The 62,868-nt window shown below is 50.4% G+C and overlaps 1 protein-coding gene across 7 annotated transcripts; it reads left to right on the forward strand.

The window, feature by feature from the left end:
* Nucleotides 1-9,107: 9,107 nt before the first annotated feature.
* Crhr2 (corticotropin releasing hormone receptor 2) lies at nucleotides 9,108-52,020 on the forward strand. Of its 7 annotated transcripts, none has more exons than XM_051152317.1 (13): nucleotides 9,108-9,188; nucleotides 19,112-19,202; nucleotides 25,317-25,442; nucleotides 38,606-38,691; nucleotides 40,245-40,354; nucleotides 40,646-40,763; nucleotides 42,750-42,903; nucleotides 43,376-43,436; nucleotides 44,432-44,504; nucleotides 49,822-49,907; nucleotides 50,099-50,234; nucleotides 50,663-50,704; nucleotides 51,697-52,019. In XM_051152317.1, the coding sequence occupies exons 1-13, from the start codon at nucleotides 9,117-9,119 to the stop codon at nucleotides 51,835-51,837; spliced, it is 1,296 nt and encodes a 431-aa protein (XP_051008274.1). In that variant the 5' UTR covers nucleotides 9,108-9,116; the 3' UTR covers nucleotides 51,838-52,019. The 7 variants fall into 7 exon arrangements, with proteins under 7 accessions (XP_051008274.1, XP_051008275.1, XP_051008271.1 ...); XM_051152318.1 differs by having other exon boundaries at nucleotides 40,248-40,354; XM_051152314.1 differs by lacking the exons at nucleotides 9,108-9,188; nucleotides 19,112-19,202 and adding an exon at nucleotides 24,861-25,181 and having other exon boundaries at nucleotides 40,248-40,354.
* The last annotated feature ends 10,848 nt before the right edge of the window (nucleotides 52,021-62,868 follow it).

Below are 62,868 nucleotides of genomic sequence, written 5' to 3' on the forward strand. Positions count from 1 at the left end.
AATAGCATAAATTAATCATTTGAAACATCTATGTATTCATCTATCTTCCCACCTAACTACATACCTACATATCTCTGTCTATCTATCTGTCTGTCCATTAATCTGTCTATCATCCTCTATCTATCTATATATCTATCATCTATCTACTACCTACATACCCACCTATCTATCTCTATCAGCTATCTACCATCTATCTGTCTGTCTATTTATCTGTCTACCATTATCTATCCATCTGTCCTCTATCTTACTGGTTCTATTTCTCTAGACAACTCTAAATCTGTGAAAAACAAAAATGTCAAGGCTGCTCCAAAATCCTTTGAGGAATTTACAGCAGGATGGGGGGGGGGGGGAGAAAGAAGGAATGGCAGCATTCCCACAGTGTCCCAGCGGCTCCAATCATTTTGGGATACCCTTTGGTATGGCAATAGCTGTCTCACCAAACATGCCTTGGAGCATTCCACTATAAGGGGAACAGATTGCAGAGCCCTCTGTGGCCCACACAGTGGACCATGTTCGGGCCCCAGATAGTCTTGTACCCTGAGCCAAAGCAAGTGAACCCTGTGCCTGGCAGAGGCAAGGTCATGGACAGAGAGCCAGGAACAGCCTGTGAGGAGAAATGAGGCATTGGGCCAACAGGAAGAAGACAGTCTTGTGGCTAAGTTTTCTCATAGAAGATGTGGCTGCAGCCTATTTGCAGCCGAGGACTTGTGGGGGTTCCATGTGTAGGCTTATGTAAGACACGGAGAAGAGGTACACGTGGGATTGAAAAGCTGGAACTCTGCAGCAGTGACTTCCTGGAATATGTGATGGCCCGAGCCTCCCCTGGGAAGCAGGAAACCATATTCGCAGCAACTTGAGTTAAACCCCAAAGGACAGCTGCCATCACGCTCTAAGAGATACAAATGGAAGAAGCTACGAGAAAGAAATTTCACATAGCAAGAACACAAGAATCCCATTGCATGAGTCACACCATGGATGGCTGGATGTAGCAGGCAGAGTGTTCTTTCGGCTCAAGCCTTTCTTTGAGCTAGCCTTTAGTATTGTTGATGCCTTTGCCTTCCTTGGGAAGGTAGGCAAAGTGAGTCAAGATGTAGTAGTTCCGGCCCCTCACAACCTCCCTGGCCCCTAAATGAACTTTTTAGGACTTTGTCTTATTTCAGGAATTCTAAGGGAGTAGGGGAAGTGGGGAGCAGAGTGCAGGGAAGGGCATTCCACCAGCAGGTGGCTCTGGTCAAGAGAATGAGGGACAGTTTGCTCCTCCAGTGGATCATGGGGATGATGCTCCACGTATCTAAGAGGCCACCAGCCCTAGCCAAAGCATGGCCAAGTGGAGACCAGGGGGACACTGGGAAGGGAAACCAGAGCCTTGAGAAACCCAAATTCTTCAGCCGTTTCCAGGACCCAGGGTACCCCAAGGCAGGCATTGGACAAATGAGAAATGTGAGGCCCTGAGAGTGGAGCCACATGCCAAATGCTCCCAGGGAAAAAACTGAAAGACTGGCCTCCTCCACTCCTGTCCATGCTCTAGGCTGTAGGCTTAGATTTTTTTTTTTAAACAAACCTACTTTATTTAAGGTTCTTAAATACCTTTACCTCTCTCCCAACTACCCAACCTTTGGTTGGAGATAAATAAGGTTAGAAGGAGGAAAACAGGGGACTTAGACCTCATCTTCCGGCTAGATAGGGTCATTGGGTTCTTTTTGGGGTAAAGCAAATTTCAGCTGTCAACAGCAAACACGGAAGGAGGTCCTCCATCAGTCTCCTCCAAACCCCATACTCTCCATTTAGGTTTTCTTTTTTATATCCTTTAGTGTCCTCCAAATTCAACTAACTCCAGTTGGCAAAGACCACGCCCCACATGAGACAATTATCAACTGTGGACAAACTAAAGCCCAAACTAAAATCCCACACTGGGGATTAAAACAAAAGCATATTGGACTGGAGAGATGGCTCAGAGGTTAAAAGCACTGACTGCTCCTCCAGAGGTCCTGAGTTCAAATCCCAGCAACCACATGGTAGCTCACAACCATCTATAATGAGATCTAGTGCCTCTTCTGGTGTGCAGGTGTACATGCAGGCACAGCATTATATACATAATAATAAATAAATAAATATTTTTTTAAAAACCCAAAAGCATATTTACATAACTGAGTTTACAAAGAACCCAAAGCTTCCATTACACTAAGCCAAGTAAAATAGGCAAGGGACAAACCTCCCAAGCTGCTGGCCTTGTGCCCTCATCCTTTCCTTACTCGTGATGTGGTGTGCTAGCTTGTGTTATCTCAACACCAGACTGGGAAATGTGTGATGATCACAGACATTTTGTGGCTCTGATAACTAGAAAGTCCAAGGTTGAGGAACTTTCTCCTGTCTTCATATGCAGAGAGCATTACATGGAAAAAAGCGAGGGAACTTGTAAGCTAAGATCCCTTTTCTTCTCATAAAGCCTCCAGACCTAACACAGAGTTCCATCCTGATGATGTTGTGACCTCCCAAAGGCCACCCTACAAATACCATCAACACATAAATTTGGGTACTGTCTTAGCTAAGATTTCTATTGCTGTGATAGAACACTGTGACCAAAAACACACCAGGGACGAAAGGATTTATTTCATCATACAGCTGGTAAGACCATCTTCCAGAGAAGTCAAGGCAGAAACCTGGAGGCAGAAACTGATCCAGAGACCTTGAAGAATCTTCCTCATGGTTTCCTCAGTCTGCTTTTATATAGCACCCAGCCCCACCTGCCAAGGGGTGGTACCACCCTCAGTAAGCTGAGCCTTCACCCGTCAATCACCAAGAAAATTCCCTACAGACTTGCCTGCAGGCCAATCCTATGAAGGCATTTTCCTCAATTATGATTCCTAATTCCCAGATGAGCCTAGCTTATCTCAAACTGACATGAAAACAAGCCAGCATAATTTCCAATTCATGAGCTTTGGAGACACAGTCAAACCACAGCATGGTGCTTGGCTTGGTTTCCTCTGACTCTCTCCTTTGCCTTCCTATAGTCCAAGGAGAGTGCAGCCTTCTAAACACAGACAACTCCACTAGGAAAGACAGGCCCCTGCCTTGCCAGACTGTTCCCACCTGTCTATAGTCTTTTAGAAGTGCCCCCAAGCTAGTGGGCCTTGTATTTGCCCAATGAAGACCAAACTGAAGCCCTGCAGGCCACAGTACTACTGACTTGATGTCTCAGGTTCCTGCCCTGTGGGGGGACCCCAAGTCCAAGGCCCAGTAAATTACCATACAGCAAAGACAACCTGGCTACCAAATTATAGGAGCCTATGCCTGGGTTCCTATCACTGCAGGTGAGTAGACTTCAGGGCTGGGGAGGCCCCTTCCAGCTCATGTCCTCTGGAGAATTGCATCTGGATAGGGATGCAGGGTACCAGCCATAGTAATTTACAAGGTTCATAGGAGTCTCCTTGCCTCTGGCTGGTCCTAGCCTGGACACACTCTTTCCAAAGCCAAGACCTTAGCAACTTCCTGGTACACCTACATGCCCCATGGACTTGGCTCTGCAGCTACTGCCCACTTCACCCATATTTTGGATTGATTGTGCCCCACCCCCAGTCTACATGTAGAAGTCCTGACTGCCAGTGCAATGGAGTCGGAAGTGGATTCTGTAGAAGGTGAGGATACCACTTGAGATGTCATCCTCACAAGAGGTTTAGTGCCTCTAGTGTGTCCCTTTTAGCTTGTCTACACGTGAGGACACAAGAGAAACAGTCTACAAACTAGGATGTAAGTCCAGACCCAGGGCCTGCTGGAACCTTCATCTTGCCCTTCTCAGCTCTAATAATGAGAGCTAAATGTCTGTGGTTTCAACTTGGTAGCATTTTGATTTGGTGGACCAAACTGACAAAGCCAGGTGCACCCACCCATCTAGGAGAGATCCCTCTCAGGCAAACCAATGATATGTCTTGGTCTGACCTCTTGGCCCCGGTTTACCCATTCTTCCATCACAACATTCCCACCAACTGCCCTCCCTTACCTCTGAGGAGACAGGCCCCACGCAGCCTCTTCCCCACCCTCCTGATTCAGTGTTTGGTGATCACTCTCACTCCATCTTCTGGTCTCGATCTGGTAACATGGTCTTCCCACCAAGCTGCAGCAACAGTTCCATGTCTTCTTGCCCTCCCTGCACCCTGTACATAAGAGTTACTCAATAAATAAACTAGTAGTGCATCCCAATGGCGGCTGTCTTCCCCTGCCCAAGTTCCTGCAAGAGTTCAGAAAAGGTGAGAGCAGAGGCCTATTATGTGATGGGCTCCTGAAGTCTCTCTGTCCTTCACTGTCCTATGTCTCTTGCCTTGAGACCCTCATACAGTTGGTGCTCAGCAAACACTAGGGATGTGCTCTGTTCTAGGCGCCCATGCCCACACTTTATACAAGGGCATGAACCTAGTTGTCTCTAGCATTTATTGGTTGTGGAAAGAAGACTACGGCAGCCCAGCAACACATATTGATGCTCCAGTCAAGAAGGGGCCACATCCCATTGTACCCTTTGGCGGCATTGTAGCCAACTAATTCTTTGTGGGGTTTGCACAACAATAGAGTCACCTTGTCACACATTTCTGAGTATGCTCCCACCGTGAAGTAATGTGTGGCCAAAAATAGCTATACGCCCTCACGTTGCTTAGCAGAAGTATTCTTACAGGTTCTGTCTTGCTCCTCCCAGTATCCTCTATGAGGTATACTCCTTTCTCACTCTATGGGTGAAGGGATTAAGGTGGAAAAGGAGGAAGGGGCAAGTTGTGTATCACCGGGCGACAGCAATCAGTGGAGTAGGGTCAGCGGCTCTCCCCATAGAAATTATCCTGAAGATCCTGAACAGGCCACCTCCTCCTAGGGGCCAGCAGTAACCCGTCCTGTATTGCCCTTGGAATCCTTTCTACAAGCTTCTGCCAAGCCCTGCCTTTGGGCTTTGCTCCTGGGAGGAGCCTACACATGAGACAAGGGAACAACTGTGAAACCACAAACATGACAACTGGGTTCGGCTTGAGTGCCACTCCAGGACCAGAGTGCAAACCAGTCCAGAAAACACAAGCCCTGCAGCTGCTCTCAGGCATGAAGTCTTCTTTATGAGCTGGTGAAACCTCTGCCGAGGCTAACTCCATTGCTGTTAATGAAAGATGGTGATTGTTTTATCTTAAAGACAGATGTCGGCAGAATTGCCCCGTAACACATGTTTAGATCCAGTGTTCCTGAACCAGAGTCTAGGAAAAGGGATAGAAATATTCCATTGAAACTCTTAAGAATGAGCAAAATCAGTACCTATTCTCTCATCAATGGTATAGAATCATGTCTAAAATTTCACAGCAAAACACCTGCATCTGAGGTTAAACTTGTGTGACTCTAAATAGCATAAGCACTTCACACAACTGTGTATGCCACCTGGCAGCAGGCAGGGGCAAGGTGCGGGGGACTATCTAAAGGTGACTAGGGTTCCTCCCTTGCTGTGATGCCTGGTCCTAGAGAAGACGTAGGCTAGCGTGGTGGTATTTTAAGGGCAGTCGGGTTTATCATGGGCCCTGCCTTTTATGACACTCATCATTGAATGGAGAGAACCATCTGATATCTTGCCTGAGCTGCCATCCAGCCCCCACTGCCTCTTTCATTTCAGCCTCTACTTCCAACCCAAGGCCACCCTGCACCTGAAGCAGGTGTCCTGAACACTGACCCTTCTGCTCAAAGTCATGTGCAACCCAAAGTACCAAAGAGCCCTGTTTTCAAAACCATCTTTTCATTTCATAGCCATATTCAATGACCCAGCCACGTCCCTGCCCTCTTAACAGAAATCCTACACTGTCCTGAAAGTGCTGGTTTCAAGGCTTGGGAACTGTGTGATTTAACATCTTCTCCAAGCATTTCTCTGCATCGCTCAGAATTTCCTGGGGTGGGCGGGGCAGGGGGGGGTGGGAGATGAGCAACCCTAGAGACAGGAAAAACTTGTTGGAAAGCTCCCTCAATGAAGGCGAAGCAGGGCTGACTTCTGGTCTAACTGAAACCAGAGGCTCGAAAGCCACATGTCCCCCCCCCACTATCTTCTCTACTCCCCTATGTTTGGAGACTCACACTTAGCAACACAGCCACTAATTCTATGTGTGTGGGGATGGGAATGGATCTCTCTTTGGAGTCCCAAGGCAGGGCCTCATCAGGCAATTTCAGATCAGCAGTCCATTCCCCTACTAACCAATTGTGGACGGTAGTAGTAGATAGAGTAAGGCTATCTCATTGGTCCCAGCCAGTCAGTGCACTGAGAGGACCCCTGCAAGCCCTCTGCCAGTCAGATAACATGGCTGGAGAAGACTATGCATTCCCAAGGAGAAGCATGGGTTTTTTGAAGGTGGGACACCTTTAGAATTTATGATGGCCATGGCTCTCCAAAAACCAACAGCATATCAGACACATGGTGTGTCTGTGGCGTTAAAATATCACAGGGGAAAATTAAGAATCAAGTATCTAAACTGGGCATAATGGCAAACCATACAGCATTTGGGAGGCTTAGATAGGACTGCAATACTGAGGCCAGCCTGGGTTATATACATAGAAAGGTTCAGTCTCAAGTAGAAGGAAGAGGAGGAGGAGGAGGAGGAAGATGATGAAAATAAAAAGAAAATGTCCCTGTCTTGGTCCACTCTCTATGGCTGTAGCAGAAAACCTGAGTCTAGGTAATTGAACAAGGATAGAAGTTTGTTTTACTAAGAGCTCTACAGTCTGGAAGGCCCTGGAGCCTGGCAGTGGCATCTGGTGAGGCCTTCCTGTTGTCCCATTGCATGACAAAGGGCACCACATGGTGAGCTACAGCAGGAGGGTCAGACAGCTCACTGTAACACAAAGTCTTCCTGACCAGGAGACCCATGCCAGGAATCCACACATGGGTTAGCCCATGGTGTTCTAACCCAGTCACCTCCCACTCACCCCTGATGCTACTCCCTTCAGTACCAAGCTCCACACATGAAGCTGGCATCGGGTACGGTTGAACCACAACAGGCTCTTTATAAGAAGAATCATGAAGCCAGGCACATGGTGCATGCCTGTAATCCCAGCACTCTGGGAGGCAGAGGTAAGCGGATCTCTGTGAATTCGAAGCCAGCCTGGTCTACAAAGTGAGTCAAAGATAGCCAAGGCTACACACAGAAACCATGTCTGGAATAAAAAAAAAAAAAACAACAAAACAAAACAAAAACCAACCAACCAGCCAAACAACAACAACAACAAAAACCAAGAATAATCATGAGAAAAAAACTTCCAAACAGCTCCTACACCACCTAAGGCTCAGGGAACATTGTGGGCTAGGGAGCTGAAAGATTGTAAGAGCCAGATCAGGGAGTTTGCTGTAAGACTGTGTCTCCTATTAATGTCAAAAGCTACACTCATAAAGTCTCACCAACATGACTGCTTAATCATGAACTGAACGGGGTCAACAGCAGCAGACATAGTAAAGTGGATTAGGGAGAGACCAGGAGGCTCTAACACTGCACAGAGAACACTAGGTAACTCAGGAATACTGAGAGTAGGAGAAATTGTCTTCCCCACCAGGAAAGAGAAAACCAACTGCTTATCCAATACCAAATGGTCAGCCCTGAAACATACACAAAAATAACATACAGATTGTGCTTATGTTTTTAAGATATATATATTGTTTTAAAGACACATATTGTTACACATATATGCAACAATAATTAATAAAAAAGAGGTCATGATTTTGAAAGAGACCAAGATGAGGTATGTGCTGGGGTTTGAAGGAAGGTACGGGAAAGGGAAATGATGTAATTGTATTATAGACTCAAAGAATAAAAGAAGCAATAAAAAAAGAGAAGGGATGAAGTAAGGCAACTAACAGAAAGATAGCCCCAGCCTGGTCCCTGGGGGAGCTCTCCTGAGCCAATGATACCTCCAGGCAAAGGGCCCTTGTCAATGATTCCAGGGCTGCCATGGAGGTTGGAAGGAGACAAACTGCTGGATACTTGAGAATTCTAACTGGCAAAAAAATAAAATAAAATCTACTTTTCGGAAGGCAGTTCTTCCAGCAGGGCTTCAGGCTGGGTGTAGATGGGGGTTTGGAAATGCAAGAAATCTAAGACAGTGACAGTGCTAAGGCCAGAATGTGTATGTCCTTCCCCCACATTCATGGATTGGCCCTACACCAAAAGTCTTTGAAGTGGGGCCTTTGAGAGGGAGATGGAGCAGAGCATCCCCCACACACAACACCCCAAAAGATAGATGCATTGTTCTGGGCAGAAAGACAAAGGAAATATGAAGCTTTTGCATATCTTCAACTTGGGCTCAGTTCTCCACAGCCTCTACTGGAAGGCTGCACCTCCAGCAAAAGCCTGTACCTCTTAATCACATTCCTAGAATGCTTTCCCTCAAAACCAGGGGACACGCACTGCTTAAGCTTTTAACCCCTGCACAAAAGGCCCACTTGTCAGGAGCATTGCCTGTGCTCCCACGATCTGCACCTGTCACCACTGAGAGCAGTGGGATGCTCAGCCCCACCCCCACGCGCTCTCACTGTTTAGGTTGTCTCTGTTTTGATATAATTTCCAATGTACAGAAAAGTTGGGCTCTGATCGAATCACACCCACATGCCCTTTGCCCAGACCTTTCCCATGTGTACTAAGCCAACATGCAGATCTTCGCTCTCCTCTAGGCTCGTGGGCCAGTTTGAGGCTCCCTGGGTAACTGGGACCTGTCAAACAAGTGAAGAGTGCTGGTCCAAGTAGTCTCAGGCAGCCCCCATGAATCCTCAGGTCCACTGGTCTCTCTATTCTTAGCTCCTGGCTCTGAGGAGCTACAGCCTACCACTGCTGGCGGGAAGGCCAGGCACATTAAGCCCTGCTCTGGGAACTGGAGTATGTCCCCAAGCCGCCTGCACAAGTTGCTGCCCAGAGCCAGCTATAAATAACCTGAAAGCCACTGGCTGTGTGGTGGTGTCACTGCTACCCTGGGGGAGGCGGGTGAAGAATGCCCTGGGCACCAGGGCTTTACCTTGGCCCGTAGGTCGTGCAGGGCAGGACAGGCCTGGGGGAGAGGCCTGGACAAACCTTCTTCTGAAGCAGCAGCTTCTGGCCCCCATCCCCTAGGGGCAGAGTAACTAGTGTCCCATGGGGACCTCAGGCTCTCTTCCCAGGACATGGCTCCTTCTCTGCCTGTTCTGCCTGCTTCCACTGCTCCAGGTAAGTGGTTGAGTGGGTGTGCTGGGGGGCATCAGAATGGAAGCTCCCAGCTCTGCTCTCCGACAGAGGGTGCAAGGGGAGCCTCGAGACTTGGTGGCTGGGTGGCACTAGGGATCCATGTCTCTGAAAATGAGACCATATCATACCCAGAGGGGACAGGAAAAGGAACAAGGAAACTAATACCAGTTAGGATAAGAGAAGTCCCGTGTGGATGAGCATGGGACTCTGAAGGGACACCATTGCATACAGGACTTGTCCTTCCAGATTAGCAATTCTCTATCTGCTGTCCAGCCTTCCCTTCCCCACAGTCCCTTCTACCTCTTCTAATGATCCCCAGCTCCCTTCCCCACCCTTCCTCCAGCAGATCTGCAAAGAGCTGCCCCCACCCACTGCTGCCTATACCCATCTTTGCTAATGAGCAGAGCCCCAGCATCAAATGAGCCATGGGCAGAGGGCAGAGGGTCCTCACTCAGAGCCCATGTCTGTCTGAGGAGTTGGTGTGAAGGATGGTGGGCAGTTAAAAAGAAAGAGCTGAGGAAGAGGGGTGCTCCCAGGAGCAGGTGTGGAAGCAATCCACCTCCAAATGTCTTCTCATTTTGCATATGGGGAAACCGAGGCTCAGAGAGCAAGGATACCTTCCTGAGGCCACACTTCTCATTGGGGGAAAACCCCTATATACATATCATCCCAAAAGACAGAGAACCCTGGAGTAGCCTCAGCGACAGTGTCTTGTGCCTCAGTATCCCCAGATGTACCAGGACTGATTCATTAGACAGTCATTCCATAGACACCTAGTGAGCATCTGCTATCTGAGGCAGTATGCTCTTTGTCACCTTGGACAGGGTTCCTCAGACTTCCCCCGGTCTCAGGTTTTCTCACCAGGAAAATGAAGATGCTCCCTCAATAGCCTCATCTTAAAGAATGACTGAGAGGAACTAACTGAAGCCTTGAGGCACTGTGTGTGCGTAAAGAAAACTCTAGTTGTGGGTGTCAGGTGTGAGGACATCGAGGCTCTGTCCTCCCTGAAGTCTGGACAGGGCCAGGAGGTGGGTACCAGACTGAGGGATGGGTTACGAGATTCAGCATCCCTCAGAACCATCTCAGGCCCTTCTTTTCCTTCTCAAAGGTCCTCCAGACTGAGACAGAAATTAGTACGTTGCCCAAAGTTGCTCAGTGTCTCAGCAGCTGGAGATTAACTACACCTTGGTCTTTCTGACCCCCAAGGCTAGCCTTCCTTGCCCTGGGCCTTCTTGGTAATAAGATTGATTTCTGGATTCTTGGCACTATTCTGAGATTTCAGCCCCCAGGGAAACGAGAGCTTGAGATCGTGGAGGAAAGCAGCAGGGAGAATGTAGCCCTCTCACTTATCCAAGCTGGACTTCACAAGTACCCACAGCATACGGATACAGGTGTGGAAGCCGACCCAGGCTCCTGCCCTGGTGGGCTAACAGCCAGAAAGCCCTGGCAGGGGAAGACAGCGAAGAAATAGTGCGTATTTATAACCTTTATAAATTGGGTCCACAGAAAGAGATAAAAAGGTGTGAGAAACCCCACGGCAGGAAGTGGAGGAGTCTGGTGGGAGGAAGCAGGTCAGCCGGCTGGAGTGTGTGTGACAGGAAGGCTGGGGATGCTATCAGGGGCCAGGCCTGGGGGCCTTGCCTCCAGAAGAGATCTGTAGCCTGAGTGCATGGTGAAACCTCTGAGGAGAGTGCGGCTGCGGCTGGTTTACAGGAGAGAGGTCAGGATAGGAGAAGGAAGAGTATCCCTCCACCCAACTCTTGAGAGCCTGGAGGACGTAGCCAGGCTTTGAACTAGGCCTTCCAGCTTACCTCAGGGCCTTCTGAGGGCCTCGGAGAAACAGTGCATCTGCATGCCAGGTCATGTGTGATTTCCCACAATGGTGGTTCACGCCAGGGTGAGCGCACTAGATGGTGTGATCCAAAAATCCCTAACTTTTAAAGCAAATTTTCCATTTTGGATTTCAAATTTTGGCATTATGGACATTCACTCCCCTTCAACCAGTGAAGTCGATAGAGATATTCCAATTCTGGGAAAACCACCAAATCTGAAGCACTTGTAATCCTGCAAGCGAGCGTGTCAAATGAAGACACTCTAGCTGTCATCTATCTAGTCACCTGCACCTCTGTGACGGTCCCAGGAGCCCAATCCCTCCCAGGCAATTTCTCTTAGGGTGGAAAGACTTTCTCTTGAGGTCTCAGGACAACCTCCTATAGCCTCTTGCCACAGGTCCTGGGTTTTGTCCAGAGAAGGCCCAGCAAACAGAGGAGACATGAAGTCTGGCTGTGTTCAAACAGTTGTAGGAAACTGGACCTTACATAACCCACTCCCTCCTTTCCTAAAATCAAGTTCCTGGCCTTTCATTCTGCATGGCGCCCCCCCCCCCCCGCCACCCCCACCCACTACCCTTTGCCAAGAATGCAACATACCCAAGGACATTTCCCAGAAGCTCTGTCATCTAATGACTTTCCACCAAAAATTTAACTCCCTTCTGAGTGTTTTCTAACCTAATCAGCTAATTTAGCCTCTTTGGCCTTGCCATTTTGCCAGTGTTTAAGTATATATATTTTTTTTCTGAACCAATTTGTCTGCGGGGCGCTACCTCCTGGGTTCTACAGAAGCCAGAAGTCCTGAGTTTGCTGCTGCAGAATGATGGCGCAGCTCAGCATCCTCTTCATTTTTACTTCATCGGAACGGAATCAGTTTGTCTAGTGTGACTGTTCGGCAGTCTGGCTTCTTTTTTTTTTTTTTTTTTTTTTAATTATTAATTTATTCTTGTTACATCTCAATGGTTATCCCATCCCTTGTGTCCTCCCATTCTTCCCTTCCTCCCCCTTTCCCCTTATTCCCCTCCCCTATGACTGTTCCTGAGGGGGATTACCTCCCCCTGTATATGCTCATAGGGTATCAAGTCTCTTCTTGGTAACCTGCTGTCCTTCCTCTGAGTGCCACCAGGTCTCCCCCTCCAGGGGACATAGTCAAATGTGAGGCACCAGAGTACGTGAGAAAGTCATATCCCACTCTCCACTCAAGTGTGGAGACTGTTCTAACCATTGGCTAGATCTGGGTAGGGGTTTAAAGTTTACCGCCTGTATTGTCCTTGGCTGGTGCCTTAGTTTGAGCGGGACCCCTGGGCCCAAATCTGCCTATCATAATGTTGTACTTGTAGGTTTCTAGGACCCTCTGGATCCTCCTACTTTGTCATTCTCCCATGCTTCTCTCAATAGGATGTCCTCCCCTCTGTCCCAGTTTCCTGGTAAGTGAAGGCTTTGGTGGGACATGTCCCTTGGGCTAGTATGCAGATATAAGTGAGTATATACCATCAGTCTGACTTCTGACGATGACGTTTTTGATCTGCAGGGTGGGAGGATGGCCTGTTCCACATCTTGACTTCGCTTGTTTGTCTGTGCAGCTGGCCTGGGCAGACTATGTGGGGTTTCAGCTAGGTGCCACACGTGTCCCTGCTTGAAGCCTCAGGACAACCCAGGGAACCCAGACCTGAGACCCTCCTACCTCCATCAGCCAAGAGAAAGGAAGAGGCATCAGGGCTCAAGGCCACAACTCTGGTGAAGGGCAAGGCCAGAACTTTAAATGAGCAGTTGATCCTGTTGCCTTAACAAAACCTCGATTTTAATGCCAGGCTAATTTTAGGACATTTGAACAGAGGTGCCAGTCAGAAGGGTGACTACTACCAGGATGAGTGGACAGGGTGGGGGAAAAAAGCCTCACCAGCTCTCAGGGTGAAGAGCAGAGTAAGGAGGCCAGAGTCCCCTGCCCCTAGGGCCTGGGGAGATAGATTTGGGACTTCATAGGAGACATCAAGGCATTGTAGGAAGAGGTGCTCACTAAGGGTCCCACTGGAGCAGGGCTGCAGGAGTGAGAAGCCTGCTAGAGGCCTCTAGTGTCTTGGGAACTTCACTTGAAGTCCGCATCCTGTAAGTTATATTTAAGCGTTGAGAGGCTCCTATTAAAGTTGCTGGTCCCAATGCTCTAGAAAGCAGTGGCTTCTTCGTGTGCCGCTCAGTGAGCATTCATCTTCATAACGTATAACTCCATTACTTCCCACCGGCAGCCCCGATGAGACCCAGATTCAGCCTTCTCTTCTGCTCCCCTTCCCATTCTCTCCTGCCCTCCTCTCCAATTTATCTTTCTCTCCATCCTCCTCCCCTCCTCATCCTCACTTCTCTCTCACGTATTCCCTACCCTGTTTTCTCCTCTGCTACTTACTCTCCCCTTTCTTGCCCCCTTCCTCCCCAAACTGCCCTTCCATCCTTCCCTATCCCCTACCCCTCCTCCTTCCTCCTTTTTCTTTCTTCTCTCCCCTGACCACTTCCCTGAGCTTAGTCCAATGGACACACTGAATGAAGCAGACAGTGGGAGGAGGAGCTCTCCCTCCCTGGTTCCTTCCCTGATCTCAGTGAGAAGAGGCAGGGAGGGGCTGGTTCCCAGTCCAGCAGGCCCAAGACTCAAGGTCCATAAATCTTCCAGGCTTAGACAGAGGCCTAAATTTAGAGGGAACTTGTCACCAGACCCAGGAAGAGGAGTAGGTCCAGCCAGACCCTCTGGCTCCTGTGAGGTGGCACCTATGTGCCTGTCTGGCCCCTAGGGCACAGGCTTTGCTTGGATAGGGCCCAGGAGGAAGATGAACAGCTGGAGGCTTGGCTCCTCCTGCCTCCTTCCCTGCCAGGGCCTCCTCTGCCTTCCTCAATGCAGGCACTTTCTAGGGGCTAGAGATAGGAAATAGGTCCCACAGAAGTAATCTCTGGGGAAACATCAAAGCAAAAGCAATTCAAGGAAGAGCAAAAGCTTAGCCCTGGAGTTCCCAGAAGTGTGGGTTGCATTGATGCTACCTCGTCAGAGTAGCAGGGTTTATCCATCCATCCATCTATGCATGCATCCATCCATCCATCCACCCACCCACCCAATCACTCAAATCAGCTAACGTTTGTTGAGCACTTGCTCAGGAACTTTAGACACAGATGCAGACCCTGGACCTACAGTGGGACTCCTGTAATAAGGGTGAAGATGAAGGCAGCTCTCTTGTCCCAGGCTATCCAAGAGTAGTGTAGAAGCCAACGCTGGCAGGTCAGACAAGAAAGAGAGGGCGATGGCCAAAGAAACCAAAGGCTTGTCTCTGCACACCACGCGGGGTCTCTAGTCCTCTGGACTCCACCTGGGCCTCTGCAATCCATTCCTCTCTGGACACCATCTCTACTGAGGTGGCACAGACCCCCTCACTGAGGGCTTAGCTGGGCCTCTCAGGTAACCGGTGCATATACCCAGGCTCCCAGGCTTCATCCTGTAGTCAACCCAGGCCCTATGACCCATCTTTGAGTCCAATACTGGATTAGAAGACCTCAAGAGTGCCAGGAAACATCTGGTCTAGATACCAGTTGACACAGGAAGAAGGGAGAAAGGACACAGCCGACGGAAGACGATGAATCAGGCGAGGGAGGGTGGAGTGGGGTGAGGACACCTGCATCACAGCCAAACTACAAGTCCTGTCTCTCAATGTGTTGTGGAAACTGCGTTCCACAGACAAGACAGACCATTAGCCCAGAGCTTACTAATGCAATCTGTCTTAGTCAGTGTTCTATGGCTGTGAGGAGACACCATAAACTGAGGCAACTCTTATAAAAAAGAAAGCATTTCAGACAGTTTGTCCACGACCACCATGACAGGGAGCATGGCATTGTGCCTGGCACTGGAGCGGCAGCTGATGGCAACATCCATATGTGCAGGCTGAGAGCGAGAGAGCTGGGCCTCGCATGGGCTTTTGAAACCTCAAAGCCCAGCCTTGGTGATGTACTTCTTCCAACAAGGCTGCTGCTTTGAATCCTGGCCAAGAGTTCCACTCCTGACTGCTAAGTATTCAAATATGCGAGCCTCTGGGGGCCACTCTCCTCTTTGTCACCACCCAGTCCCCACCTGTTTCTACCTGGGAATGTGGCTGCAAGCCTCAGACCCCTCATCATGACTTGGTCTCTGATGACAGCCTTGGCCAGGAGCTCCCAGAGCTGCCTCATTGGAAAGAAAGAATGCCTGCCACTCAAAGAATCACACAGGCTCCAGGAGCTTGGTGTCATGGTGGATCAAGGCCAATTAGAGTCACCTTTCATCCTAGCATCTCAATGTAAATTTCTCATCTCCTTGCTTGGAACTCCGGCCTGATGGTCTCTCTACCTTCTACTTTGTGCTTATGTGGCCAGCTAGGGTTTTGTTGGTAGTGGTTTGTTTTTGGTTTGTTGTTGTTGTTGTTGTTGTTTTCTCAAGACAGAGTTTCTTTGTGTAGCCTTGGCTGTCCTGGACTCACTCTGTAAATCAGGCTGGCCTCGAACTCACAGAGATCTGCCTCTCTCAGTGCTGAGATTACAGGCGTGCATCACCATGCCTGGTGCTAGGGCCGTCTTACTTATGGGACCACTGAGTGCCACATATGGACTGGTGTCCTGTTGGCCTCTGTAGATCTCACCCTCACATCCTTATCTAGGACCACTCTTTAGATGTGTAGCCAGACCAGCCATACATCAGGTCGTCTGGGCTGGAATCTTGCCCTGGGCTCTTACCTGCTGCGTGGCCTTGGCTTCTGTGAAGTGGGGTTATTCACAGCTCCCTCAGGAGCTATGGCAAGGAGCAAATGAGCTGTCATCTGGCTTCAGTTTAGAGCTCTGCCAGCACAAAGCAAACACCACACAGGAAAGTGTCTACCTCCCACTGCCTCCCGCCTTCTCAACAGCTCATCCAACCAGGCTCTGCTGGCCTATGTCCCCCTCCCACCAGCACCCTACCATCCCCAAACTGTGTCCATAAACCAGGCTCTGCTGCCCCATGTCCCCCTCCCACCAGCACCCTCCCATCCCCAAACAGTGTCCATAAACCAGGCTCTCCTGCCCTATGTCCCCCTTGAGCCTTTGTTCATTTGCTTTGTGGGGGTCATTCCTCTTCTCACTGTTCACCTGGATACTTCCCTACTCATCAGCTTGAGGGCCAGGCTTCCCAGAGCCTTGACTGTCTTAACAAGACAGGACAGCCATTCTCTATGCACTGCTGAAGGCTAAGCCTGGTGAGGGAGGTGGAGGCCATGTCTTCAGGAACCCGTATCCACTAAAGAGGTGAGAAGGCTAAGGCTAGGAGAGGTTCTGGAGCTTGGCCGAGGCCACAGCCCACAGAAACAATATCCCCTACAAGGATAAATGCAGGGATACCTGAAGCTCCACTCAAACTACCCACAATGCTGCCTTTTCTCTACCTACCCACCATCTCAACTGCCACCAAGGGCCCTGCTCAAAATAAGCATCCATAGGGTGTGCTATGGGCTTGAACTGAGTCCAATGTAATCAGGTGGATCCTGGGTGAGGAGAAAGAAAACTATGATTCTTGGCTTGAGAGACAGAGTCAGGGTGTGGGAAGATCCCAAAGTCTACTCAGACCAGCTCTTTTTGCCCAAGGTCGAGCCATGCACCCCTATACTGAACATGGTGCCCCTGTGTGCACCCCCAGCAATGCACTTCTCTCAGTGAGAGACAGCACGACCTGGGACCAGGCATCTGAGACAAGGCGGGGCCCACACCACCTGAGTCCTGAGAACATCACCCTCATCCATCCTGTGGGCTCAGAACAGGTGGCAGGCAAGGTCAAGGAGGAGGTACCTGGGCCCACAAGTATTGTGGTGGGGTCTCTGAAAAATGGAGAGAGTGTTTGAGACACACAGGCTGGCTAACCATGGTGCAAGCCTCTGGGCTTTCATTGCCCCTGCAGTCTGGGGCTCCCTGGGAGTGGCCCCTCCAGGAAGGCCTTGCTAGCTGTTTCTGTCTCCATCTCCATCTGTCTGTCAGTCTGTCAGTCAGTCAGTCTGTCTGTCTGTCTGTCTGTCTGTCTGTCTCTCTCTCTCTCTCTCTCTCTCTCTCTCTCTCTCTCACCACACACACACACACACACACACACACACTGCAAAAAGCAAAAAAAGATACCAGAGGGGCCTTACACCCTCTCTCTCCCTTGTCCATTCTGCCACTTTCCCACTCATCTCCCCTTAGGACTCAGCTCTAAGTCCTGGCATCCCCTAACACTGACTGTCCTTGACGAGAGAGGACAGGTGCTCATCATGCGATACTGAAGGCCGAGCCCAGAGAGGGAGGCAGAGGTCATGTCTTCAAGAGCCCAGTGTCCTTGAAGACAAGAGAAGACGAAGCAGCAGAGGGTCTGGCTTGAAAGATTCCCCATCCACCTGGTGAGGAGTCCTTCTACAGAGCAAGCAAGGCCTTCCTGATGCCAGGCAGCTGGTGTAAAAAAGCTCCCGGCAGCCTCCAGAACCTGTGCACAGAACCGCTGGCCCATTATTTCCTGGAAGCATAAGGCAACAGCTTAAGGTTGACAGCTCAGAATGCCCCCTTAGAGTGCATGTGCATGCACACACACACACACACACACACACACACACACACACACACACACCCTCATCACTGCCCCTGGCCCAAATTTCCCTGAGCACCCAAGGCTGCCAACCAAGTTCCAGTAAGCCACGTGGGCACAAGCTTACCATCAGCATGATGGCATTATTAATCAGCAGCTCCAAGCCAGCAAGGGGAGACCAAGTTTTCAGCCTCTAGCTCAAGCCCAGGAAGTAGACTAAGTGTGGTGTGTGAGGGTTTTCAGCTTGTGGGGACATCCTGGGGTGAACATGGGCCCAGCTGTGTAGGAAAGAAATCCTGACAAGCAAGAGAAAGACAGCTGCCTGCTAAGAGAACAGCACTTTCTGAGGCCTCAGAATAGAAAGTGACAGGGCTGAGACACACACACACACACGAGTGTGCACATGCATGCTAGTTGCAGAGTTGGAGGAGTGTGGTCTTGCCAGGAGCTGGAGGCAACAGTTAGGGCTAGAATTTTAGAGGACTTTGCTCCAATGCAACTCTATGCCTTCCCCCCCGCCCCCTCCCCCGCTTACTTTTCTGGCTTTGCACATGCTGTGCTCCCCCACTTAAGCAGGGACCCTCATCAGCTAAGCAAACTCCTACTCACATTTCAAAATCCACTTCATCATGATCTCTTCCATGCTACTACGCTAGCTTCCTTCAGTAAAGCTGGTCATTAATCTGTCATTCTCACCAGAAAGTGCCCCCATCCAGGGCAGACATACTCACGTCTACTTTATCTACTGTGTCCAGCAACCACTCTGAAGACTTTCCTGGAAGTTGGGGTCCTAGATGGCTTTGTCTTTTGGGTTGTGTTTTTACTGTCACATCTGTTCCCTACTGGGTGCCGGAGCTTTCACTGTGGTCCTTTCTCTCTTACCTGCTCATCCCTCCATTACCACTCACCTCCTCCTCTTGCGGGAAGCCCTCCAGGACCTGCTTTGTTGTCTCTCTCATGTATTAACCTAAGGCCCTTTATGTCTCTCCTATCTCTAGGACAGAAAAAGAAAAACTGTAGCCTGCCTTTCCTTCTCTCTCTCTCTCTCTCTCTCTCTCTCTCTCTCTCTCTCTCTCTCTCTCCTATGTAGCTTAGGATATGTCCACCTTGCTTGGGACTCTTAAAGTAACCACAGGGCTTAACACACAGAAGGCTGTCTGGACATAGTTGTGGGGGCTTTGGTGATGGAGGACAAGATGTTAGCCTTGGTATATTTCATCCACTCAGGGAGAAACCAGCTTTGAGGCTGAGGGAAGGACTAGGCTCCTGCATCAAACATGTTCCTTCCTAGACCACTTCTATAGGCTTTGCAGGGCTGCAGGTGAGACCAGAGCACTGCTTTCCAAGGGGGCTTGAACATTTTCCCATTCAACTGTCCCTCTACCTGCATAAAGGTAAACGAAGTGAAAAATAAGTGACATACTGGGTGGGAGCAGATATGTGTCAACAGCTAGCCCAGGCCTGGCCAGTAACCCTCATCTCTGCTCTCCTAGGTGGCCAGGCCAGGCCAGGTGCCCCAGGACCAGCCCCTGTGGACACTATTGGAGCAATACTGCCATAAGACCACAACTCTCAACTTGTCAGGTATGCATGCTGTCTAACCCAACCCCATCCTGCAGTGGTCCTGGGAACGGAGGTGAGCACGGGAGCTTGAAAGAGGAAGCTCAGTGGGGCACAGCAGAGAGCCCTGGCTCCAAGGCCTGGCTTGGTCTCATCATTATGTCTTTGTCTAGTATCCTTCCCCATTTGAGCTTCCGGCTCTTTATCAGTGACGAGATTTTGGCCAGAAGGCTTCTTTTTGCTCATTGTCCCTGAGTGGACACCTGGAAAAAAAATTTGCTAGACTGGTGTGTTCAGGAGTCCAATGAGAGGATGACCCTTTTGCTTTCACACTCTGTCAAAAAGCAAGACTAGTAGAAGGTGTAAAAAAAATATCTCTGGTTGCCGCAGCTACAGGCATCACCCCTGTATGGCCCTGTGAAACAGCAGCCAGACTCTGGGGTATGACCCTCCGAGGTTTCCCGAAGCTGATTAACACAATCATGGGAAGAGGGGCAGAGTGCTGAGGTGAGGACTCCAGGAAGACATCTCTAGGGCCCCACTCCCTCTCCTGCACTTTCAAGTGCTGGTTCATAGAAACTGCAGGGATAGAGGGCTGGATCAGGTGAGGGTGTCTTTGGCTCAGAGCTCAAGGGGACAGGAGTGCTAGCCAGCCTGGGACATCCAAACACAACCTGAGGCAGGCATCAAGAGGTTAAGTCCCACTGCCTGCACCTCTACTGTGGGCCCGTCCTGAACTCAGTTCTCAAGAGTCACAGACCAGTATGGTCCCAGCTCCTCCATCTAGCGGCAGTGGGGCTTTGGGCAAGATACCTATCTCTGTGAGTTTCCTGTGAGACTCACTCTGAGGAAGCTCTAGATTGGTTTGATGGATTCAAACTCACCTTCTCCCTCTTCTGGAGTCTGGAAGGGCATGGCCAAGGGTTGGCTTGAGTTGCTTATTCCAAGGCCTCTCTCTAGCTTGCAGACCTTTCCTGTCCTCAGGTCTTCCCTCGGAGAGGGGCTGTCCCAGCTCCTCTTCGTACAAGGCCACCCATCATATTGTACTGGGCCTACTGGCCAAACTGCACTCACATTTTTTGAATCACCTCTGTAGAAACCCTACACCCAATAAGGTCACATTCTGAGGTACTGGGACTTTAGATTTCAGCATGTGAATTTGGAGGGCCACCGCTCAGTCTATGTGCCTGTTTCTTCATCTGCTAGAATGAAGGTTTAAGTCTATCTAAGAGGCACACTTTGGCAGCCGGGATAGGCAGCATGGACCATGCCTAGCAGACATAGGCACGACCAGAGGCCTCTGCTTAAGGAATACCATTCCTTCCTGCACTCTCAATCTGAGCAACACTGCTGCTCGAGGACACCCTGGCCTCTCCCTGGTCTCCCTGCCAAGCTCTCTGTTTGAAGAGAGGGCACAGATTATCCACTTCCCCCCAACCTAAATTAAGGCAGAAGGACATCAGCCCTCCCTGTCTAATTTTTAAGGCTTCCATCTGCTGACAAAAGGCACTGGTGCTATTTATTACAAAATTTGGTGGAAATTCTTTTTGAATCATAAGAACTCATTATCTCACAGCCTAACAATGCTGACAGTGTCTCATGTCTCTTAGGAGTTTATTGTCCATAGAGTGAACCTCGTGTTGCTTTTGTGAGATTTTTTGGGTTTTCTTGTTTTGTTTTGTTCTCACCAGAAATGAGCTGTGATTGTGTCCATAGCTTTCTAACCTGTGTTTTCCTCTAATAACTGAGAGCGAATGTTTCCTTAAATATTCATCCAGCACATTGCTGGTGACGCTGCCTAGCAGCCACTGTAGGGACACATCATCCTTCATTAGCCACAGCCCTGGTGTGGACATGTGAACTCTTAGGATGCCTGCTGTGCTACAGAAATTGCTTCTCTAATCCCAATATGTGAGTGGTCCTGTCTCTTGTGTCCACTAGTTAGGAGAATGCAGAATAACTAAAAAAGTGTGAAATGAAGCGAAATGAAGCACCTTTGTTCAGAGAATCTTCCAGGTGAAAATCGGGGGGGGGGGGGAAATAAGAGCTAGGGAGTGACAAATGAACACTCAAGACCAGGCTTCCTCTGGGAGGGCACGCATGGATAAATACTAGCATGACTGGTAATGTCTGGTTCAGATTGGGTGCCTAGCTCAGTATGGTTCCTGCTATACGCAAACCTCCATAAAAGAAAGGAACATAAAATAAATCAGGCCATGTATATATGGGCTGATGATGACAAGGAACCGTAAATTAAATATGATGACCGATTGGGCTGTGTGCCCCTGTGGTCTAAATAAATGAAAAATACGCACAGTCAGGAGAGCAATTATAACTTCCAAGCTTTTAATGGAATATTTCTATTTTATTCACCCCATGCATTTACATATTTGGAAATGGTAGAGAATTATTGGGAGGCGTATTATTTTATTCAGAGACAATATAAGGGTCCAAAGACATCCAAAGAATCTTCTAAGTCCCTTCACAGTCCAAGGCGTATGGACGCGCACACACAAAGACCCTTGTATGTGTGCACACAGAGCGAGGCATACTAGTGTTTGTCAAAGGTGTAGAGAGTCTGGCTAGGGGAACAGGACCCTGGGTTTTCCCCGTTCCTATGGCCAAGAAATTTGGGTTGTTTGTTCATTTGTTTGTTGTTCTTCCCTGTGATGGCTACCATCCATAGAACATCCTGATGGGTGCTGAGGACACTTGCGAAAGTTGGTGAACAGGCCTGCCCACCCCGGGAGCCTGTGGTTGGTAGAGCTTTGGCAAGCTCTAGACTGGCCCTTACAGATAGGAGTATCTGGGAAGCATCTTGAACAGTAAGGGCAGAAGAGGTGAGACACTGCATGCTCGCAGGAAGGGGAGAGAGGCTGCACTGGACTGCAGAGCCAAAGGGCATTCTAAATGGTGGGCCCAGCATGGCAGAGACACAGAGGTCTCATGGAAGCAGGGTCTTCCAAAGGGCGTCTCAGCCAGCAATGGGCTGAGGATGGGGGACGGTCACCAAGTATGTTCTTTACAATGTCAAAGACCCCAGCTCAACCCTGGAGGGTATGTGGAGCCAATCATAGAGGTAAAGTGACACCATCACAACTGTAAAAGTCCTTCTCACCTGCCCTGTGAAGGAAGGAAATGGGAGCAGAGATGAGTATAGCCTGGTAGGATGGGACAGGGAAGTGCCCTTCTTCCTCTGGGTACTGCCCATCTGTGCATTGAATGTGTGGGATGGGCTGGTCACTACAGGCCTTTCCTGGTCCCACAGCTTGGATCCATTTGTTGAACATCAGGACACCATGTCACCTCCTCTGTTCTTAGGCAGAGCTTGGGGGAAGGTATGGTATGAAGCATTGCTTGATGTCATAGTTTAGGAGTGATGCACCACACCTCACTTTGACTTGCAGAAGAAGGTCTCGTTGCTTGTCCTTAGCTGTCCCTAAAGAGCTTCTTATGGAGGGCAGCAATGAATGCTGTCCCTATAAACCTTGTTGTCCGCTTGGCATTTTTATGGTGGCGGTGGTGTAAATGAGAGCATGTGCAGTTTTGTCCAAATGCAGGACTGTGACAGTAAAGTACTTCTTTGGTGCCCTGCAGGCCTAGTTAATGGCATGTATGGGGCTATGCAGTGGATGTGTCTATGCTGGCTTGGAACTGTTCACCACCATAGCTGATATCAGTGATGGCCCAAGACTTACGATACTAAGCAGCAGAGGCAAATCCCTCACCTCAGGCTGCTCATGACAATAGGGCATTTCCTGGTACCTGTCACACTTTCTGAACCTACTCTCCAATGTTCCTGGCCCCACCAGCTTAGGACACACAGACTTGTCCTCTCATGCATAGCTTGGGTCCATGGCAGGAATGGCTGGAAGCCCCAGAACCCTATGTCCACCCGCCACTGCATCTTTAGTTAAACAAAACAGCCTCTGCCTTGCTTCTATGTAGCTGAATCTACATAATCTGAGGAAAGCGCTCTTTTCAATTTCTTCTTCATTTCCCCATTTGTCAGCATTAAAGTGAGCTATGAAGCCAGTTGGTTTCCCCCAGGTTACATCTTGAGTGATGATCGTGCCTCTTAATGTGAGAGTATAAAGAGATGGCACCATAGCCTGGTGTCCTAGAGATTGTAGGTATTCACACATATAGGGTGCATGGTGGCTCTTGGCGCTGACACTGAAACTCTGCTAAGCAATGCAGGGCACCCAGACCAGTCCTTATTCTGCAGAAACCTGCATGTAAAGGGGCATGTCACTCACCGGTGCTCAGCACCTCCTTAATACAGCATGTGTCTCCTGAACCAGAGCTCTTACCCTGTAAGCTTGGCTTGGTTTTCCTCCTTGTCTGCGCTGTGATGGCGTGTGAGGGGCTAGCGAAGGAGACTGCATCCCTGTGAGGACCTACCCAATCACTTGTGCTCTGGCCTAAGGTTCTGCCTAGAGTTGCGCCAGGGCCTGAAGTGCCCATCCAGGAGCCAGAGGACAGATCTATCCAGTAGCCCTTCGCATCTCCCTGCCAGGTGAAAGTCCCAAGAGAGATTTCAGGGCTCAGCCTGGTCTCACTGCTCACTCACAATCTCGTGAACTCACTCTGCTTGGGAGTGACAGCAGCATTAATATGATAGCCAGGAAGATTGTACAAAGGCACTGGTCTGCTCTCTGCCTCCTCACCTGGGCGACTATCCTCTTCAGGGTGGCTTTGCCCTTCGCTGCTGTTACCTGGTCACCAATAGAGGGTGCTGGGGGATAGGACTGGGTCTAGAGCCTCTAAAGCCATACACACTCTTGACTGTGAAGGAACCCAGAAAACGTGGCACTGTCGGAGAAAAATCAAAAAGGCAAGGCTCTTCCATTGGGACAAAGCAGAGTCCAGACTGAGAGCAAGACACACCCAGGCAGGTTCCTGAACCTCGGCCTATCCAGTTCACAGGCACGGAGCTATAGCCCCACCTTGAACACTGAGGCAACTTGTTTAGGCTAATACCCAGGCAAGCAGTGCTGGGGCGGGGCCTGCTAGAATCTCCTACAGGGGTAGTCAGCCCTCCACACCTGCTAGTAGGGAACACTGACTTTTTCTCTCCTCCTCAGATGGCCCTGCATAAACCGGGAGAAAGAGACACGTTTTTCACTTCTCACTCTATCTGGTTCCCAAGGCACTAAAGCCTTTCAGTCTTCCAGATAATTTTAATTAAGTTCTTCCTAGATATTCCCTCTCACCGTTGGCGGCAAATCTGCCAGTGTGTCACTGGTTCCTGGCTCTTGCTGAGAGCCACCTAGGAACTCCATTTGTTTTCTCCAGCTCTGTTAGATCCTCTCTGGCGACCTCTTTGCTATCCTCTGGGGCCCCTTCAACCCATTTCCTTCCCCCGGGCACAAATCTGCTCCTGGACTGGCTAGTCGCCCCTACCCAGCTCTAGTGTCTTCCTTCAGGAGAAGAAATTTCTAGGTCTAGAGTCGCACAACTTTGGTGGCGACAGGTTCAGGAGCGTATCCTGCAGCCCCTGGGCCGGCAACCGTCGGGCCTCAGACCGGATATTTGGCCACCCCAGATCTATGTCTCCAGCCCCGCTGCCATTCTGGCCACTAGTGTGGTGGACAGAGCACCGAGGGCGGTGGGCCCGACGGAGCTGGAGACAGAGCCCCGCCCCCGACGCCGCTATTGGTCGTGGTCTAGCGGGCGGCCCCTCAGCTCTGTGAGCCCCGCTGCTCTTCTTGGCCAAGGTCCTGGCTCCGAAGCTGGGAGCTAGCGGTGGCGGATGCGCCCGGGAGCTGCCGGACTGGTCGGAGTGGGCGGGCAGGACCTGGACGCTGCACTCTCTGGTTGCTCCCCGTCGCGCCCGCTCCCTCGCAGCCACGCAGGGCACGCACTCCTACTCCCTCCGCGCGCGGCTCCGGGGCGCAATGGACGCAACGCTTCTCTACAGCCTGCTGGAGGCCAACTGCAGCCTGACGCTGGCCGAAGAGCTGCTCCTGGACGGCTGGGGAGCGCCCTCGGATCCCGAGGGTAGGCAGGAGGCCAGCGAACTAGCCACATGTGGGCTTGCTCCCCGACGCTTTCCTATCGCGGGTCTGAGCGGCACCCGGCGCCCGGCGCCCGGGCCACCCCTCTGAGCCCCGTTATGCTCCCTCCTGTCTCCAGGTCCCTACTCCTACTGCAACACGACCTTGGACCAGATCGGAACCTGCTGGCCTCAGAGCGTGCCTGGAGCCCTAGTCGAGAGACCGTGCCCCGAGTACTTCAATGGCATCAAGTACAACACAACCCGTGAGTGCCCCTCGCTTATCGCGTGCTGACCCCCCAGAAAGGCGGTTCAGAATGAGGGGAGGACTCTCAGCCTTTGGTCGGACACCTATCGAGGGGCCTCTGTACCGTTAATAGCGCTTACTCCGGGGGACTCGGTAAACAGTGGGAGCACGCCTTCTCTGTCACTAACCCTATGGCGCTTCTACCGTGCTACATTTGGATAGAGCCTAGCAAGAGAGTAAGAAATATTTCCTCCCCTTGAGGGCAAGCTTCCCCTACCCTATTCGCTTAGCTGCCTCAAGTTCGCCCATTCGGCCTTCATCTCTGTTCAAACACTGCTCTCCATCTCTAAGGCGACGCAGCATATAGCTGTTAAGGGCCCAATCCTGTACCCACGTTGTGACTAAGAGAATCAGACCCTACTGCTGTAAAGGAGGGATCAAGAGGGAGTAGGGAAACGAGGTGAGCTGGTATATTGGGGGACAGTCTGAACTTAGACTCTTGGACACTAAACAGAGTAGGGTATCATCTTTTCTCTCAACCCCGAGACTTGATCCGTAGACGTCTGAGTCTGGTGCCCTGGGCAGCATTACCTCTGTGCAGCCCCCATAACCTGTGGATTTAAATCAGGACCACACCCCTACCTTCCAGGAAGAACAATCTTCAGCTTCCTTCCTTCAGGTGAGCCCACGAGGGCCACACACTATAGTAAGAGGGTAGCGAGGGGCAGGGCAGAGGGGCATTCAGTCTAGTGTGTGTGTGTGCTCGTGTGTATGCACATGTCAACACAAATGTTAGGTCTGATGGGAGCCGGGGCAGAGCTCTGTGAGGGTGTGACTAGCCAGCCGGGCACCCTCACCTGTCCAGCCCTCCAGGTTAACATGGTACTGCTGAGACTCTGTGGCAAGCTGTGATAGCCTGGCAGTACTATGTCTAAATTATGATCTGCCTCCTCCATCAACACATACACATGCATGTCCCTGCTCTCTGGGGGCAAGGAAGCCTTCACCTTATAGGAACTTAAAGCAAGGCCACGGTGCCTGCTGCACTGGGGCCAGGCTATGCTCCCTGGGTGGATGGAGAAGCCCTGTTCTGAAAAGGCTAGGGCTGGATGCTCCTAATAAAAGAAAGGTCTGTGAGTGTAGAAGAGTCACAGAGAAAGGTTTCCACATCACCTGAGAAATGCCTACTAAGCATGATTAAAACAGATCTCATTGGGAGGTAGTGAGGATCCCGAACCAGGAGGTATGCAAGAAAAGGACTGACTTCAAGTTCCCTCCCAGAAGTAACTGAGGAAATTATACTTTTAGTGAAATTGCCATCGCCGTGAAGTTGGGCAGTGGAGAGATTAGGTACCTAACTCAAAAGGGCTAAGGCTAAGGGCCATACGTGGCCAGGAGGAGTGACCAAGCTGAGCTCTTACCCTGTTCCCTCCAAGCGGCCTGAAACTCTCTACCTGCTCTTCCAGAGCAGAGCCCAACACAGCATCATACAACCAACTGCCGAACACCTACTATGTGCTGGCCACGGCAACTGTACTGTATTGAGGCTGCCCTTGAAATGACAGTGGGACAGACGGAACAGAATAGTAACTTCGCTGCTTCAGGGAAAGCCAGGAGATTACGGGAAGAAAGAGGGGCAGGGACATTGCATACAGACCCCTCCTCTCAAATCCAATGAGAAGCTGGGAAAAAAAAAAAAAAAAAAAGGTCCAGGATGCCACTGAGGTTGGCAAATGTGGTGGCAATTAGCCCTTGGTGTTTAATGAACAATTTTCTTTATTTGGACCAAAGTGCTGCCTGTACCTTAGCTCCTGGAGAACGCTGAGCTGGGGGTGGGGTGCTGGCTCAGGGAGATACCTGGAGCTGGGAGGGTGCACTCCTCAGCCCTGGCTGGAAGAGGGGTCTGACAACAGTGAAAATGCATGATTGATGTCCCCCACCCCCCTACTCCAGCCAGCCCAGCACTACTGCTTCCTTCTGCTGGCCTTTCGGTGATACCATTCTTTAGAAAGGCCTCCAGGAGAAAACCGTTCAGTGAGAAGCCTGAGGGAAAAGCACCCTAATCTCATCATGTGACAACCACCCTTTCCCCTCCCCAGTTCCGGCCTTCTCAGAGGGCAGACATCACTTCAGGATAAGAAACGCCCTGAGGGAATGACAGTGTCTGCAGAAGTGCTTGTGGTCCCTTAGCTCAGCTGAGCGCAGAGGACCTGCACAGAGCCTCTAAGTGCTAACCACTGCCATGTGTCAGACTCTCCAGGAGAGCCTAGTACCCACAACCCCACCACTGCCACTCCCCCAAAGACCCACACTGTTTTCTGGCCTGGGTTACAGAGCCTAAGGGTGGGGCACAGTTACCTAGCTCCTATGTACCAAGGTAGGCAGGGAGCCATGACCCTCAGGCAAGCTCAGGTCAACACCATCTCCAGGAGTGACTGTGTATGGCTCATTTTGCAAGGAGGGTCTGAGAAGGCTCAAGCCTCCTAGGCTGGAGGACTGGCGAGGATTCAGCCTTCTGATGAGGTAGGTTTGATTCAGCAAGTGGTTATATAATAGGTAGATGGAGGTGTTCCAGCCCAGAATGAGCCATATGAGGCCTGCGGATGGGGTGTGCTTAGTGCCTGGGTACTATGCAGTGTTGTAGAACGTAATAGGACAAAAAAACTAATAAGAGACCAGAGAGGGGCATGGAGGGCTGGAGATTCTCAGCACTGCAAAGGGCTTTATTGTAATTATAGGAAGGAGCCAGAGGAAGGTTGTGACTAGAGAGGAGCTAAGCTGAGGTTCTCTCAGTCTCAGGGAGAGAGAGGAGGGGGTAAGCACACTGCAACTGCCCTCTGGTGGAGAAGATGCTTTGGGAGCAGAGAAGGCTTCCCATGCAAGTGGCCTTGGGTGCTGGAATTGACAAAGAGGGAGAGGAGGTGGCTAGGGAGCAGGAGTTGCAGAAAAGAAATGGCTGTACACAGTGGGGGCTTTGAGCCATTGAGGACGCCAGGGGGGTGGAGGTGAGGTATGGGGCAGGTGTTGGAACATGTGGGAGCAGGTGTCAGAGAACACATCCAGAGCTGCGATTGGTCTCATGCAGAAGTGGACACCAGATGCCATGGCCAACAATGGCCAAAGGAAGAGAAGGAACTTAGGCAGGGGCACACACCCAAATCCATGGCAGAACCACCTTAGTGCCTGTGTGTCCCCTCTCCCACCCTGAGCTCTGGTACACCTGTCTGCCCAATGTACTTACCATGCCTAGAGATGGAGACTTAGAGTTGTCCTTATGTTACGTATCGGATAACAGAAGCTCGAAGACTTGAAGTAACTTAGCTCCTAATGGAGCAGAATCCTAAACCCAGGCTTCCAGGAAACGGCTCTGTCAGGTTAATCAGAGAAGGGCTTTGTAATAAGGATATGGGAGGGCTAGGTGTGGTGATGAGTATCACTAATCCTAGCACTTGGGAGGTGGAGGCATATTTCTGAGTCAGAGGTCAGCAAGGTCTGTGTAGTGATTTCCAGGTCTGTCTCAAGGGGGAAAAAGGAGAGGCTGGTGAGATGGTTCAGTGGGTAGAGGTTAGCCCACAAACCTAGGGCCTGAGTTTGATCCCTGGAACCCATGTAAAAGTGGAAGAAAAGAAAGAAAAGAACTGACTGAACAGAGTTGTCCTCTGACCTCCACATGTGTGCTGTGTCATGTACCCTCCCCATCAAGCATGTGTGTGTATGCAACACACACACACACACACACACTAATCACAAAATTAGGAAAGGGCATGGACATAATAAAACCTATTACTTTGTACAATTAATATACACCAATTAAAAACAAGAACAAAGGGTATTAAAGGGCTCTGGAGTCAGGGGCCCAGCCAGGAGCGTGGGACAGAGATGATGCAGTGACCAGCTGGACACGGCCACTGCTCTTCACTCTGGAGCTCGCTGCAATGTTCTCTGAAGGGAGGGTCTTTCATCTCTGTGTTGGGGTCTGATGGGTAGAGACACAGTGGTTCCTGCTCACTTGCTCCAAGCTCTGACTGCCAGGAATCCCGAGAGTCCAATGGGAGGTGACCTCCATCCCCTCGAGCTTTCTCAAGCCTAGGTTCAAATCCTAGGCAGCTAAAACCAATCCGAAAATGGGCATGCAGAGTATAACCCAAGGTGAAGCCCCATTTTTCCTGGGTCCCAGGCTCCCACCTGTGGGGAGAAAGGAAGTGGGTTTCTAGCAGTAGCTTACTTGGGGATTCAGCGCACCTAAATTCCACTCTGCTCCGCCCTCCCCTGCACCGACTTCTCTGAGCCTGTGGATCTTGATCCACATCTCCAGGTGTTCTCCTCCCTCCTCTCTCTTCCCGGTCCCCTCTCTCCCCTCCTTCTGCTCCCCTCTTCTTTCCTTCCCCCTCCTTTCATCCTTGTCTCCTCATTCCAACTCTCTCCCTCCCCACCTCTCACTTTTCCTTCTCTCCCCCTGCTCTCTCTGTCCACAGGTCGCCTGCCTCATCCTGTTCTCCCTGTCCTGGCCCTCCCTTTCATCTCTGGCCTGGCCCTTGGCTGCATATGGTAACCCCTGTGGCTCCCCAGGATGTACACCACCTTCCTCTTTCAGGAACACTGCTCTCTCCACCTTGTCCTCTGTGTTCATGCCAAGAGGGAACAATGGGGCTAATATGTATTGAAGCATCCTTGGGGCAAGGAAAAAAAGGGATATCTCCCTTAACTAGCCAGTGAGGAAGACTCAAGCCTCACTTCCCAGAACCCCATTCTAAAATGGAAATGCAACCAAAGGGACTACTAGACAGAGGAACCTCCCACCAGGTCTGTGTCCTTATGTGGGAACCCCCTCTTTGGCATTATGAGAGACAGCGAAACCTGCAAAGCCCTTGGCCTCAGGAGCTCTAGACTTCCTATAAATGAAACCTGCACAAATCAACAGTCAGATTGGGATAAGGACCTAGCTGGCCCTGCGCCATGCCTGGGAGGCTTCCGGGGGGTGGGGGGGCTGCAACAGCAAGCGTGTGACATTTGTTGAGGCTGCAGATCTGAGGGTCCAAGACAGACCCACGCCTCTGGGGCAAGGAGTTTAGAGGCTGCAGATGCAGAAACTGGTCTGCCTTGTCTCTGCCTCCAGGGAGACATGATCACCCCCAGTCTCTTTCACTTTCCACAAACAGGAAGTTTCTGGGCAGAGGGATGTTTTTCTGCTAAGAGAGAGGGAAGTCAGGGTAGGTTCTCCCATCACAGAAGGTGGCTAGTGGAGGGGGAGGGGAGAGTGTGCAGGCATGGAAACTCTCAGGACACCAGAATCTAGAACTGTCCACTTGTCACTTCAGGTAGGGAAAGACCAGCCATGCTCTCACATCTTCCCACCTTGTGGGGGAGAAACCTGGGATACAGAGAAGTCTGTCCTGAGCTTCCCCCACCTTCCCGATCCCTGCCAGCATCATTGAATCTGTGCTTACTATCAGCCTGTGCTACCCTTTCCCAAAGGCACGTAAAGCCTCAGCCCACCTTCCAAGGCTCCTGCTCTCCTAGAGAGCAACAGATGCTGCCAGAGAACTTCTTAGTATTGTCTTCTGGGTGAACTAGCAATGACAGCTGCCCGAGACAATGGGAGGATGAGGAGTAAGTCGGGAAGGCTTCCTGGAGGAAGTGTTTCACTGGGGCTGGAAGAACTGAGCCAGTGATATGTCACATAGGGGGAGGGTTTGTGAGCAGGAAAGAGGAGGACCACAGAGGTGCTGGAGCCTTTCCTTCTTGCAAGACATAAAGATGCTGTCTGTCTGTCTGTAGCCCCATGGCACAGGACCAAGAATTCTGGAGGGATGCTGCTTGATTTTTCAGGACATGCCCTCTGAATCTTAGTCTAAGGCCATGGGATGGTGCTCCTCTCTTCAGCACCATTCCGTGTCTTCCCTCTGACTGCCACCAGCAACTGCAGAAATCTGGAGCCCTGGAGTCTTCCCTAAGGGAGGAAACTTACCCTCCAGCACCCTAAAGGACTTGTTCTTAGCTGTGTTCAAGTTCAGTCACGTGGGCCCTGCTGACCACCTACCACTGTTCCCCACAGTCAGAAACGTGGTACCTCAGCAGTACCTGCCAAGGCAGGGGGGGTGCAAGGAGCCTGTGGGGGATGTGGAAGGCGGCCTCAGTGCAGGGCTATGGTTCCTTGGTGACTGGCCGCATCCTGATTCTTTGTCTTCTTTCTCTTTCCTTTTCTTCATTAGAGTGAAGTTTATACTTTCATTATCATGTGTACAAGTGTGTGTATGGCATGCAAGGTGGGGCACATGCCACAGCATACATGTAGAGGTCAGGGGACAAGTTGATGGAGTCAGTTCTTTACATGGGTTCCAGAGATCTAAACAGGCTGTCTGGGCTAGTATCTTAAGCCTTTGAGCCTAGTATGTTTTCATTAGCCTATGCTACTAGTACATTTGTTTTGCTTTGCTTTGCTTTGCTTCGCTCAAGAGTACAAATTGTTTCTCTTCCCTCTTCTCCCTGTCCACTCTCCTGTCCAGAGTAACTCCTCTCCAGTTTTATGTCACATCCATCCTTTCTTTGCCTCCCCAGCTCCCACAGCTTCCTTAACATCTCGTACTCTCCTCTCCTGGATCTCCTATACTGTTTTATACTCTATACCCCCTCTCATATTCTCTTACTTACATACACACAGTAAAATTAGGATTGAACGTGACATTTTCATCTTTCTGAGTCCGGGCCACCTCACTTAATATAATACTTTCCAGATCCACCCATTTTTCATAATGGACATTAACGCTGGTTTCATTTTCTTGGTGTTGATACTGCATTCCTAGTTCCCTTATCTGTGTGAAGAGATGATGTTGACTTTGTGGGGACATGTCAAAGTGTGTGTGTGTGGGAACAGTCCGTGTGGCTCCTTGTGGACTGAAGAGGCAGGAGGAGAGAGTAGCAGGCAGCAATCTGGGGCCTGGAAGGAGGAGTGACCCTGTTCTTGGGCATGAGGGGGACACCCCACACTATGGAGATTGTCATTCTGGGGTAGTGTGGTCTCTAAATGTTGTGTTGAAAGGAAGCACCTGAGAATGCCTGGTGTCCGTAGGCTGCTAGGAGAGAGTGGACCTTCAAAAGGCTGCTCTAGTGTTGGTGGTGGGGCATGGTCTTGCAGCCAGAGGTCCACTCCAGCCATTACTTTGAAAGAGCCTTGGGTTGAGAGCCAGCTTGACTTTTCTCACGATGGCTACTTGTCTTACCACTGGCAAATGTATCTGTGCTTTAGGAGGGTCCCTTTCTCCTCACATTCCTTAGTTCCAGAACAGCCTGTGCGTCAAGGTCCCCATCCCACCTCCCTTTTAGTCCCTGCACAGGTTAGCATATCATGGCAGACCAACATCATGGAAATGGGCCACTGAGCATTGCTAGGGATGGCTGAACTGAGGAGCAGAGGTTAGGGCACCAAGTCAGGATTCCCCGTAGTTTCCTCTCCTGGGAAAGCAGTGATGTCCACAGTGAAGTGCATCCCACTCGTCTCTGCCCTCCTTCATGAGCCTAAATTGCACAATGTCTCCATAACTGTTTCGTGTAAGTACACACTGCTGTTACCATTTTTCCCAGTCAGGGATGGCAGTACACAATGAGTAAAGAAACCATTTTAGGTTCAGTATAGACAGTCAAAACCCACACAGCAGTGTCCACATGCACAACAGCAAAGGGGGTGAAAATTCTCTGCCTTAGGTGTCATAGGCAAGCAGCTCCAGTGTCTATGGTGGGCAATAGCAGATTCCCAGCCCTTTAGTCCAACAACCTTTCTAGGTCAGGCTGAGCCCAAACAAGTGTGACCATCACCAGTTGCCCGATCTCTGGTCACCTGCTTTCTAAATGCAAGCAAGATGTGCCAAGTGGTCCCAGGTCCAGCCTATCCTAACTGTGCTGTGGCAGCGGCTATACAGGACCAGGCTCACAGGGAGGCACACCTCATTTGGGAGGCCAGGGAACTTTCTGTTGTTACCACAACAATGTCTCAACTACCCAGCTCTAGGGATACCTCTCCAGTGGTCTCATCAACAGTTAGTCATTCCAAACATCACGGCTGCCCAGGCCAGGCAGTGAAGGCCAGGCTGGGAGACGCTGCGTGGGCTTCCTTCTCACCAAGCAAGAAAATGAGTCAGTCAAGGCCCAATATTTCAGTGGAGAAATGGTTTAGCCTGGAGTAGCTGGGCTTCAGGCAATGGGGAGATTGAGTTGGGCTATGTGATCCCTAAGGCATTTTTTTCTAGGAGTGTGGTTACCAGGAGTCCCACACCCTGCAGAGATGGCACAGTTTGGTGACAGTGAGCTTAGGTGTGGTGGGAAAAGGCCCTTCCTTAGAGAAAAACTGGCTCTGTGCAATCTCAGGAGCCTGTGTTCCCCAGGGGAGGCTCCACCCTATCGGATGACCACAGACATGTCACTTCCTTTTCCTCTTTGATTCCCAACAGTCCAAATGAGGGAGAAGTTTACTTCCCCTCTTAAATTCTTTTTTTATTAGAGAGAGAGAGAGAGAGAGAGAGAGAGAGAGAGAGAGAGAGAGAGAGATTTTATTCAATTAATGAATGATGCTAAGGAAAACTATTCTACCCTTGTTTAAATGGTGAGGAAGGCTATTCTATTCAGACTATTGCAGAAGCAGAGAGAAACTGATTGTTTATATCTAGCTAAGAGAGCTGGGTGGCTGGGTTAGATCAGGCTGTAAAATGATTAAATAAATAAATATAAAAAAGAAGAAAAATAATTTAAATTTAAATTTTTTAAATGCTCACAGAATCAGTTTCTTATGCAGTCCCCTCAGAGCAACACAACTGTGTCTGAAAGTGAAGGTTGCTGCCCACAGGGTTTACCATTTGAGACAGATTTCACCACCACCCCTAGGACAGGGGCTTGGACTTTGGTGGCTGAAGTTCCAACAGTGCTCTTGGCTTGTCATTGGATGTTTGAGAGATTCAGTTGCCTCCTGTGTGTGTGTGTGTGTGTGTGCGCGCGCGTGCGTGCGTGCGTGTGTTGCTGTGCAGTGTGGAAGAGTTCAGGCATTGAAGGATGTCAACTCTCCTCTTGGCTTGCCCCGAGTCTCCCTTACTCTTTTAGGTCCCCAGTAACCTAGGCAACAACATCAGCCTTGGCCCATCCCTGTGTGTTCAACTCTATTCAGCACTTAAGAAGGGGGCAGATTAGAGTGAAATGCGTGCCTTAGGGGGTCTCAGCCTGGAGATAAAAGTTCTCACTGCAGGCAGCCTGTGGGTGGGGTGGCAATGAAGAAGGGCCTTTTAAATAGGAATCAAGAATAGAACAATCCTAGAAGAGCATGTAGCAATGAGAGGTGAACGGCCGGACTCTTGGGGTGACAGCAGCTGTGGAAGCTGCTGGAGGAACTGGACCAACACAGGACCTAAGCAGTCAGGAGCTCTCCAAGGTCGTCCCACCAAAGAGATGGTGATCTGCCTGGCGCTTTTGTTTTGCTGTCCGTGGTGCTGAAAGGTTCAATCCTACTGATTTCCGTATTTGTCACTTCTATCTCCCAACCTTCACCTGCCCTTATAACTCTTTCCAAATAGGCAATATAAGCATCACCTCCACCAGCACCATCTCCCCCACTCTTTCTCCTATGCCTAGCCTGCCTCTTGAATTACTTCCTCAAATGACCCACTACAGTCTGCTCTACATGGTCCCTGTCTTATTAGTGAGGCTATGAGACATAAAGGTGCTAACATTGAGAGCATTTAGATGTCGAGATGCTCGGAACTATCAGAGTGGCTTCATGGTTGGCATTTAGCAAAATAGAAATACCCACTTAGTAGATAAACAACCTACCTAAGATGCCAGTTGTCTTGTTGGGAGCCAATGGAAATGATTTTTTCTGAGAGGAGACTAAGGCAAAAGAGAAAAGACTTGGCTATAGTCACCTAGCCACCCAGAGACAAAATTAGAGGTAGATGATAGATTCCCATCTCCCGCTCAGGCTTCTAAATGGCCTCAGGTGAGCCCCCGAATGAGAAACTCTTAGCAACGCATCAGCACCTGAAATGCAGAGAACCTGTTGCTCAACAGTCCACTGTCACTCTGGGGAATCCCTCACCTGTAGCACTCAGACCCTGATATCCATGGCAGGACAGACTGCACACTATCAGCATTGATCTTCAGCAGGTGCATCTGTGTTGCTGTGGTAACAGGTATCCACCGCACTACATCCAGCCCCACCGTTCTGGCCTGGACATCTGAACTGAGACTGTATGTGCCCATCCTCCTGTGGTTTAAAGGGAGGAGGCTCCTCCACTCTCCTGTCCAAGGCTGTGCCTGAGGGCTCAGTGCCCTCATTAGCTGTAGCAGACAGCTTCTCAAAGCGCAGGCACATCTGCCTTCCTGTCTCCTGGTACCCGGTGTGGATAGCTAGAAACTCATCCCCAGACAGCATTAGGCCCCCAGAGGGAAGCCCCTTTCACTCCCACATCCCACATCTCAGACAATGATTTTTCGAAGTTTAGCAAATCTATGTCCATTCAGTGCTGTCTACATGTCCTCAAAGTCTTGCTCCTGGGGGGCACACAGTGGCCCCAGTATGAACTCTGCCTTCCTATATGTCACCAGGGAGCTTAAGTCCACTAGCAAAAGGAAGGACTAGATTCAAAGTGACAGAGCTCACACTGAATCATGGCAAATACCCTAAAATAGATTTTTGTTTTTAAAACTTCAGATTGTGTGACAATAGTGGACTGTGAAATTGATTTTGCGGGTCATGACTAGCATTTATGTGCAGTGTGAAAAGGGGCATTATAGCAGCATAGAACAGAAAACATTACAGCTGTAGTCAAACTAAATTTTGCTTTGTGAACCTGAATCCAAGCACTTATGTGCATATATGAGATGTGTGTGTGTGTGTTTGTGTGCAATAATACAAAAATGTTTGTGTTTGTGGAGTCCAAGGGCAATAAAAGGTAAAGTGCTGTGTTCCAAGAAAGGAGACTCTCTTGAAGAGGTACTTAGATGTAAAGGGATGATGGCTTCAATTCCAGAGTGCTGAGTAGGCCTGTGGGGGAGATGGTGTCGGGCTAGTTTGAGGATGAGCGAGAGTTTGTTGGAGAACAAAAAGCATGCAAATTGCCTCAGGGGCTGAAACAGCATTGATCTGGGCACATGTTAGGTCCATTAGAATAAATGCCAGCTGTGTACGTGGTGCTAGGCAGACATGGGGTCCAGAGGTAGAGAGATCTTATTATCATGCCAAGAAAGTTAAACTTCATTCTTGAGAGCAATAGAAACACCTATTGATGCTTTTAAAGCAAGCATGGCAATTAACCGTATACAGGACCACCTTCCTTACCAACAGTGGAGGAGGTGTCCCCTTGAGATCCCAGGTAAGCACTGTCATTGGATAAAGGAGTGGGAGGATCTTGGGAATCTGGTTCTTTCTGCAGAGTGCATCATCTCTTCACTTTTAAGTGATTTTTAAAATTTCATTTCATTTCATCTTATTTTATGTGCTTGAGTGTTTCGCCTGCATGTATGTCTGTATATCATGTATGTTCTTGGTACCCAAAGATGTCAGAACCAGGTATTGGATCCTGTGGAACTGGACCTAGGGATGGTTGCAAGCTACCATATGGGTGGCAGGCACTGAGCTCAGGTCCTCTGCAGGAGCAGCTTGTGGTCCTAACCACTGAGCCATCTCTCATATCTTTTTTATGGGGACTGAGCCCTGGAGAGGTGCTGGGGTTTCTTGTTGATGGCCACAGTAACTGTGAGGCACCCCCGGCCAATCCCGTATCCTGACAGAGTTGGACTTCTGGATGAAGACACCGGGGTAAAGTTTTTCAAACGCTGAATTTGAAAACTCTGTGAGCTGGAAGCACCAGATTAAAGCATAATTGAGCTAATAGACTCTCCCCCCCCCCATTGTTTTATGCTCTTTGGCAAGTGCTTCTTAATAATCCCATCTCTCTGAGCTTACTGTCAGCTCAACGGAAGTGAGTTTCTAAGTAACTTTTTTTTCCCCAGATTTTACTGCTTCCAAAAACAATCTAAAGTTTCCCCTCCAGCCCTATGACTCTGTGCTCCAAGCTATTTATTTTAATTAGCTTTATATTGTATAACTAACATGAGCCAAAAAAGAAAACTCACGAACAGCCACCCATTAGCCAGTAAGCAGAGCCCTGGTACAAATCACCCCCAAACAATGGATCATTTAGAATTGTAATCAAAGGGGAAGTGAGCTTCCTTATAATGGTGACCATGACGCAGAGCAAAGACTGGTGAAAGGCTTTGGGGGAATCTCAGGGAGGAGGCCCCCCTCTTGCCTGGACGGTATGGGGGTGAGTTCTGGAGAGAGTGGCTTTGAGTCTAAACCTCCTGGGTCAGAGGTCAGGTTGAACACGGGGTCTGAACATTTTTGGCCTTCATGCATTGCCCTCAGTGAGGCTTGAGCTTCTGTTCATTGGACACTGCTGCTCTAGAATGTTCTGTTGGACATCATGTTCAGCTTTGGTGTAGATACTGGTTATCCATACATATCCAATATATAGTGGCCTGCTCGGTGGTCACAGTTCCTGGGCAGGAGCAAAGGCTTGCATCCCAAAACTTCTGCGTCACCACAGCCTGGTGGCCTAGAGGTCAAGAACACAAAAGCCAGAGCCGGACTTCACCATCTCGGTATTCTCGTTTCTCCCCGTGACTCAGTCTCCTCCTCCGTAGAAAAAGAATCAGAATGAAGACCGCACAGCAAGTGTATCTTGTCCATTAGACTCAGCAAGAAAAGCACCTGGGCAGGCAAGCACATGCCGTGTAAGTGGCCGCTATTGGAGAAGAGTATGAAGTGCACATGGGAAATGGTCAAAGCAGGGATGGAAATTGTTTGTTGTGTAAAAGCAGCCAATCTTCAGCCACAACCCAGGACTCACAATTGGGTCTGGCTTTGTGGCAGAGGAATAAAAATGAAAGACGGCACACAAAGAGCTAGTCAAAGAGAGTGTCTGAAATGGGTTTCGGTGTGCCTTTCAGCTGCTGTGTAAGATAAAGCCCTTTGTGTGATTTTCATATAAATGACTCATATTAGCTTTCAGGTAATGCATTGTGTTTTCAGGTCCAGGGAAACTAAGGAGTGTGGACCTTATCCTGCAGGTACCAGGGGACCAGGGAGGGTTTTGGAGGAGGGAAAGTGACCTGACTTTTGGTGGTTGGCATCTTCTCTAGGCAATGCCTACAGAGAATGCCTGGAGAATGGGACGTGGGCCTCAAGGATCAACTACTCACACTGTGAACCCATTTTGGATAACAAGGTGAGTGACCCTGCCCGCCCCCCCCCCCAGGTCCTCATAGAGTGTTAGGACTCAGGCTAAGCACAAAGGACCTCATGGGCAACAGAACCAGCCTTTGTGTCACCCAGGACATTCTTTCTGCATTTCCTATCCTCCATTGAGTCCTCCTCCTAGAGAGCTTGAGCTGGTGGCATGTAACACAGAAAGGGCACAGCCATGTAATGATGCTCCCCGCAGCTAAGGGGCTCTGTGGGCACGTTATGTCCTCTTACACTGAGCCTCACTCTTTCTACCTGGCATTTGTCTTCCTCTGTTCCATGGAGAATGGAGAAACACATGCCACTTTGCCAGGACCATCCCGACAGGAAGCTGGGCCTGCCGGGACCTTGCCACCTTGTACTGGCTCTTGCTCTGGGAATGGGTTCAGTACTGTTAAGGATCTAGCCCTCCACTGCCATTAGGGTTAGTACTGTGATCCAACCTGGGGCCTCAGACACTCTAGGCAAACAGTCTTCCTCTGAGCGCCACCTCCAACAAGCTGTGCCTCACACCCAGAATGATAAGTCCCAGCTCCATGCCTCTCCTCCCATTCACCCAAAGAAGTCCCCAGTTGGTCTGGAGCCCTTCTCAAATGAAGTCCAAGGGCAGAGGCTAGAACACTTGCCTCGTCTGAGAAGTGAAGGTGCAGAATGCAAGCCCAGGTGATCCGCAGAGAGGCCCCAGGGGAGCATGAGGAAAGCCATACAGCCCGGGTAGAAAGAAGCGCCCCCCCCCCCTCTCTCTCTCAGCAACCCTCTCCCCTCTCTGTGTTCTTATGGCTCCTCTGGTGGTGACACAAGGTAGACTGGCTTGTGTTCCATTGAGTGTCATTCCTAAGTGTTCTGCACTGCACATCCTTATTGCTATGTTCAGGGACCAATCCCAGCCTACCCCTCCTACCCTCCCATAGGTCCCTGCTTCTAAGGCAGGAGAGAAAGTTGATGCCATAGTACAGATGCCATAGCTAAGGGCCATCTCACCTTCAGTTGTTCTGCCAGCTGGAATCTGAGCAGAGACTAAACTCAAGTGTGGTACTGTGGGAAGCATCAAGTTTTAAAATCTGCATCTACAGCCCTAGGGCATCTCAGAATAGCCCGTGTCCAGATGTGCCCCTAAAAATGTGTGTTGCGATTCCTGACCACAGCTGCTTCTGTGTGTGTGTGTGTGTGTGTGTGTGTGTGTGTGTGTGTGTGTGTGTGTGTGTGTGTGTGTTGGGGATTGAACCCAGGACCACACATGCTAGACAAGCTTTCTATCACTGATCCTCCACTTCAGCCCTCTGTTTCTTCTTTTGGAGACATTCGGTTACTCAGGTAAAGTCCTCCCAACTCAGCCTCTAGTGTAGCTGGATCATGGTCTGTGGCTCCAGGCTTTAGCCCTTTATTATAATAAAGCCACCAGGCCAACCTGTGGAAGTTCTAGAAGCCCAAGGATACTTATAGGCTCTTTAGTCCCAAGGTGAGGGCAGAAGTGGCTGGAGTACCAGCCCTACTCCCACATAGCCATGCCTCTGTCCTCCCTGTCTGTCTGTCCAGCAGAGGAAGTATGACCTGCATTACCGAGTCGCCCTCATTGTCAACTACCTGGGCCACTGTGTTTCCGTGGTGGCCCTGGTGGCCGCTTTCCTGCTTTTCTTAGTCCTGCGGTGAGTCCATCTCTACCGTGCTTTCTCCTCATCTTTGTCTCCTCACTCTGGGGCCTCAGGAATGGTGGCCAGAGATGGGTTAAGCCAGGGACTGGGGAGAGGGGGGGAGGCATGGCCACCATCGTGCCTGAAGGGTGCAGAGCAGTCCCGGCTGTGACCACCAGGGGGGACTTGGGGATGCAGCCCCACCCTCATCCCAGGCCAAATCTTTCCCAATCTGGTCCTTACCCTGCTGATGCCCCAGCCCTAGGCCCAGATGAGCCCGGCTGACACTGACCTGGGCCTCTACAGGAGTATCCGCTGCCTGAGGAACGTGATCCACTGGAACCTCATCACCACCTTCATCCTGAGAAACGTCACATGGTTCCTGCTGCAACTCATCGACCACGAAGTGCACGAAGGAAATGAGGTCATTTCTGGGGGCCTCGGGCTCGGGGGTGCCTGCCTTTGCTGCCTGACACTTCACAGTCTAGATCTCTCGTAGTGACCCACCCTAGGCCAGGCTTTGGGGTTGCTCCCAGCTAAAGAACCATCACCCCATTTCCTGCCCTCTGCCCCCTGCCCATCTTACAAGTGGGGCTGGAGTATACTTGTCTGAAGTAAAGGTTACACTGCTAGTGTGGTGTCTCCACACCATGGCTGTACATGTTAGGTATCCACCTTGGATTTGTGCCGGCTGTTACAGGATAGTGTCCAAGTCACTTTAAAACTGTAGACCAGAAGAGGGCCAACCCTACTCTCTGGCATACCTCATAGAGGCCTCAGTATATTTTCTTTGGCTGGCCTGGCCCTGAAAACACACACACACACACACACACACACACACACACACACACACACACACTCACACACTCACACTTGATCCTTAACTTGGCCTGGCCTGAAGCCTGCTTTGGCCCTGCCTCACAGCCAGGCTAGTGGAATGGGGTGTCAGGTACACTCCAGCCCCAATCTTGGCTAGCACTAATGTGACTGCCCTTCACCTGGGGAAAAAAAGGTGACTTTATTTAGTGTTTGGAGTTCATAGCCTCCCACCCACCAAAGATGGCAACCACATGGGCCCAGGATCAAGACTGGGGCTGTAGGGCAGAGCCATGGGGCAGCAGGTAGCTCAGCCTAGGAGCAGTACCCAGGGTCCAGATGGCTAGGCCATACAGGGAGGAAGTAGACTGGCCTCCCCTCACCCAACCTGCTGCTATCTCCATATTCTCCATATGACTGTAAGGGAGCCCTAGGAGAAAGCCACAGAGATAGAAGCCTATGTCTTGGTCCCCTGCTCAGAGGTCCCCACTGTGTGACTCTGGGCCAGTGCCTGTCCTCCCTACATACCATGCAGAGAAACAGGGAGCCATCTTGGTCCACTGATAAGTAACACAGTAGCAGTCCTGACCACAACCCCTGCTCACCTCTCCGTGCCTCCCTTTTCTCTCACTACCAGGCAAGGTGGCTGCCTCAGGCTCAGAGAAGTACTCGAATTTGTAGAGACCTCAAAACTAGCAAGACCCTTCCACCACGAGCCATCATGAGCAAGCCCTTCCAATACCTCAGGGCTCCATTTTTTTTTTTTTTTTTTTTTTTTTTTTTTTTTTTTAGTTGCTTAGGGTGTTTGTTTGCTTGTTTTATTAAGACAGGGTTTCTCTACGTAGCTCTGGTTGCCCTGGACTCACTCTATAGACCAGACTGGCCTCAAACTCAGAGATCTGCCTGCCTCTGCCTCTGCCTCTGCCTCTGCCTCTGCCTCTGCCTCCTGAGTGCTGGAACTAAAGGTGTATACCACCATTGCCCATCTTGTTTTCTTTCTTTTGAAGTGAAAGTTCAAAGTCTATCCCTAAATGGGACCCAGCATGATGAGCTCTGTAGCCAAAGGGACCTGAAACAGGACATGGAAAACAGTGCAGCTCTGGCCCAGTCTGTTGCCAAGTAGCCTCCAAAAGAGACATCAGACATGGTAGAGGCAGGCCTATAATCCCAGCTGCTTGGAAAACTGAGGAAAAAAAAATTTAAGTTCTAGGCATTCCTGGGCTACATAGTAAGTTCACAGCCAGCCTGGGCAATTTAATGAGACCCTATTACAAAATAAAAATATTTTCAGATGCCTTAAAAAGCTAGGGCTGGGGGCTCAGTGACAGAGTGTTGTCTAGCAGGTGGGAGGCCCTAGGTTCCATCCCTATACCACATAAGCAAAAAGAGACTGAAGAAATTGGAAAGGAGAGAAAGCAAGAAGTGCACGGGAGAGAGGCCGCCCAGAAGTGAGGGTGGGAGGCTGAGCTACCTCACTGGGAGTTGGTGGTATGTGGAACCCTGTCAATAAGCTCCAAAGTGGGACATCCTATGCCTCCCCGTGGGACCTTCTCTGCTGGGGCACCGGCATCTCACCACCCCGTCCCATGTGTAGGTCTGGTGCCGCTGCGTCACCACCATCTTCAACTACTTTGTGGTCACCAACTTCTTCTGGATGTTTGTGGAGGGCTGCTACCTGCACACCGCCATTGTCATGACCTACTCCACGGAGCACCTGCGCAAGTGGCTCTTCCTCTTCATTGGATGGTGTGAGGGTCCCTGGGCAGGAGGGCCTCCTGGGGAAGGGGCACTGTTGGTAAAAATCTCCCCCCTTCATCTCAAGGCCAAGGACTGGAGCCTAGCCTGCCTTGCTCCTCCCATGCAGCCCCAGGCTCTGCCCCTGTGCAGTCTTAACCAATGGCCCAGTGCAGCTCCGCCCACGGCCCCTGGGCCATCTCATGATGTGTCTGCTTCTGCCATTCTTCCCCCTAAACATTCCAGAGGCCATTCCAGAAAGCCTTCCTCCTACCCAAGGTGACCATCCCAAAGACACTTGTCCACCACACCATCCTTTGCTTGGAAAGGATGGCTTAAAGTTGGGGGCAGGTGCTTGGACAAGCACCATAAGGTCACAGATGAACTACAGTTGGAAGCCCAAAACCACACTCCTGGGCCCCTTGTGACTTCCTAAAGGTCTCTATGCATCTGTCCATCCCTTGCAGCGCATGTCTCTCCTTTCAGGCATTCCCTGCCCTATCATTGTCGCCTGGGCTATTGGCAAACTCTACTATGAGAATGAACAGTAAGTGGGGGATGGGCTGGCATGGGGGGGTTTTGAGTTGAGATAGGTCAACTTTGGCCCTGGCCAGGCCCTGGGTGGGGTGGAGCCAGAAGCCTTACCTGAACACACCACTCTTTTGTGGCCCTCAGACAGGAAGGCCAACCCCCAGGAGTCCTCACACACAAGGATCACAATGTGTCTGTGGGATTCGACTCACCCTTCCTTGAACCTGAGACTAGTAGACTGGCCCACAGTCCAGATGACAGAAGCTCCCCCTGTGGAGTCACAGGGGCAAGAGGTGGCAAGTAGAATTTGAATAAGGTCATACTTGAGGGCCTTAGCTCATAAAGACAAAAGCTGCTCAGGAAGTGGAGGGCTGCCTCCATAGGTGATGAGCTTTCTCTCAAAGTGGGTGTCCAATCAGAGACCAGGAATTTGGGGTGCTCTGACACTGACTTGCACTGGATGACCTCGGAGGCAGAGCCAGAACTTAGCTCAGTTCTTTCTTCTGGGTCCCAGAGCATCTCTGGCAGCTAGCGAGCCTGGCCAGGCAGTAGGCTGCCTTCCCTGGGTATATGCAGCTCACCTCAGAGACTGAAGACTGGGCCCAGAGCTGGGGAAGGCCCCACCTTCACACCAGCAGCTTTGTGCCCTGAGCATCTGGAGGCCAGATTCTATAAGGACAGGTGTCACTTGACAGCTAGGCCCCCACTCCGTGGAGGGGGAGCTCAGCTCTTCCTTGGTTCCTGTACCTGCTGTGTGACCAGTCCTGGGTCATCTCACAGCCTGCAACAGAGGAGGGGACTGAGAAGGCAAAGCCCTGAGACTGTGCCCATGGAGGCTAGCCTCCACCAGACACAACAAAAGACAGGACAGGGCCTTGCTAGGGTAGTTAGTGCAAGGCGCTGTCTACTGAGAGCTGCCCAGGAGGCTAGGGCTCAGGAAGGGCCCCACAGGAGAAAGGCCTAGTTCTGAGTTGAGAATCTGAGTCCACCTCAGCTGCCCTGTCTTTGCAGGTGCTGGTTTGGCAAGGAGCCTGGTGACTTAGTGGACTACATCTACCAGGGCCCCATCATTCTCGTGCTTTTGGTATGTCCTCTGGGGAGCAAGGGGCTGGGGCACTAAGAGCATAGCAGGAGATCCACTCAGGCAGAGACACTGATAAAGACCTGGCCTGGGCAGCACCCTGCACCCACTCTGCACTGCTCCTATGCTCTGCACAAGGCGCCTAGCTTCCATCATCACTGATTCTCCTATGGGCTCCACCTGTGACCCTCTGCACATGGCTCCAGACTTTGGTATTTACTCCTGGTGGAGAAATGGTCTGACTGGTTGGTTGTAGCACCTTTCCAGGTCATATGCTCCTTAAATGCTCCTTGTCAGGTCCGACACTGAGATAAGAGGGTAGGCAAGCAGCTGGTACAAGGGAAGGTGTGCCAGTCTTTGGTTCAGCACAGAGCTCAATCCCTCTGCCCCCAGGAACACCTTCTAGGGCCCCGCCCACCGCCCTCAGGCTGGCAACAGATTCTAGAATGCTGTGTAATGAGCAATTGTTCCTAGGCCAGCTCCCCGCCCTTCGCCAAGTGTATTCGCACCTAAGATATAATTGCCACCACATCTTTAATCCACAACAAGCTTTAATTAAGATAGAGTTTAAGTAGGGCCTGTATTCTGGGAGGGGGGCGGGAAGCCCATTATATATTATACATTTAAAAAAACATACAAAAAGCCCCATAAGAAATTGGCATTTGTATAAGATTTATTTTAGGCTTCTATGTGTACCAGCTCTCTTAAAGGGCCATGGAGCCTTCTGGAACACTCCGAGGATGGATGCCCTCCTCTTGCACGCAGCAGGAGCCGAGCCAGTCTACCTTTGTCTACCATGGCGACAAGTACTGTTTATCTCTTCCATTTCCTGACTCTCTCCTTCCGGTGACTGTTGGGAGTCACTGGAGGCCATCTTTGGAGTGTCCTTGATGGACATCAGCTGACGATGACTAGAAAGGTTTCCGCCCACCTTCAGGGCTCCACTCAGGCAGAGGCTGGTCTTTGTCAGCAGTGAAGGAAGGAGCGTCCTTGGACTGGCAGCTGCAGTGACTAACTCACCCCTCAATGTGAATGAAAAACCTCCCAGCCAGCTGCCAGGAGCTCATATAAAGAGGGACAGGGCTTTTGATAAACCTGGGACCCAGCCAAGGAAGGCTGGCCTGGATGGGAACCAACAGCTTGGAAGTGAGCTCTCACCTAACACTGCTGGCCAGGTAGTGAGGAAATCATAAAGAAGGGAGAAGGTGGGGGGGCGGGGCACTTGCTGTCCAGTTCCCAGCTGCCCAAGTTTGCTTCCTTCCCTGGCTGCACACCCGCTTCTTTTGGAGCCAGTGGCTTATCCTAGCAGAGGTTTCCAGGATCCAAGCTGAGCCCTCCTGCAGGTTCTGGTCCCAACACTTCCAATCCTCACACATTTGCTACATAGGAGAGCCAGCACTCCCCACTGCAGAGATGAACCCCAGGTTACAGGCACAGCTAGCAGAGCTGAGACCCACGGACCAGCCTCCTGCCTTACCACCCTGCCTGCTTGGCCTGCCTGCCTCTCCTGTTCTCTAGAAGCTTGCCCCGTCATTCGTGTCTGGATTCCATGAAGGGAATTGGGCTGTGCAGTCTGTGAGAAGCCTGCCCACTGCCTAGTAGTCGTTGTAGAGAAAGGATGTTCCTTCATTACAACTGGCACATGACTTTTTAACCATGATTGTCACCCTGTGCCCCTCTTCATGGCAAGTCTGTGGTTTCATGCGTTGGACAGATGCGGAAGCAGAATCTGTGACTAGCAATTCGTGCGAGACCACAAACATGCAGGTGAAACCATAGGAATTTGAACCTGGAGACCCACACTTGGGGCCTGGGGATCGCTGGAGGTGGTTTCAGGGCCCACAGTGGAGGGTCACAGCAGAGGCTAATCTGGAGAGCAAACCCAGTCAGGGTCACTACCAGGACAAATGGCCTTGGTCTCAACCTGTGAACTGAGGTCGTAGACACATCCCTTTGAAGGTGGAGAGGCTGGACTGTTTATCTTCCCTGGGTGTTGGCTTGGGACGAGTACCTCCCCATCCCTTCAGTCTACCCTGTTAGATGCTGAACCAGCCCTCCAACACTAGAGAAGGCCTCAGGCTGGGCATCATGCTCTGCTAGTGCCATCGGGCCCAAAGGGCACAGGATAGACATCTGCATCATGTGATACTAAGGTCTGACTAAGTGACTAAGGGCTTTGTGACTCATGGATGGTGACTCCTTACTCCACGTGCCTCCCCCAAAGTATTGGCTGCATCGCTATAGCATCCCACAACCCTTGGCCATACCTCTTCCTCATGCAGATGCCTGAGGCCCTGGCCTGCTCCAGCAACATGCACACAAAACAACATCCAGGAGGTGTTGGACACATCTGGAGTCCTGAATATAATGTCAGGTGTGCACAGCTGTTGGGAAGGGAAGCGTGCTATCAGAGCTTTCTTCCTGTCCTTGTCACATCCCTGTATGTGGTGATGCATCTAGCGAGGACCAACTTCCCAGGGGCTAGTAGCAGCTAACCGAGTCCATCCTGAGGGATCACTGGGCTTTATAGATCCACGTAGAGCAGACAGGTGCGGTCCTGAAGTAGGCATGGTACAGAGAGCCGTAAGGTGGATGACAGCCAAAGGGAGGAGACAAGTACAAAGCCTGGAGAGGCCTGCTTAGAACCAGGATAAGGATGGGTAGAGATGTCCCTTAAAGATGGAGGAGCTGCCGAGCATGGTGGCGCATGACTTTAAGCCCAGTCCTTGGGAGACAGAGGCAGACAGATCTCTGAGTTCCAGGCCAGCCTGGTGTGCAGAGTGATTCCACACAAGAGCCAAGGTTACCCAGAGAAACCCTGTCTCAAAAACAAACAAGCAAACAAACAAAAAAGATGCAGGAGCCAAGTCTGAAGCCCATAGAGAGATGAACCAAAGTCATCTCTGGTGCTTTCTGGTCTTCTCTTAGTGAGGATCTGTTAACAGAGGCCCCTGTGAGCATGCAGAATAAGCTACTATATACTCCCCTCCCCTCCACCCCCAGCAGGCTTAGGAGCCTTTCCTATTGAAGGGCAGAAGCAATGAGCTGGCTTTGTTCTTTCTCTGCCTTGGATTATAGTGGCAGGCAAGGCTGTGCCATGTGCCATATGGGACAAGTGGCTGTAGCTTCTGCATCTATGGTGTGATCCTGAGGGAACTCTGCCTTCTTGGGGCACCATGTTCTCCCACTGTAATGCCTGGGATCAGCGTGAGGACTAGGAGGCTCAGATATATGCTGGTGTCCTGGACTCTTCCTCAGCGGGACCTGTGGTGCCCAAAGCCTCCCTAGGACAGACCACTGATAGGGAAGGGAGTGGGGCTGCTGAGCGTGATAGGCTTGCCGGCTTCTGTCTATCCCTGTTTTCTTAACCCGTGTAGGAGCAGCGTGTGTGGGGGCTAGGAGAAGGAGGCTGCTGAAGCCAGCCCTGCTGTCCTCGGCTTGACAAATCAGACAGTCTGCTGCATCCATGCATCTGTAAAGCCTGGCTACTGGGGGGGGGGGCTGCCTCTAAAAGAGGGCATGGCTTGAGGAATAGCTGTGTTGCCCTTGGAAGGGCACCTGGAATGGTGTGAACACTGGCTCTTCATTGTTGAGCCCTCGGCAGATGTAGGCCTCCCCAGGTGTGTCCTGTCACATGATGGCACAGACTGCAATGCTCGCATTGTGGGAGACAAGACAAGACCTTCTCACATGGTGGACATGATCTTCTCACATGGTGGACAGCTACCCTGATACCTACCACCACCTTCCAAGCCCCCACTCCACGGAGCCTCCTGAGGAGAAGCAGATGGAACCAAGAGTCCATGACACTGATCCAGCAATGTTGGCAGTGTGGAAAGATAACCCTTCTCAGAGGGGGAGCTTCTTTATGGAGCTAGCCTTACCTGTACCATGCTAGTTGTCTCAAACTCCAGCCATGTGGGCCACCTTAGGAACATTCCAGACTAGGTGGGAATACCCAGCAAGGGGAGTTGTTAGAGGAAACAGACTGTCCTGTGTGAGCTTTCAGGTGCTTCCACCTCCTACGGCTTGTCTTGCCTCCCACAAGCAGCTTTCCACTGGCCACCATCAAGGCTGCTCCTCCACTTGGCGCCCTTCTCTCCTGGGTCTGGTCTGTGCCTGGAAGCTTTCCACTTGCATAGCTAATGCCGTCACCAGTTCTCAGCTTGTTTATTTTATCGCCATTGATCCAGTCCTTTTTGAGAGGGTACCTAATAAAAAGGCAGTCCTTTTCCATCCACCACTAGGCCAGTACTCTGTGAGTAGGTGCTGTGTCTGCCTGTACACATACCTTTCACTGGTGCCCCCACACAGAGATTGGCATGGGCAAGTGCAAGAATGCTTAAAAGCAACCTAGGACTAGGGTGGATGAGGTAGAGGTAAAATGACTCATTGAGGAGCTGTGAATGCTTTCTGAGGAAGAGTCCCAATGGACATATACACACTCCCGTTCCTATGTGCCTGCCCTTATCAGCACATGAAGAGACATGCAGGGACACCATGTTCCCAAATAGACATATGCATGGTCACACAAGCACCACTCTGAGCCAAGCACACACACACACACACACACACACACACACACACACACACACACACACACACGGTTAAGCAACACAGAGGGAAAGCACAGCCACAGGGTGACTGATTTACTGCCTCTTTATATCTCCCTAGAGAGAAAGAGACTCTGAGGGAGTGCAGAGACCCATGCAGCAGGAGGCTGACTCCAGAGCCAGCAGGCTCACAGCCTTCGGAAGTGGGAGTGGCCTTGACATTAAGGGAAAACACCAAATGAAGATAAATTAGTCGTTTCCCAGTGCTGCCGGGCAGCCCATTTGTCTTCCTCGCCTGTGGGAGGCTGAAAGCTTAGTCGTCCCTGGGAGCAGGGTTGGTAGAGATTAATCACTCCACTGGCCTGTGTCACCCATGCCCCCCCCCCACCCCAGGGCAGAGCTGAAAGGACCTAGAACTGGTGACAGTGTGAGGGCCTCTGAGATCCTCCACCAATAAGTAGGGACCCCATGATTAAGAGAAGACAGATGCATCAGAGATCTAGGGTGTGCTTCTGTGTAGTGAAGTGACCCCAGAGAAGTAAGTGGTCACTTGTCCCACCCCGCTGCTTTACAGGCTGCCTGAGCCATGGGTGTGGAGTCAACGGCGTTGAGTCTGCCCTTGCTAGGGAGGAGCAGAAGTTGGGTGGGTGCCCAAAGCAGGTGCTCGCTGCTAGGGTACGTGTTTGGGAGGCAGGTGTCTCAGGGAGTCTGTTTCTCTGCCAACCCCCAACACCGACCTCCCCCTGTCCCTCTCTACTTTCTTCCAGATCAATTTTGTATTTCTGTTCAACATCGTCAGGATCCTGATGACGAAATTACGAGCATCCACCACCTCCGAGACAATCCAGTACAGGTGGGAATGCCCAGATGCCCTTGACCTGGGCGGCAGGGAAGAAGCAAGACAGTCCTCTCACCAGAGCCCTTGGAGGTCTCACCTCTAGAGCTTGCTTGAGCTCCCAGAAGGCAGGCAGGACACCCCATCTTCCCACCTGAGTGAGTCCTGCCTACAGGCGAGCGACATCACCCTCTTGCTTCCCCATCCAGGAAAGCAGTGAAGGCCACCCTGGTCCTCCTGCCCCTGCTAGGCATCACCTACATGCTCTTCTTTGTCAATCCTGGAGAGGACGACCTGTCACAGATTGTGTTCATCTATTTCAACTCTTTCCTGCAATCCTTCCAGGTAAGCCCTCCTCCCCACCCCCCACCCCCGGTGGCGGTGGCAGCGGCAGTGCACGTCCCAGGCCTGGGTGCTCAGACTTGGTCCAGTACACCAGGATCAGTTACCTGAGCACCAACACACAAGCACTTGCACACTCAGAACCCTGCTTGGTCCCAGATGCTGCCTCAGTCATGTCACCCCCTCAATCCCAGGGTTCAGCTGTCCTAGCACTTTGGAGATGTCTTAGGACAAGCTCAGGATGTTGAGGCCAGAGACCACACCCACTCAGAGCAGACCTTGATGTAATTGCATCCCTTGTCTTTGCCTGGGCCTGAGACTTCTGAGCCCTGGGTCCTGGGAACTTACTCCTAGCCATCCTGTGTCCTCCCAAGCTTCTAGCTGGAATGGCTCCGAGGAAGATACCTGACTTCCCCTTCCTTCCTTTCTAGGGATTCTTTGTGTCTGTTTTCTACTGCTTCTTCAATGGAGAGGTAAGAGACAGGGTCTTTGGGGTGGTCTGTGGGCTCGGGCCTCTTAGGTGGTCTGGCCAAACTGCTCAGCCTTCCCAAAGAGCTTCATCATGGGCTATGCTCAACTCCATCTGATGGGAGAGGGGCTGAGACACCATTCAGCTTTAAGGGAACAGGACTTCTTCTGCAGAGTCAGTTTAGGTCAACTCCATAAGCCAGAAATAACATGCCTGTACTCCGGGCATGCCCTCAGAGCCAGCAAGCAAGGTACCCACATAGCAGGGCCTGTGAGAGTCAGACAGAGGGGGTGACAGAAAAAAAAATGTGAGATGACATATGTCATTCAAGCAGTTCTTTACGAACTAAGGAGAAAAGAAACCAGCAGAGGCTGGTGAAATGGCTCTGTGAATAATGGCACTTGGCTGTTAAACCTGATGACCTGAGTTTGACACCTGAAACTCATATAGTGGGAGAAGGGAATTGGCTCCGGAATGAAAGTTGACCTCCACACACATTGTCATGGTGCTCTTTCTCACACACACACACACACAACACACACACACACACACACACACACACACACACACACTCAAGAAGAAACTGTTGTCATCCTTATGATACAAACAGAAGAGACTCAAATCAGGTGTAGAGATGAGCAAGCCAGGAGCTGTCTGTCAGGCAATGATACAGAAGGCAAGGCTGCAAAGGGCTACAGCAAGGCCCGAGCTGGGCTGAAGGGCTGACTTCCACATCCATAGATGGTGGAGAGGAACTGGAATCTTTAGCAGGCCCATGGCCTGTCCAGGAGAGGGAAGGAAAGATGGGTGTCTGAAGGAAGCTGCAGAGCAGGCAACGGGGTTCTGGAGAGGACCTCAATTTGGGGCCTCATCAGCCCCTTGGAGTAGGGGTGGCAGGCCGAGGGCCATCCTAAGACTCCTTTCATGGTTCTTGAGATAGGATGGGGATGGCAGAGGCTTGGCCCAGCAGGTGACTGAACCTCTCTGTCCCTGCAGGTCCGCTCAGCTCTGAGAAAGCGGTGGCACCGATGGCAGGACCACCACTCCCTCCGAGTGCCCGTGGCCCGGGCCATGTCCATCCCCACATCACCCACCAGGATCAGCTTCCACAGCATCAAGCAGACGGCTGCTGTGTGACCTTCTGTCATCTGTCTGCCCACCGCTCCACATCGAGGTGGCTTCCCCATCCTCTACGGCTTTCCCCTGGGTCCTCCTTGCTACACTAACCCTTGGGGTGCAGGAGAAGGAGGGGGGAGAAATCAACTCTCTGGCCTGGAAAGAAAGGAAAGCTATGGAAGGGGGTGGGGCTCTGAAGGACCAGGGCCCAGTGTGGCCGTACATCTCCAAAAAGGAGGGAGCGGGGGGGGGGGGGTGCATCACAGGACCCTCAGGAAGGGTGGGTCTCACACCATCAAGCCTTTGTGCACTCAGCCTCTTTTGTGGCATCCTCATGGCAGGACCATTTAACATCTGAAGGAACTGAGGCCTGGAGAAGGCAAGGACCTGGCCAAGTCACATAGCTACTAGCCCCATTCACAGCACCCACAGTCGGCTCCACTCCTTGCTTTCCATCTCCACACTTGGAGTGGGGAGTACCCACTAAAGATGAAGGAGACAAGAATTAACTAATCTGCTTCATCCTAGGGACTGTCTAGCAGAACAGCCTCCCTCCTCATTACCAGCCCCTCACCAAGCTGCCCCTCTACTCCTCCCCCAGTCCTCCTGCCTCTGTGGCTCCAGGAGAATGCTGGTTTCCAGTCTGCCATCCATCCTGGGAGACCCCGCCCCCCTGTTCAGTCTTGGGACCTGGAGAGGCCATGGGCAAGTGACACAGATGGAAAGATGCACTCTCGGGCCAATTATATACACAAGGTGGGACAGAAGAACAGAAGCACCAGGGCCGGAGGGAGTGGGGTGGGGATCCCCCAAATCAGGGTATGTCTGTGAGTGATTGGAACAAGGGCTGCAGGCTATGCTCAGACTGTGACATCAGCCAGACAGCCTTCAAAGGCAAGCAACTAGACACTGGAGAGACAATGTTGGCCAACTATAAAGGCGGAATGTCTGCAGGGCATAGCCATGTCCCTCTCTTTAGAGACGATGCTGGCCTGGGCCTGAGCAGGCCTTCCTGTGGCCTGTGGTGGGTGTGTGGTCTTTGGGTTCAAAGGGCCTGAATCATCCTTGTCATCCCGGGAGATGCCATCTGCTCCATCCCCAATGCAGAGCCTGCCTGTGCTAGGGACTGGAAGTGGGAGGGAGGGCAAGCAAGGCCCTCCAGATTCCACAAGCAAGAAGAAACAAAGCGTGACTGCAGGCCCCACTTCCATTCCTCTGTCCCTCGAGCAGAAGAGGGAGGAGAGAAGCCAACAGGATATAGGCTTGAAAAGGGCCCCTTGTCTAGGTATCCCCCCCAAAAAAATAAACTTTGAAAACTTATCCAGTCTTACACATTTTTAGTTTGGCATTGAATACATTTCAAACATGAAAAGATGTGGTTTCTGACACTTGGTAAATATTTGAATTTTAGAAGAAAACTGTCACAGCACTTTAAAACACACCAAATCGCACCTAGATACTGCCTGATTCCAGGGCCACTGTCACCTGTCTTCAAACACAGGTGGCTTGTGTTGCCCTTTTTTTTCTAGCCCTCACCTTCATCCCACCGTCCCTAGGGAATTTTATCTTTACCAGTCTTGTTTGGCTTCTGTTATTGAACTTCTCTGCCTGCCTCTTGGATTTTTTTTTCTTCTAGATTGGACTATCACAACTGTTTTATTTTTCTGGATCTGTTGGATGGACAGAGCCTCACTGTTTAGCTCAGGCTGGCCTCATATTTGCTGACTAGCTCAGGCTCACCTTGAACTTAAAATCCTGCCTCAGACTTCTGAGTGGTAGGGTTATAGACACATGCTTAAAACCATGTTTAAATATAAACAACTCATTAAAGCCACATTGGGTACTGAAAGTTTTATTTGTAACCTAACTTATTTCATTGGGGGCAGTGCCTGTGTACCATTGTTTGCCTGTGAGTCCAGAGGACAATTTTTGGAAGTCAGTTTTCTCCTTTCACCATGTGGGTTCCTGGGATCAGCCTCAGGTCACCTTGCTTTGAGGCAAGCGCCTTTACCCGCTGAGCCATTTTACCCGCCCTATGTACTGACATTTATAGACAGTTTTCATAAGTCCTTGTTATACCTGGAATGGAAATTGTATTGAAACCACACCTCAACCAAATGAATAAAAATTTAATTGTTCAGGAAACCATGGATGCATTTTGCAGCAAGAATGAGTCAGAATTCAGGACCAATTTCTTTGCTTCCTTCCTTCTGTCTTTCCTCTTTTTTTTTTTTTTTAAACAGCTGTATGTGCCAAGGCTTTTCAAATAAACAAGAAGCTGCAGGCATGCCACTAACTTCCTTATACTGCTTCTGAGATGTATGTCCCAGATCGCATGGCAATGTAGCATCCAAAGTGCCCCATCAGCTGCCTCTTAAGCCCTCTGTATTTCGGACTGAAAAGAATGAACTGAAAATGATCCTGCAACGAGCTTTGTGTCCCCAGTCAGCATGTGTTCAATGTCTGCTCCCCGCTTCGTGTCTCAGATAGTGGTGGGGGCTGGCGAAGAGGTATTTCCCACTTGGCAGTGTTCTAGAGAGTGGTGTGGACAAAGCTGTGGCTCCGCTTCTCTTGTCATTGGGGAGGTAGGTGGCAGGAGCACCTAGGCTTGGCTTTCTCAAGGGACAGAAATCAGGTATGCCCTGTAAAGTCTCCCTGCCTGGCTAGAGGAGCAGAAATGGCTAGGTTTATCAGCATCATGGATGCTTTAGTCGAGCAAAGAGATGTAAATGGCTTGGCCCGAGAGCCCATTTGAAGAGCGGATGAGACTAGAAGAGACAAGGGACCTATCAAATCCGGTACCACAGAACCTCAGTACCACCCATCAGTGTTCCTCAGATGTCCTCCTCTCTCAGTACCACTCATTATTTCTCCTGGTACAAGTTACCCAGAGGGTTCAAGGGCCTATGATCTATGTTGGGTCGGACAGTACTACCTACATCATCACCATGAGAAGCCTCAACAGACCAGTTGAGAAAAGATTTCACCCCAGCCCTGCTCTGCTCCCTAAGCTCCAGGTCATGACCCTGCCTGAGTGGTGCCCTTGAAATGCCATCAAAGACATTAGGCCATCTCTCTGCATCCCCGCTCGTTAACCTCACTCGGCATCCGCGCCCTACAGCCCAGCCAGTCCTCATTGGTGTCTTGCAGTCTTCTGGGTTTTCAGTCCCTCACTAAGCGGCCTTTCTGGAAAGAAGCCTCATTACCAAACCCTGTCAGAACAACTTCCGACACCCAGACCCTGCAGGTCCTCAGGATCCACCCACTCAGCTGAGAAAGATGAGCACACAGGACAAATTCCTCTCGCTAATCCAATGGTCCTACTTGCCCTGAGAGACTGTGGGCTGAGCTACAGCCACAGCCTGGCTCCAAGCCCAGGGGCCCTTCCTAAAGTGGGTCTAGAAAGTGCCTGCTGGGATAAATGATGGTAAGTTATAATTGTGGCTGCGAGAATGGAGAGTGATGGAGCATCTGTGGAGCAGAGGTCGGGGGATGAGGACACCATCTCCCAGGGTGCTTTGGGAAGAGTCTATGGTAGATAAGCTAGCTACTGAAGAAGGCCCAAAGCCTTGAGAGCTTCAGGGCCCTGTGGAAGGAGTCTGACAAAGCACGGAGAAGTTGGTTTCTGACAGAGCTAAGACAGGACAAATGAAACAAAACATGCAATGTTCAGAACGGGGATACCAGGCTCTCTAGAGTGGAGTATTTCAAGGTTCAGTGAACCCAGGAAGTAGAAGGTGGTAAGACGCCCTCTGGTAACTGTAAGTTCCGTGTGTGAGCTGACAGCCATGGAAGTCATACTAAGTCCTCTTTCCACTGTGTGTGTCTGCATGCTACAGAAAGCCCAGGTGAGCCCGGTCTGTCTGAAACCTCTAAGGGAAGGCAGCTGCAACAGGAGCAAAGGAGGCCTGTTTAACATGCACACTTATTTACTCATTGGTACAGACAATATGGTTTCTAGGCTCTGTCCCTTTATTTTCTTGTGGGGGGCCAGCATCACTTAAATATTCTAATTAGCAGGAGAAGCTGGGCACATTTCATCACCTTTTCATGATGGATCCCTCCAGGTTTGGGGGTAGATTTCGTAGGCAACATAAAGCTCTCCATGGGGCTTGAGCATGGTGCTCATCACAGAACCACCGATGGCCTCAGCTTCCAGTGTCAGTCAGACATGTGCCCCTAGGTGCTCCTACAGCAGAAGCTCCTGCTGGCTTGGCACCCCAGCAGAGACTGCTATGTCCCCCCCCCCCACTGCCCCAAAAACCCTCTAGCCATTCCCTGTGCATTCAGTCCCTTCTTGTTTGTCCACTCAGGGCTGGGTTAACCCACAGGAGCCCCATGCTAGCAAGACAAACCAAGGGCATAAAGAGAGCCATCAGCGTTGGCAAAGGGAACAAAATCTATTCTTTCATTCGTCCCCACCCTGATCTCCCGTCAGAGCCAAGGGCCAGTCCCCAACCCAGCATCCCCTCTTTCCCACTTCACAGGGATGACAGAAATGGGGTGTTTCTGTCACACCCCATAGAATCTTCAGCAGAGGACTCGGGGCGTAGTTCATTGGAAAAATGTTCTGCCTAATACCTAAGGCTCCCTGGCCTTGGGCCACAGCACCGCTAAGTAAATGGTGTAACCCCTTTCTCCTGAGGATGTAGTGGCTCACAACTGTAATGTCGGCACTCTGAAGGAAGAGGCAGGTGGATACCAAGCTCAAGGCCAGCTTAGCTACAGATCACACTCACAGTCACAGTTGCACAGTAAGATCCTGTCTCCAGCACAATCATCACCTTAGCTGAGGACACCAGCCTGGAGGGAACCCACTTTCCCAGTGGCAGAGGATGTAGTCCGCGGTTCACCACATCCTAAGGGTGGAAGCAGGCAAGCTTTACACCTGGGTCCTGGTGCAGTTAAAGCCCTTTCCTCTCACATGTGGCCTGGTTTGGACAATAAACTACAGGGTCACCCTACTTAACCCCAATTGTCTCACTCTACTGGAGAGGGTCACAAGTGCTGCTGGAATAAATGAGCAATGAGGGTCAGATCTAACAGAGAAACCCTAATATTAGCACCTGCAGCTTGGGGGGAGAACTGGAGATCAGGGACCTTCCCAGGCAGAGTCCTGAGCCCCATTTCAGTATCTGGTTAAATCCACAAGCATAGGCAGGGGCAAGCTAACGATTCTTGAGCTGGAACTAAAATTGCCCCTCACTATTGCTGGGAAGGTGGCAAAGTAACGAGATGTGCTCTAACTAGCTTTGTGGGACACTGACTAAGGTTCCCATCCACACCTCAGCATCATGGATCCTCACAGGGGATCCTTTGCCCAGAAAGGCAGAACAATTCAGTAACTCCAAATTCCAACCTCTGAGTTCTCTAGGGAAGGCCAAGTGGGGAGCCATGAGCATCCCTGCAACGACCTTCCCACATGCATCCTGACCACCCAAATATCTTCTACTTACAAGAATTCACATGGCCACTTGTCTACCCACGGGCTCCGGAATGTGCCTTGCGGAGGTTGTGCTGTGTGTCTAAGCAAACGGCCACCCAGCCCTGGCATCGCCAAATCTATCTCATCTCTCCACTTGAAACAAACTCTAAGTGACCTTCAAGCTCCCTTTAGACTTCCACGTCAAGGGCTTTACATCTGAGCCATAAAATGCAGACACTAGAGAGTTCTCACACAAGGAAGCCGTGTCTGGGGAGAGCCTCTCCTTGGACTGGCAGGCAGAGCTGAACTTTGTTTGGGCTGCGAACACCATGAAAATGTGACACCCTTTTCAACAGAAAAGGTCAGACTTCTACAGAAATCTTTAAAGAAACCAGGGACCCAAGTTTAGAATTACAATGCCTCCCTACACTCAGGAAAACTCAGGCCCGTGATGATCAGACCTAATTAGTAGAAGCATGGGGAAATTTGAGTGACAGATTGACTAGTGGGAGCTCTGAGCCCCGCTCAGACCTAAACTCCACTCAGGGCATGTGAACTGCACATGGGCAGGCAACGAAATGCTTTTCAAGGCCTTCTCCATATTCTACCATTGTGTAGTAGGGGGTGGTGTGAAGACGAGGTCCAAAGGCTCACACAAAGGCTGCAACATTAGCATAGAGAACACATACATCCACGGAGTCCAACTAGAACTTGCTGGAACCATTGATGCAGGCACAGGGATATGTGTGAAGGTGACCCATAACTCAGAAACATATATCAGAGCACTGTAAGGATGCATAGAGTACCCAAAAGCCCCCGGTGCCTTTGGTGTTGGATGGCAAAGCCCCAGTTCCATACAGCCTGGCCAGTTAAGCTTCTCAACTTTCTCTGACCTTCCTCTTTAGAGATGGATCTTTTTCAATCTCTGCATAGCAGCTGCTTACCATCTGTCTGTTTTTAATGCAGACACAGTTCTCACCTCAACACAAATGTTACAGTTTATTCTGGAGTCAAATATGAGTGGCCGTGGTGCGGGAACATAGATTCCTGATACCTCAACAAACAAACAAACAAAAACAACCAAACAAATAAAGTAACAACAAAACATGTTCCAACATGGTGACAGAACAAAGGAAATTCATGAATCAAGGCACTTTAAAAATAATAGACAAAATGGGAGGATACAAGGGATGGGATAAGTGTTGAGATGTAATATGAATAAATTAATAAAATAAAATTTTAAAAAATAGACAGGTGGAAATACCTGGTAGGCAGATTACAGCAAGTCAGGAAAGTCTGCTATAGGCCACAGATGCTGTCTGACAACACTCTTAGCCTTTGGTAGAAGCTAGGGATTGGTACATTCCAAAAAAAGGTTTTACCCAAGTCACAAGGAAGGATGCTAGGTCAAACCCAGAGGTGGGCAATAAACGGTCATGTAGGAAACTAAAGACAGGTCATGGCAATTTGGTTTCAGCTCTCCACAATCACTGAGGCTTTGATGCACCAACCAGGCCAATGGACTCTAACACAGGTGTGGCATTTTGACATTGGGTGGGGGGGATAGGTGGCATGGGGGAGGGAGTTCAAATCAACTGTCCAAGTTCTTGTTCCTGGCCACAAGCATCTCTGGAAGGCCCCACAAAACCACAGTATCATCTGGCATCTACTGCACCAGGTGACCCTACTTTTCCAGGTCAGGGAGAGAGATTCCTCCAGGACCACACTCAGTGTACTGTAGCCATGTGCCCAACCTGGCAAGGGTTTGCAGGCAAGGCCGCATCTGGTCCAACCTCAAGCAGCCAGTCCTGTTAACAGATAATCTGCTGCTTCTGGGGTCCCCAGACCTCAGTCTTCCACTGTCCACACAGAACCTCTCTTCTCAGGGCACACATTTCAGAGGTTCTTACATTTACTGCCTTAATTTTGTGATAATTAAAAAAACAAAAATAGCCCACTAGTTACATCACTTACCTGACGTCCGCTCAAAGATGGTCTACAGATCAGGATGAGATGAAGTTTCTTCAGTTAGGGATTTCTGAGGGAATGAGATTTCAACTCCCTAAAAAGCAGTCTTCACTAAATTTGATCATCTGTCTAGGAGCTTCTGGCCTGCTGGGTGGAGAATTGAGTTCTAGCTAAGGTTGAGGTGTACGATATGCAAGGCGTAGTCATTTCAAACTAAACCAAATTCAACATCAGACTTACTAGGCATTGCTTCTCCTTTTGAATGCTTTGGCCCTTTGGGTGAGTTCGAGTGTAAAACCCCAGCAGTGGTGATGATAGAAAAAGGACACATGGTGCTTGGTAGCAGGAAAGGACAAGTGGGAGGGTGGTAGTGGGTTAGAGATGGGTAAAATGCAGTGTCCCTCCCAGAGGGACATGAAAAGCCACTGAGCTTATGGGCAGAATGGGGCTTTAGCCACTGTGTGATACAGACTGTGACAGGGAGTTTAGACAAGTCTTTCCAATAAAGTAGGTGGTGCTGATGGTGGCAAGACAGAGTGGTGGCTAAGAAGGTGGAGAGAAGAGGCCCAGTTCTCTATCTGGGGTACAGGTGGGTTAATGGTCTTCTTGAGGCATAAGAGTCACTACTGAAGATGGGTGATGGGTCAATGGAACACGTGAATTTGCAAGATGGCTTCAGAACAGCAGCCCCCCAAAATGTTAAGTTTAGGCTGATTTTTTTTAAGTGTTTACCAGTCAAGTACCTCCCACCGGCAATTTTATTCTACTTAATCTCGCTGTCAATTAATGCGCTTGGTTGCCAAGCAGTGGGGTTTGATGAGCCAAGAATGCTTTTAATTAGCCTAAATTGTCTTAGTTAGCATAACTGCTTTACAGCTAAGTGTTGGTGATTAGTTGTAGGAGCTAACAAATGCTGAGGAAGGTTTAGACTGGCTCCCATGTGCCAAGTCTGGTGTTAAGAGCTGGGCTCCTCTTCCTGGCCTGAAATGGAGGCCTGAGAGGTAAAGGGGGCAGCCTCGCTGGATGCCGGGATAGAACTGGGGTGCAGCTGCTTTGGCACACATGCCCCTCCATCTCTCTGCTCTCTGACTCCACCATTCCAACCCAGCAAGGATGAAGCTCTGAAAGGCTGTCAGGGAACCTAAATCCCACTGTTTATCACCCCCACTCCCACCCTCCTGCATCACTAGATGCAAGGTCCTTATAAAGTTTGATCTCAAACACCCTGGTCAGGAGTCCTGCCTTCCCAAATCCAGAAAGTTCCCTAGGGCAACCGCAGTAAGTAGCAGTTCTCCTAAGGACTTTCCCAAACACTGATGCTCAAACTCCACCCTAGCAAACTTCCCGATGAGAAAAGGTGGGGCCCAGAAGGGAGTGTTTTTTAAGTTCAAGGTGTTCCAACACTCAGCCAGGGTTGAGAACCACAACCTGAGGCAATGGAAGGAGTTGAAAATATACGTTCGTCAACACGTCCACCTGGGGAGGGGTTCGTAGGCAGGACGGTGGTGCCGCAGGGTGCTCCTCTCAGGCAAACCCTGCTACAGCTCTGAGATCAGCATCCTAATTTCCGGAGAAGACGTTAGTTCCATTCACATGGTCTTAACATGATTACTGCTCAGAGGCAGCCCGATAACCAAGACTTATTGAATAGGCAACAGGAGGTGAATTTTGAGGCAGAGCATGATTATTCATCCATTTAGCTACTGAATCTTCAATTCAATTTCATGCCCATGTTGGCCAAATGTCTCAAACACCTGCTTGAAACATAGATTTTCAACAAGGGTGCTGGGAGCCGTGTGGTAATCTTCTCAAAACCTCCCCACCTTAGCCCCACCCATTACACCCATGACCAGGGAAGCCTGGTCACACTGAGTTTATGGGTTTATTCTGGGGTGGCTAATAGGGCCAAAAGTAACTGGAATTTTCCCTCCAGTGCCTCTGATCCTCAGGCATACACTCTACAAAGCCTCACTAGCTGTGATTACATGGCCAATGCATCTGTAAATAAAGGTCTAGAATGGATGCTTGAGTGACCTTGCTCTCATCACCAAGAACTGGGAACACCATCTCATTACATTAGTAAGATTCATCTGCTTCCCTTTCTGGAATGCCCGCCTATACTCAGGGCTTTGCTACTCCAGCTTTTAGGTAACACTAAGGTGTTGAGACTCCTGCAGAAGGCAGGCACATGCTCTAAACATCACTCCATGTTACACTTGGCCATGTATCCTGAAGTCCAACCTAAGCTGTAAAGAACCCTACTAGTGGGTTACGTTTCATGGGACCAGTTAGTCTGAGACACCTCATCACTGCTTGGGAGGGAGGGATGACCTCTCTGAGCCAGGCTAATCTAGCTATGTTCAGCTTGCCATTTGATACGCAGCCTTGAGACAAAAATGTTTTTCCTTAAATTTTAGCCTTACAGACCATCAAGCCAGAAATATGTGGGCTTTAAACCACCACTGGGCACGAGCAGCAATGTGTGTGCAAAAGGCCTGTTCATTTAGAACATAGGCTCTTTGCACACCTGTGCTTAAGTCCAGTCAAGTAAGGTGCAAAAGCAATCAATGGTCAGAGGTGTGGCCTGGTTCCTCAATGGGGAAACCCAATTTGGAGAAGGCACGTGTTCTCTGCGGAGGACCACACACCTAGAGGCAGAGCAGAGGAACGGCAGGCTTGCAGATCACATGCAGACTGCAGCTCAGGAAGAACAAGTCCAACAGAGACGAGAGTTTTAGTTTTGGCTGGAATCCCTTTATGGTACAAGGTAGGCAGATCCCACTCTATGTTTAATAAATCCTCCCATACTAATCAGCTCATCAGTCTGTACTAACTGTTTTTGCCATGGTGAACCCTGCTGTAAAGTGAAGCACATGGGAAGAAGAGCAGGAGAATGCTAGAGATACATAAGGATGCAGGGTGACAGGGATCCCTGGGCAAAGAGCAGTTCATTTAAAGTGTAGTTCATTCTAACTTAATAACAAGTGCTCAGAGAAGCCCCAGACAGAACACACGTCAGCCTTGGACGGATCTGTTCATTAAGCTCAATGCTGAAGGCAGGGGCTGGGCTGTACAGCTCAGTGCTTCCCGAACACGCACAAGCACCCCAAGCTCCAGTCTCAACCCGGAAAACAAGCCCCAATCCCCCTAGTTCCTACTGCCCGCCCGAAGCACTGTGGCCAGTGACGTATCAAGGGTGGTAAGTGAACCCGAGGGCCCCTTAGAGGCCAACAGTCCCAGACCTGAATAGGCAACAGCTGGGGAGCCAGACAAGGCCTTAATTCTACAAATTCCCACTTCTTTGAATTTATTTGTTCCTTAGGTGTCTCAGTGTTCTTCACAAAAAAATGTATTAGCGGCAAAGCACCTTATAAAAAACAAAGCTCAAACTACAAAACCCATCAAGGCAATGGGAACTGCTGAGTCAGACAAGCACGGTAAGCTCCTTCTGGCCTCAAGAACCCAGCAACTTCTAGAACTCCCAAGGAAGCCAGGACTTGAGGCCACAGAGTAGACAGAAACCCTACCCTAACACCGCCTTCTCCATCCACTCGGCCTTTCCCAGGAGCCACTCACCTGCCTGAAGACAGAGGCCTCTTTGGCACAGAGCATGGCTTGCTCATCTACAGATAGTACACTGGTGCCTGCTGGGAGCTGAG

This window comes from Acomys russatus, chromosome 10 (genome assembly GCF_903995435.1).
Source record: "Acomys russatus chromosome 10, mAcoRus1.1, whole genome shotgun sequence".
Classification (NCBI taxonomy): Eukaryota; Metazoa; Chordata; class Mammalia; order Rodentia; family Muridae; genus Acomys; species Acomys russatus.

Excerpts from the sequence above, each read along its gene's own strand:
- Crhr2 (XM_051152317.1), top strand. The coding sequence starts at position 9,117 with ATGGGGACCTCAGGCTCTCTTCCCAGGACATGGCTCCTTCTCTGCCTG. Across the intron at positions 19,203-25,316 it reads CACAACTCTCAACTTGTCAG|GTCCCTACTCCTACTGCAAC; the intron begins GTATGCATGCTG and ends TCCTGTCTCCAG. Across the intron at positions 40,764-42,749 it reads AAGTGCACGAAGGAAATGAG|GTCTGGTGCCGCTGCGTCAC; the intron begins GTCATTTCTGGG and ends TCCCATGTGTAG.